The following is a 72,089-nucleotide window of genomic DNA, read 5'->3' as shown; positions in this document are numbered from 1 at the left end:
ACAACAGTGTCTTTGTCAGCTGCTTAGAGGAGCTATTTGTCAATTGTTTTGCTTCAAGGACTGCCTCCTTTGTTGATGTTCTTCCACAGATTCAAAATGTAGCTCAACAAAGCGGAAAACTAAAAAAAAAAAAAGAAAAGAAATTTTTATTCATGGAATATTTTTGAGAGGAAAAGTTTCCAGGTTGTGTTATTTAAAATTTTGTTTTACTTAATTCAGAAGTGAAGTTTAATCCTTTATGGTTGTTTATTGGAAATAGAAAAAAAAAAAAGAAAAAGAAAAAAGGCACTTAATAAATAGAAACATTCTAATAATGTAAATGAGTAGCCAGCTTAGAGTTGGTGAAAAGGCTGCATTAGATGTGAGGAAAACGTAGTGTGAGATTTGCTATTATAAAGACAAAGAGAAACAGAATTTCCATTGTGATGTCTGATTACAGCAGGTGAGAAATGAGTTTCCATTTAATAGAATTTTAAAACTTAAAGAAATTGTAGATAGCATCTAAACCAGTATATTTGTTTCATAGGTGAGAAAATTGCAGCCCAAGGAAGTGAAGGGATTACCAGAATCTGGAACACGGCCAATAGAAAACAGGAAGTAAATATGCTACTGTGGCATCAGATTGGCACTAGCAGGGGGCGTTACCTTTGCTCTCCCCATAGGTTTTCATTAATTGAGGAATGAGCTTTTTCCCTCATGTGATGCTACATGGAGAGACTTGTGAGGAAAGACTGATTTGATTTTATAGATTTTCAACCCATTTCTATGTATATAAAATTGAAATAAGTATGTTGTTTGTGTAAATCTATCTATTCCTTTCAGTCTCTTACAGTTGGCAAATCCCTGATGAACTATTACTAATTATACCACACAATTTATACTACAGAATTTATTTAGAGTGCTCATTACTCTTTCTTTACCATGCTTTGCCCTTTCCCCCTTCTGCATCTCTGAATGGATACCTTAATAAAGCAATGATATAAAATAGATTTTAAAAAGATTTTTCTCTAATTAGGAGTCAGTGAACTGTGTTCTGTGGACAAAATCCTGCTTACTGTTCGTTTTTACAATAAAGTTTTATTGAACAGAGCAGTGGTCATTTGTGTGCATCTTGTCTATGACAGCTTTGACATGCTAGAGTGGCAGAATTAAATAGTTGCAACAGACCCTGTATGGCACACAAAGCTTAACATATTTAATATCGGAACATTTATAGAAAAAAGTTAGCTGCTTCAAATGAACATGCAAGAACTATGTTGCTGTGAAACAACACAACAATGTTTGTGAAATTGGATGTGGAAGAAAAGGGCCAGGTGTATACGATTATTGTCCAGCTACTAAAAAAGTAAAGTTTCAAAACAGGATAAATAGGTTGGGCTTTTGGAGGACCAGAGTATTTTCCATTGGATGAAAAATATATTTAAAAATACTTCTTTTTTCAGTTTCTTCTTTTATAATTTAATATTATTTCTAAGTTGCTTCTTTGGGTGATACAGAAGAGTTAGAATGACTTACATGATCCAACATGTTTAAAGATGCTAGGAAAAACACTCTCAGAATAAGGAGAAACATTTCCTAACATAATAAAACAGTTTATTGAAAACATAATTAACCTTGAAGCTCTATATTCTTTGAGTATGTGACAAACAGTTTGTGCCTTGTGAAAGCATTCTTTTTTAATATTCAGTGCTGAAAGTTTTTTGCATCCCTCTGATTACTGCTACAATAATGGATAAGTGCAGGATTCCTTCCTTATGTTCCCTTGCTGGTGTCAGCATTCACTGTGAGAAGGGCCCACCATATGTGGGACAGTAACAAATCTATAGGAAGTTCAAACTCTTTGATAGCTGTACATGGAAATGTCAGCAATAATCAAGAGACATTTTGTTTCAACATATATTTTTTACAATATATATTCAGTGAATCAAATATACCAAATGACTGTCATATGGACTAAATATCTGTTTGGCATTTGTCTAATCAGACTCAATTCATAATACTAGCATAGAATATTCATGTGGAAGTATCATGTGCTTTTTTAAAGCACTGTTTATAGATGATAAAACATAGAGCTGATTTGGAAATAATACATTGAATCCTGAAATTCTAAGGAAATACAATGGAATATTTAGTTAGGGTTCTGATACACACAAAAGAACAGACTGTACAGATATTGGACAGTGATTGGGAAAAAGGAATTCCTGGAGGTCCACGATTTTAGAGACATTTATACATATAATTTAACAGGCGCATGAACTCAGGTTCATCCTCTGTTCCCTTAACAAGAACACAACCTTATACAAGTCTGTTTCATATTTGACTCTGCATAAAAACTTAATTTGAAAAATCAAAGTCTTTACTACCAAAACATGTATGAATGTCACTGCCAGAGGTTATTGAACAAGATAATTTAATAAAGAAAATGGTAGCATTGTTAGAATTTACTGTTGGGTGACCTCCCTTAATTTTCAGCCTAAATAAGTCTTTGCAGAAATACTTATACTGAATGGTATGAGAGATTAATGTTGAGGCAATCTCAGTGACCCAGTGGGCTAATTAGCAAGGTAATGAGTGAGGAGTTATATTCATACTCCCAAAGTAAATGGAAAAATAATAATGATATCTTTATTAAAATGACAAAAATAGAATAGGAAATCTTTGACAAATTTTATGAGTTAAAATTACATCATATAATCCAAACTTTTCATTTTCTAGATAAAGATATTAAAATCTAAGTATTCTCACAATTACTGGCAGAACAAGTGTAAGAAAATAGGCCCATGACCACATTCACAAGGTTTATAAGAGGAGGTAAATTAATTTAGAACTCAAAAAACTCTAGTTTGATGCTTAATAGATCTCTAACTGAGCAAATTCTCTGAACATCAGTGTAATCCTCTCTAGCACTGGTAATTCCTGATGATAGCATAGTTTTTGTCAGGATGGCATGAAAGTTCTATATCGATCACAAGTAAACATGAGCTATTGAAATTAGAATATTAATTTAAATAACATGTATTTGCCAATATTTGACTATTTTACCTATGAGTACAGCAATTTTATATGGTTTGACTTAACATTATCATTAATACTGTTATGCCACAAATGGACACTATTATAAAATTTTCTTTTTAAGTGCAGAGGGTGTATTTAATTATATGACTCTTATTAAGGCTCACTATTGTTTTTGTCCTGTCCAAGCCATTATCTTCACCTTAATTTATATATTTATATGCTATGTATATATGCACACACACACACACACACACACACACACAAGTATCACAATTATAATACAATTTTTTTCTTTCTTAAAATGTGTAAACATTTTTTGGCGCCCTCTGTATATATACACAAATGTATATAAATATAAATACACACATAAACATATGTATGCATGTATGTATATAATCATTTCATAATATCCCATTTCTTCCATTTACCTCTCCAATCACAAGCAACCATTTTAATACATTTGATATATTTCCTTTTATTTACATGTTTTCAAGATTTTACAACTGCTATTTTTCTGTCATAATGCTTTGCAAAATATTAAATTTATGATTTAACTCATTAATAAAAAATGTACTTTGGATTACCATTTGTTCTCAGAGGAAAAAAATGACATTTTGCTTCTCTAAATTTTGTGTTTGGTGTGATAAGAATATAGAATAAATCCTAAGACCCGGAAAGAATATAACTATTACTGAAATGTGGATTTAATTGACATTATTTTTACATGTTGTTCCAGTTCTGCTTGGCCTACATGCAGAAATATCATTTTAACACATTTTTTCCCTTTTCTTTGTTGTTTTCTGCTTCAAACATTCAGACAAATACACATGAATGTGTGAGCACACACACAGCATGAACACAGGTGTACAGAGTGGGAAAAAAGTGATGGAGATAGTCTGAGATACAAAGAAAAAAAACTGCCCTACATTTTTCCAGGCCTTATTGAAATATCTAGGTGATAGAGTGAGCTGGCTAGTAACTAGAATTTTCCCATCTTAACAATTAATCATTGTCATTTCATCAGGTTCATTTGGAAAACTCATGGAAAACAGTCAAAGCTTATGGAAACTGAAGCAAAATATTAAAAAATATATCTTAAATTCATATAGGTAGGAATAACTTATAACATGCCTAGTTCAGTTTTAGACCACAATCAAAAATTATTTAAATATTCTTATTTTTTTAACAAAATGAAATATGAAGTATTATTAAATATTACCTTTTTTTTTTTTTTTTCACTAGAGCTCTTTGGAAACAACATCCTGACCTGGTTTTAAACCTTGAATCAGCCATTTACTTGTTTAATAACCTTTTGGAACATCACTTTCTTTATGTGCAAATATGAAACATTGAACTTATGGAATACTCAACTGAATCATTTAAATCATGACAGGTGTTATGATTTTGAGCTGGGGAAATCCATGGTGGTGTTCCTATGCTATTGAGAAGAATGAGAAAGTCCCTCAGGAACTTTTAACATTTTATTTTAATGGTAAGTTTGAAATGAAAGTGTAGAGTTGAGGTGAAGGAGCCAGAACCACTGACTTTCCTCTGATTTTAAAAAAGTGCAGAACAGGAAGAATATGAGAAAGAAAATGATTTCCTTGAAGATATAAATTGTGAATGTTTTAGCTGTAAGTGACTAGGAAAATAAAATTGTGAGATTTGAGAATTATCTAAGAAAGTAGTAAGATACAACTGGAGTGCCTGAGAGGTACTTTTTGGTATAACTGATTGTCATCTGGTGAATTAAGATTAGAAAATTCAAGATAGTGTGTTGTAAATGAAGCTTATATTTATTTATTGAGTTAGTCTACTGTAAACTTTATTATAATGAGAGAGAAAGTTTGCAGCATTTAAATATTCCAACACCCCTTTGATTCAAGTAGGATTAAACCCCACTAATGCGATCACCATTTTGTTGTCCCTCATCCTCTCTTATATACCTTTTCTTATCATGATTAAATTTCCTGGTTGGTATTTGGAATCAATTCATTTTCTTTTTTTTCATTAAAAGTTTACTTTTTATTGGTTTTCCCTTTGATTTTTTTATTAGTTTCAGGTGTACAAAACAATGTAATAGTTAGACATTTATCATTTATAACCCTCACAAAGTGATACTCCCCTCCCCCAATCTACTACCCCTCTGACATCGCATATAGCATTATATTTCCAGCGTCTCTACTCCTAAAGCTATACTCCACTTCTTGTGGAGTAATGTCAACTATATAAAATTATATAGTTCTATATGAAATTATATAGTATAAAATTATATAGCTTCAGCTTCAGGTGTACAGTGCAATGATCAGTCATCTAAACCATCCCTGAAATGGTCTCCCTAATAAGACAAGTATCCATTGGATACCCTACAAAATCTTTACAAGATTATTGCTTATATTCCCCAAATTGACTTTCATATCCTGAGACAATCTTGTGGTTACCAATTGTGCTTTCTAATCCCCTCACCTTTTCCCTCATTCCCAGGACGCCTACTCTCAGTTTTTCCTCTATATCTCTGAGACTGCTCTGATTAGTTCTTTCGTTTACTCTTTTCTTTAGATTCCGTAAATAAATGAGATCATATGGTATTTGTTTTTCTCTGTCTGACTTATTTCACTTAGCATAGGTCCATCTACATCATTGCAAATGGTAAAATTTCATTCTTCTTTATGGCTGCGTAATACTCCATTGTATAAATGTACCACATTTCTTAATCCAGTCGTCTACCGATGGGCATTTCGGTTGTTTCCATGTTTTGGCTATTGTGCTTTGTATAGTGCTACAATAAATATAGGGGGGCATAACTTTTTTCAAATCAGAGTTTCAGATTTCTCCGGATAGATACCTAGGAGTGAACTTGATGGGTCATAAGGTAGTTTCATTTTCAGGTTTTTGAGATACCTCCATACTGTTTTCCATAGTGGCTGCACCAATCTGCAATCCCACCAACAGGGCACAAGGGTTCCCTTTTCTCCACATCCTCACCAGCACTTGTTGTTGATTTAATGATGATAGCCATTTTGACTGGGGTGAGGTGGTATCTCATTGTGATTTTTATTTGCATTTCTCTAATGATTAGTGAGATTGAGCATTGTTTCGTATGTCTGTTTGCCACCTGTATGTCCTCTTTAGAAAAATGTCTCTATATGTCCGCTGCCCACTTCTTAATTGGGTTGTTTATTTTTTTTGGAGTTGAGTTGAATGAGTTTTTTATAAATTTTGGATATTAACCCCTTATTGGAAATGTCATTGACAAATATTTTCTCCCATTCAGTTGGATCCCTTTTTGTTTTATTGACGGCTTCCTTTGCAGTGAAAAAACTTTTTAGTTTGATGTAATCCCATACGTTTATTTTTTTCTCTTACTTCTCTTTCCTGAGGGGATATATCAGTAAAAATCTTACTCTGGGTAATGTCTGTAAACTTTCTTACTATATTTTCTTCTAGGAGTTTTATGGTTTCAGATCTTATATTTAAGTCTTCAATCCATTTTGAATTTATTCTTGTATATGGTGTAAGGAGGTGGTCAGCTTCATTTTTTGCATGTTTCTGTCCAGGTTTCCCAGCACCATTTATTGAATAGACTGTCTTTAACCCATCGTAAATTCTTGCTTCCATTGTAGTAGATTAAATGATCATATAGGCGTGGATTTATTTCTGGGCTCTCTGTTCTGTTCCATTGATCTATGTGTCTGTTTTTATGCTAGTACCATGCTGTTTTGATTACTGTAGCCGTGTAGTATGATTTGATGTCAGGTATCATGATACCTCCCACTTTGTTCTTATTTCTCAAGATTGCTGAGGCTGTCCAGGGTCCTTAATGGTTCCATATAAATTTTAGGATTATATGCTCTAGTTCTGTGAAAAACGTCCTTGATAATTTGATAGTAATTGTGTTGAATATGTATATTGCCTTAGGCAGTATGGACATTTTAAATATATTAATTCTTCCTGTCCATGAACGTGGTATGTGTTTCCATCTATTTGTATCTTCTTTAATTTCTTTCTTCAGTGTCTTATAATCTTCTGAGTACAGATCTTTTACTTCTTTGGTTAAATTTATTCCCAGGTATTTTATAGTCTTTGAAGCAATTGTAAATGGGATTGTTTTTTTAATTTCTCCTTCTGATGTTTTATTATTGGTATATACAAATGCAACTGATTTCTGAATATTAGTTTTGTATCCTGCTACTTTACTAAATTCATTTATCAGCTCTAATATTTTCTTGGTGTAGTCTTTAGGGTTCTCTCTATATAGTATCATGTCACCTGCATATAATGACAATTTTTCTTCCTCCTTACCAATTTAAATGCCTTTTCTTTTCCTTGTCTGATTGTTGTGGCTAGAACTTCCAGAACTATGGTAAATAGAAGTGGAGAAAGTAGACACTTTTGCCTTGTTCCTGATCTTAAGGGAAATGGTTTTAGCTTTTCCCCATTGAGTATGATGTTAGCTGTGGGTTTATCATATATGACCTTTATTATGTTGAGATATGGTCCCTCTATTCCTGCCCTTAAGAGTTTTGTTTTGTTTTGTTTTTTAATCATAAATGGCTTCTGGATTTTGTCAAATGCTTTTTCTGGATCTATTAATATGATCATATTATTTTTATTTTTCATTTTGTTAATGTGGTGTGTTACATTAATTGATTTACAGATGTTGAATGAAACCTGCATACCAGGAATTAATCCCACTTGATCATGGTGTATGATCTTTTTAATGTATTGCTAAATTCTGTTTGCTAATATGTTGTTGAGGATCTTCGCATCTATGCTCATTAAGGATATTGGCCTGTAGTTTTGTTTTTTTGTACTGTCTTTGTCTGATTTTGGTATAGTGGCCTTGTAGAAAGAGTTTGGGAGCCTACCCTCCTTCTGGATTTTTTGGACTAGTTTGAGAAGAATAGGTGATAATTCTTTTTTGAATGTTTTGTAAATTCCACCTGTGAAGCCATCTGGTCCAGGGCTTTTGTTTGTTGGTAGCTTGTTCATTAGTGATTCAATTTCCCTGGTAGTAATCAGTCTATTCAAGTTTTCCGTTTCTTCTTGAGTTAACTTTGGGAGGTTGCACGCTTCTAGAAAATTTCCCGTCTCTTCCAGATTGTCTAACTTGTTGGCATATAATTGCTCATAGTAATTTCTTAATTTTTTTTTTCTTTTTTTGTATTTCTGTGGTGTCTGTTGTCACTTCTCTTTCATTTCTGATTTTATTAATTTGGGTCCTCTCTCTCTCTCTCTCTCTTTTTTTTGTTTGTTTTGTTTTGTTTTTTTTTATGAGCCTGTCCAAAGGTTTGTCAATTTTGTTTATCTTCTAGAAAAACCAGCTCTTGAATTCATTGATCTTTTGTATTGTTTGTTTGTTTGTTTTTTGGTCTTCATTTCATTTATTTCTGCTCTGATCTTCATTATCTCCTTTGTTGTACTCCCTTTGGGCTTATTTTGCTGGGTTTTTATTTGTTTGTTTTTTTCAAGATCCCTTAAGTGTAAGGATAAACTGTTGATTTGTGTTTTTTCTCGTTTCTTTAGGTAGGCCTGCATTGCTATGAATTTCTCTCCTACGACTGCTTTCACTGCATCCCATAGATTTTGGGTCATTGTGTTTTCGTTTCTGTTTGTCTCAAGATATCTTTTGATTTCTTCCTTGGTCTCATTGTTGACCCATTCTTTATTTAGTAATATGTTATTCAGCCTCTGTGTGTTTATGTGTCTTCCAGTTTTTTTTTTGTTCGTGTGTGTGTGTGTGTGTGTGTGTGTTTGTTTGTTTTTTCCTGTAGTTGATTTCTTATTTTTCAGTACTGTTGTCAGAGAAGACACTTGGTATGATTTCAATTTCCTTACGTTTATTGAGACTTGTTTTGTGGCCTAACATGTGGTTTTTCTTGGAAAATATTCCATGTACGCTTGAGAAGAACGTGTATTCTGAAGCTTTGGGGTGAAATGCTCTGAAAATATTGATTAAATCTAACTGGTCCAACGTGTTCTTTAAGGCCACTGTTTCTATATTTATTTTCCATCTGGAAAACCTGTCCCTTATTGTCAGAGGTTGTTGAAGTATCATACTATGATATTTTTATTGTTGATCTCTGTCAATCAATATCTGTTTTATATATTTACGTACTCTCATATTGGGGGCATAAATATTTACTAGGGTTATGTCCTCTTGTTGGATCTATCCCTTTTTTTATTATGTACTGCCCATCTTTGTCCTTTAATATATTCTTCATTTTAAAGTCTATTTTGTCAGATATAAGTATTGCAGCTCCAGCTTTTTTCTCATTTCCATTTGCATGAAATATATTACTCTGACCATTCACTTTCAGCCTGTGTGTGTCTTGATCTGAGGTGAGTTTCTTGTATACAGCATATCCAAGGGTCTTGTTTTCTTATCTACTCAGCCACCCTATGTCTTTTGATTGGAGCATTTAATCCATTTACATTTAAAGTGATTGTTGATAGGTACATAGTTATTGCCATTTTGTTGTTTGTATTTAGGTTGTTTTCATCTTTCTTCTGCTTACAGAAGCCCTTTTAATATTTCCTGCAATGATGGCTTGGTGGTAATGAATTCCTTTAGCATATTATTTTCTGGAAAGCTCTTTTTCTCTCCAATTTTAAATGATAGCCTTGCTGGATAAAGCAATCTAGGTTGTAGGCCTTTGTTTTTTATCACGCTGAATACCTCCTGCCACTCCCTTCTGCCCTGCAAAGTTTGTGTAGAAAAGTCATTTGATAGTCTTATAGGAGTTCCCTTGTATGTAACCAGCTGTGTTTCTCTTGCTGCTTTTAGGATTGTCTTTGTCTTTAAACTTTGCCATTTTAACTATAATGTGTCTTGGTGTGGATCTGTTTGGTTTTATACTGGTTGGAACTCTCTGCACTTCCTGGGCTTGTACGTTTGTTTCCTTCACCAGGTTAGGGAAGTTTTAGGTCATTATTACTTCAAATATGTTCTCGATCCCTTGCTCCTTCTCTTCACCTTCTGGTACTCCTATGATGCGCATGTTGTTGCGCTTGATGTTATCCCAGAGGTCTCTCAAACCATTTTCATTGTTTTTTATTCTTTTTTTCTTTTTGTTTTTCCTCTTGGGTGATCTCTGCTAACTTGTCTTCTAAGTCGCTGATTCGATCCTCTACCTCATTTAACCTACTGGTAATTCCTTCAAGTGTGTTCTTTATTTCAGTTGTTATATTCTTTAGTTTTAACTTGTTCATTATGATATCTCTATCGTTCTTTATGTCATCACTAAGCTCCTTAAACATTCTTATCATCAGTGTTCTGAAGTCTGCCTCTGATAGGTTGGTTACCTCTATTTCATTTGTTTCCAATTCTGGAGGTTTCTTCTGTTCTTTTATTTGGGACATGTTTCTTTGTTTCCCCATTCTGGCTGACTCTCTGTGTTTGCTTCTAAATATTAGGTAGATCCCCTGGGGTTCCCGGTGCTCACTAGGTGATCTTATGTAGTATGTGTCCTTTATATTTGACTTGCACCACTTCCCTGTTCTCCTGTGCATGTGGCTCCAAAGGTGACCCTTGTGTTGTGTATATTGTCCTGTTAAAGTTGAGCTTTAATTGGTTTTGGCTTGTCAGTAGGTAGGATTGACTTCTAGGCTGACTCGTTGTGAGACTTGGCTTTGCCCCCAGTGGATGATCTGCTACTTGAGGGTTGACTGTTCAAATGAGGCTTGGCCCCTTTGGGCTCTTGTGTCTGTAGAGAATTTCCTCTGGGTGAGTCACTCATAGGTCAAAACCAGTAATACTCTGGTTTGGTCTGTTTTGGCCTCTGGGTGTGTTGAATCTTGTGCCTCTTGGGCTGGGCCCTGGTGTAGGGCAATTTGGGAACAAAGCAAATCACTAAGCACAACAACAACAAAGAAACAAACCCAATACACTCACATGTGAAAACAATTGATAACCGAGTAACCCACACTCAATACAGGCAAAAATATCAAAAATACAACAAATCAAAAACAACAACAACAACAAAAACACAGTGCCAGTCTTGGCTTAAGCCCACCAAGTAATCTATAGGTTGTCCTCTGCGTCTTGTGCAGGCTGAGCCAGTCACCTGGCACCCAGATTGACCCTGGCACTGCAGTTCTAGATGAGTGGGGCTATGGGGTGTGGATGGTAGTTTTTACAAAAATCAGTGCAGTTTCTTCTCTCACCTGCACATACGCACTGAGAGTACCACTACCAGCCCTTTGTCTAGGTCTCCTGAGTCTTAGGGCACTTCGTGTGTGTGTGTGTGTGTGTGTGTGTGTGTGTGTGTGTGTGTGTGTAGGGTGCGAAATTTCTGAGCTGCTGAAAGCCCAGAGCTGCCTCTGACTCCTCCTGCTGACCCCTGGGTGTATCTCTGCAGTTGTAATTGCCCTGCCCTAGGCAGGCCAGAAAAGGTGGGGGCTTGGGATGAAGGAGTCTTTTCTCTTCTAGCCCAGCATTGTCACACTCTTCCCAGCCTCTTCCCTAGGTCACAGCAGCTGTAAACCGGGTCTTCCCAGATCCCGAGCTGCTACTGTTCCTCAGTAATCTGACACTACTCCTCAATTCAGTTGGGCCAGTTTGAGTCTCTGAAAGGGCAGGGGTAGGATTGGGAGAGTGGGGGGAGGGGCCCAGGTAGGGTGTTTACTTCCTTTTTCTGTCCTAGGGCCCAGCTGGAGGTCTCAGCTAGTGTTACTACCTCAAAAGCTGGATATGCTGCTCTCTCCGCAGGAGTGATCAGCTGTGGGACTCAGGGAAAGAGCCCAGCTCCTGGCTCTTGTGATCTGTTTGTCCTGCCTCCCCTTAGCTCCCCCCTCTTCTGCAGCATTGCATGCTGGCCTGTCTCCACATCTCTCCCTTCCCTTTCCCCCTACCACATGGTTTGCCCACCTTCAGGTAATCCTCATGTGTATCTCTTAGCTGTTCTCTGTGATGAGCACAGAGTCTTTTGATGGGTTATAGATGTTTAATTAATTTGTGATAAGTTCCGGAGGAGAATTCAAGAAAACCACCTTGCTGCTGCCATTCCTATGACGTCACTCTTGGAATCAATTTTTTTTTTAACTGAGTACATGCTCTTTAGCTTATTTGTTTGGCAAAGCCTTGACTTTGACTAAATCTAATTCTTCACCTAGGCTGCAGCTGCTGACTGGGGCTGGAAAAGAAAAAGAAATCACAGACTATTGATTAGTCTCACTTTATATTCCTATAAATGAACCTTACGTTGTGCCTTAATACTGACCAGCAAATATACTTTATTTCTCCATTTCATGTAATCTCTCATCATCCTCAATCATTAATAATTACCTCTTCTCCCATTGTCATTCTCAGTGCATGACCTTCAATATTTCACTGAGAATGTCAATATATTCCCCATCATATTGATATCTCTAACAATATACATGTACTCTGCCTTCTCTCCTGTTGCTATAAACAGTTGGCTTTCATTACTAAGGCTACTAGCTGTACCTCACACAAACATACACACACATGTGATTCTACAGTACATCCCAGCACCTCTGGCCTACTCAAGGCCATAGCTACTGCAATAAGTATCTCCATATAGCACCATATATTTTTTCTTCAACTCGTTCCATTAGCATAAATACCTATAGGATATAATGTCTTTCATCTTAAGAAAACCTTATGTCCCCACTTATTCCACTAGCTCCAGTAGTGTTTCCTTCCTCCTCCCCTGTCATCCACGTCTTAAACTATTTTTCCATCTTTCTTCAGCCCACTGGGATCATATTTTACCTCCATTTTTATTATGGAAATTTCGCCTGTCAAGGTCATGAATGACATCCACATTGTGAAATCATCTTTAATTCTCAATCTCCTTTTAATTAGCATTTCAGAAGCATTTACATCTGTTAATCACCCTACTCCTTGAACCATTTTCATCAGTCAGCTTGTGGGACACAGTTTTATGCTGGGTTCTTCCAACCTAATTTTTTCTTAACTTTCTTTTTATCCCTTGTTCTTTGCTCATCTTTGTCCTGACCATTTAACTTTGGGTTGTCTGGCATTTAGTCCACCCTGTCTCCTTTCCTGTTTATCTTATCTGGTCCTGTGGTTTTAAATACCATGTATATGTTAATGATTTCCAAACTATATATCTAGTATACATATCTGCAGGAAATCATTGGCCAGCTTTCAAGAAGTCTACTTGTGGATATTTTATAGATAGCCCCAAATCATACATACAATTGAACGCTTCACTTTCTTCCTCTTACCCCCTCTACTTTCAACTTTCCCATATCAGTTAAAAGGATATTCTTTCCTTTATAGTTGTACAGTTTAAAAACCTAGGAATTATTCTTAACTGTACTCTCTTTTGCACATTCAACATTTAGTCTCTCAGATAGGTGGTATGTGTCACTCTACTTTCAAAATGTATCTATAATCAAATCAGTGCTTTCTCCCACCAAGGGTGCCATACAGGTCCAATTCACTATAATCTCTTTCCTGAATCACTTCAATAGCCTTGAACTCCTCTCTATGTTTCCTTCTTGTACACTGTAGTGGGTGCTGCTGTGAACTTCCTGGGTTTCTCCTTCAGAATGAATATGTTTATTTCTATATCTGCTAGAAATGTTGCTTATTGACAAGTCATAGCTGAATCCCTCCTTTGGATGTTTCCTCAGCCAAAAGTAGCTGCCTTTCCTGAGAATATGCCTCCTCCCTTGGGCTTACTTGCACCACCAATTTGAACCAAAGTGGGATATCCGCGTTCCACAGCATCCTGGCCTCAGCTGAGGTCATTGCTTATAGGGTGTGATGCTAATAGCATTTGAAATTCTTTTTCGCCCCAATCCTGCTTTTCTCACTCCTCACAGGTGTTGTCCTTGAAACTGTTCCTCAAATGACAGCCTGCATACAAATCTCCATCTGAGGGAGTTTCTTGTGGGCATTTCATGTGCAAATTTGTCCATGTCAGTCTTAAAATTAGCCTATAAAGAGAACCTTTTAATGTGTTTGCTAGGTGCCATAATTGCTTACCACCCTACACTATTTCCTTGCTTTGTTTCAAAGTAGAAGCTGAAATGGACTGCACAGCCAAAGAAAATTTTGCCCTGTTCAACCCCTTACTTCCAGCCATGCACTGTTCTGATTTCATCTTCAAGTAGTCATTCTTGCTTACTTCATAATGGCCATACTGGCTTCATTGCTGTTCCTTAAACAGGTCAGACATGATGTCACAACTTACTGCCTTTGTGTGGCATTTCCCTCTGCACCACTCTTCCCCTAAATAAGTGCAAGGCTTACTTCCTTGCTGCTTTCAACATTCCTTGTAGTGAGGTCAGCCCTGAATACTTTATTAAAAATTGACACACAGACCAGCTCTTACCAGTCTCTTTATCCTGCTGCACATTTCATAGATATATTTACTTCTTAAAATAGTGTATTCATGATTCATTGATTTATTGATATTTGATGCCATTACATTACTACCAGAGTAGGAGCTGTATGGTGACATGAATTTGTTTATTTGCTTATTTTGTTTATTTCTAGACTTCTGATACACAGCAATAGGTGTTTGTCAATATTCGTGAGTGAATAAATGAGATACCTTACTCCCTAGGATGAAAACACTGTGATGCTTTCTGCAAATATTTCCACTACTGAAAAGTAATAATTTCAATTACACACACACACACGCACACACTATATATATATATAGATAGATAGATAGATAGATAGATAGATAGATAGATAGATAGATAGACTCTATCTATCTATCTATCTATCTATCTATCTATCTATCTATTACTGATAAGTAATCATTTCAATTACACACACTATATATATATGTTTCTATCTATCTATCTACATATATATGTACTCTATAATAATTTATATATTTATCTACTTAAACTATGTAACATTTTCTAATAGAATCTTAATCCTCTTCTTTCTGTAAACTTGATTCCTGTTATTAAAACTTCATGTAGAGGTTCCCAGCTGCTCCTAAAATGAATTCAAAGTGCAGGTCCTAGCCAGATCATAATCAAAATATCCAAGAGTTCCTTAAAATAATTATTTGGAGAAAACGAAGAACTTTAAAACAATGACCCACCCTCATATAAAAAAGCTCAGCCTTTTGTTTAAGTATTCTCTTTGGTTGCTTCAAAAAAGTTAAACCAGCCTTGATTTTCTTTTATGTTTTTATTACCAGGTATTACTTAAATTTTATTTAATTGTCAACATAATATTTTTTAAAATTTCCAAATGGTGGTAAATATATAAAAGTCCTAAGGGGAGCTATTTATTATACTGTAGTATAATAACTGTCTTCAGCTTTAGATACATTGAATCTTAAATAATGAAGATATGAGCCTATCAATTTGGGGTCTTAGTTCTACACTTTGAGCTAATGAAATTGGCATTCCATTTGCCTCAGAATCTTTTGGGGTAAACAAGTAGTAATAAATGAGAAACTTAAGAGAGATTCAGATAGAAAGAAAGAAGTTAGATAAACATTTTTTCAAGTAAAATAATGTTTATTCATTTTTTTTTGTGGTTATTAAGGTAAAACATTCCTGTAATTCAACTTTCAAAGGCTTACAAAACATAAATAACTTCTGTTTCCCTTTTTGTGTATTAGAAACTCGATTCAACTGCCAGGGTGCAAATTGCAATACGTTCCTGTGTATCCGTTGTCTATCTATAGCTATTTAAACAGACTTGTATATGTATTCTTCCACCTGACCCCTTTTTAAACACAGATGGCTGCACACTACATACATGCTTTATATATTTTGCTTTTTTCACTTATTGATATATTATGAAGATTGTTCCCCAATTATATATATACATATACATATACATATATATTGATATATATGTATATACATATATATGTACACACATATATATATACCTGTGTGTGTGTGTATATATATATATATATATATATATATATACAAAGTATACACCCATATACAAAGTATAATATCATCTGATTAAAAGCATGAGTATCCTGTTATATATATATATATATATATATATATATATATATATATATATATATATATATATATAACAGGATACTCATGCTTTTAATCAGATGATATTATATTTTGTATATGGGTGTGTATAAATATAGCTACAGATACGTGCACACTATAATTTATTTGATGTGTCATTTAGGGAAATTCATAGTATTTCTAAATTTTCTGTGACAAGAAAATACTATAGTAATTAATTGTATATATTTTTCACATGGGGAAGCATGTATAGAGAGAGAAAGAAAGAGAAAAAATTCTATAACAATTCTGGGTTTAAGAGAATGATACTTATCATTTTAAAAAAGATTTATAAAAACTGTCCATAAAATATCCATTATATTCATATTCTGCCAGCAGTGCATGAGAGTACTGGTTTATTCGTGCCCTTGTTTGGGAGGCTTTAACAATAATAACAATACTGAGTACATTAAAATAAATTGTCCATGTGAATAGAATTGTTTACCCCAGTTAACTATTAAGTTGGTGCAAATGTAATTGCGGTTTTTGCAATTATTTTTAATATTCTTAACCGCAATTACATTTGCACCAACCTAATAGAAATGTAAGGTGAAGAGGGATTAAGGGGAAAAGTTTTTGTTTCTTTTTCCCCTGAAAAAAGATAACCTTCTTGAAGTAGGAATTGTATATCCTATTAACGTTGACACTGGTAGAATGTCAGAAGCATGATAGTTGCCCAATGGTTGTTATTATCAAATAATGAACTAAAGTAAATATAAAACTGAAGAATAGGATTAAACTTCGTGAGACATAATAGTACACTCCTAATTTTATATAAAAACAATGAATTTGAATCCTGATTATGATATCACGTATATGTAGAAAGATCAGCAAAATGCCAGAGTTACAGATATTCATTGATAATTTCATTACAGCCAGGAATGTAATCTGACAGTGGCTCTTGACAGCACTCACTAAGGAGGGAAGAGAATTGCTGGTGAACTCAAGTCCCTAACAGCATCTGAAAAATTCAAAGAAATCGTCAGAGCAAGCCATCAGTAATTACTAGGCAACTCTCCTCTGCATTAAATAGATTGTACAGATGTGACCAGAAACAAAATGTCAATGGTCTGTGGCTTCATTTAGATTTTCAAAAGAACAACTCCTAAACTTTATCAACTTTTAAAATCAGGCAACCTTTGGGATTATATGCGTCTTGGTAATAGAGCAAGTTACATTTGTATCTGCTTCTGTTTTTCTCTGATTTGATTTGGAAGCTGGAGTATTAGTTCCAGTTTCTTGGTCTAATATCACTTTCATAGTCGTATCCTATGGATTTTAGTTCCCCAGGCATTTTCAAAGCTAAAAAAGGTAATTTCAATTTGCTACATTTAACTATGTATGAGGTTATTGTTCTACTACAGAAATGTTGTTTTACCTAAGGGGAAACTCTACTGCAATAAGAGAAAACATGACCCCTCTATAGACATTTGAGAAATTTGTAAGATATCTGAGACAATGCAACACAAAGATAATGCAATTACAAAATATTATTATCACAGAGGTATTTCAATTTAGCAACTGTATCAGTAATATCCATTTTGGTAGAGTATTACCTTTTTGTTGATTTCACTTTCTTTGATATAATTAAGATACAGAGTTTACCTTAGGTTCCAAACTAACAAATATATATATATATATATATATATATATATATATATATATATAAAATTAAATACAAAAAGATGTTAAAATGTATAAATACATTGATATAGTCCATTATAAAATTATATTCCTCAGTGTAGTACACATTTAATAATTTTTATCACTATAGTATTATTACAGGCAAAGTTGAAAAATTATCTTCATTTGTTAGTTAATGACAACATTACATTAATTTGTATTGTCTAAAGGATCCTAAGTACATGTAACAGTAGATTTCTCCTTCTTGTGCTGTTCTAGTTCCTCAGTTTGTGTAAGAATCTCATTGTTCTAGCAGGATCCTTTGGAAATAATGTTACAAGCCATTGTGAAAATCCAGTGAAGATGATTTAGTAGGTATTACTGCTGTTTGCTGAAAGTAAGAAGAAATAAGTTAAAAGGAGTTTTATCCATGTCTAGGAAATGATGGATGGATGGTTAGACTAGGAGAACACTTGCAGAACCTGTACTACCTGGCAGATACTGGTATTACTGAGTCATTGAATTCCCATAGGAGCCTATGGAGGTAGGTGCTATCAGTGTTATCATCAGTGTTTTACTGATGAAAAAACTGAGGCACAGAAATGTTAAGCAATTTCCCCAAGGCACAGAAGCAAATGATGCCGCTGGAGCTTAAATCAAAATATAGTCTTGGTTTAGAGTGTCTGCATAATGTCTTAAGGGGAAGTGTCAGACCAAGATTTCACGGACTTCTTTTATGAAATATATTTTGTTACTGGAAAATGTGGAGCACTTTTCCCATTAAAGTCACTTCTGCTAATCTCAGTTTTAAAGTTCCTGTCAAATTTGGTAAGAAATTATATGTGAAAGCATGGTATTTCACTGTGATTTCAGTGTATATAGCCAAAATAAGTCCTTGATTTTAATGAAAGTTGAATATTCTTCAAATTGAAAAAGTAATAACCCAGATATTTTACACTAAAGTGTAAATGTTTTCACTTGAACAAAACAAAGCAAGCAAAGTTACGTCACCTTAAATAAATTTCCACTAATGTCTCTCTCTGTCTATATTCTATATAAAGTGGAATTATGACTTTAACTATTCCTATAATAGTCCTCATCCATTAAAAGACTGTCTTAATAAATTTTGTCAATTTATCATTTCTCTACTTAATATTAAATTAGTTTTAAGCAAGACTTTCTATTAGTAATATATTACACTGACACTTAAGAGTACACATATGACAGAATGTATATTGCATTTCATTTTAAGTGACGTTATTAAACAATATCTGCAGGTTTTCCAATAACCAAAATAATTCAGCAGGAAATAGTTTTGATGTTGCAATTAAATGCAATTTAAAATACTGTGTACAAATAATATGTATATAGGTTAAATATAAGCATATATGATTATATATTTATAGCATTCTTGAGCTTGATTATTTGTGAAAGCTCAATTTTTGCAGCCAATGAGCTTTTACTACCTGACAAGTGTTTAATTGAGGGTTAATTAGTTTTTACTAATTTGCCAACTTAAGAAAAAGTCCCAAAGGAAAGTCTATATTTGTATTTATTTTAAACATATTTCCCCATGTAAAAAGCCTGAAATAAAATAGACATTATTAAAAAAATCTGGAGGTGGTTAACTAACATTCAATCAATCAAGCCAATACTTAATTGACTTAGGAAGCCCTGTCATTTTGTATGATAGGCTTGGGACTTATATTTTCATTTAAAAAGTCAAGTGAAGCAAAGCATACTATCTCACATGCTGTTAACATATGTGCCCCTACTTTAATTTTGTAAGTGGAATTTTTAAAAGTTGGTAAAAAAGTCAACACCTAGTTTTGAAAGTTCTTTTGTTTTCCAGTGAATAATAATAATAGCTTAAGTTGCTGAGTGACGTGTTCCAGAAACTGTTGTAAGGCAGAGGTCATGACAGAATGTCTTTGAAGCAATCAATTTCAACTCATTGGCTTAAACAACCAGGAAATAAGATAAATGTATTACATCTAGAAACTTCATATGTATCTGAATATTAGGTGATTGGATATTATTGTATATTTAACATTTGAGAAGTACAATTGGTACAGACAAAAGCTGAATATTGATTAATTTGGTTTCAGATTTGGTTGCTAGATATGCCTGTTACTATCTGTGAGTCTTATACAATAACCCCTAAGACTGACGGAGCAACAAATTATTTTCCTCTTATTCTTTGTGTAATACCATGGACATGATGGGTTTTTTGTGAATATTGAGTAAGGTAGTATCCAAGAAAATGCCTAGAACAAAGCCAGCAAAAGAAAAGATGTTCAGAAAATATTTGGTGAATCTGAATTTAGAAACAAGGAATCTGGGACACTGATACTGAATGAGGTTTTCTGCTTCATACATTTGTCTAGAACATTATATTAATGTGCTTGTTAATCTTTTCACATGGCCCGCTATAAAAATGTATATTATAAAACAAGTCATATATATATATATATATATATATATATATATATACACACACATATATACATATACTTATATATGTATATATGTATATATACATACTTATATATGTATATATGTATATATACACACATATACATATATACACATATATATGTATATATATAAATGGTTTATTGGATAACATTTTGATAAGGTCACTGGAAAATTCTATGGCTTACGCAGTAGTCACTTTTCTGAAAATAATTTGCTGAGAGACTAAGCTTCCAATTCCTTATTGGAAAGAAGTATTTTCAATTAAAGTGATGAACAGACAACATCTTTGTAATATTTTCTCTTCAATTCTGCTTTTCTTTTTTGCTTGATATATGGATATTACTTTACCAGAAGAGAGTTAACCCTATGATGTACTCTAAGCTTTCGTTTAAACTTCTGTTTGGGTTGGGAAGCAGTGAAAAACAGGCAAAATAATAATATTAAAGAGCAGGAGGGAGTACAGTCAATAAGATTAAATAAGATTTAATTAATCTGCAAAGTGAATTGTTCAACTGTGTCATTGAGAACTATCTATTATTTTTATACCTGAGGTACTGAGGAGATTAGATATATCACAAGCTTAGAATGTTACAGGAATGTAATTGTATTCATCCACATAGTGAATTATCTCAATAACACAGGAAATTGTAGTACTTATAGTTTTAGGTTGCCTTTGAAAGGGGATGTTAACTAAATTAATTTTTAGTTGAAATGGTGCACAAGTGTTTCATGGAGAAGATTATAAAAGGATGGGGAATGTATGGACTACCTTGAGATATCAAAAGCTATGAGAAACTACGCATTAATGAGTAAAATCAAAATGCAATGTTAATGTGATTTTTTTTATTAATCTTTCCACATGGCCCACTATATAAACTATATACGGTATAACAAGTTTTTACTGTACATTAAACAAATACCTGCTGTTTTCTGTGTTTGTGGTGTCTCGGACACTGAAATGAGTGGGCTTTTAGACAGCAGTTGTATTTGAATTATACAGCTGTTGTAGTGTTTTGAAAAATTATGAAATAAATTTATATTTATTTCAAACTATTTTTAGTGTTATAACTAAATTGTTTTAATGGAAACCCATCTTGTACTAAAAACTTAAGACAATGATGGGTCAGTTAAGATTTTTAGCATGGGCAGAAAATAATGAGAAATTTTTGAATATTCAAGTAACTGAAAAAAATGTCATGTCCATGTTTTTACTGGTGATTAAAATTTTAGCTGGGTATTAGAAAAATGACAATTAGCTTGAAACATAATGTTTCCACTTGGGCAGATTAAAGAATGCATTTTTATCACATGTTTAGCTGTACGAATCATTATAAACATATTATATTTGACAAATTTACAAGGGTGTATAGATACACCTTTGTAAAGTGTCAACTTGTATACATTTTTGGGGGCACACACATACACTGGGGTGCCAAAAAAAATGTATACAAGTGGACTCTTTGGTCAACATTGCTCGATCAGTAGTTCGCTGTAATCAGAAGTGTCTAGACACTGATGGTAACCACTTTGAGCACCTCTTGTAATTGCAGAAGTCAAACATGACTTTTTTTCATCTTTTGTTATTGGTATATATTGAGTATTACCATTTTCATAGTTTTTTCCTTTCTTAAAATGTGTATACATTTTTTTGACATGCTCTGTATATGTATATATAATTCCATCAGAGAAGATGGCTAGTCTTCTAAAATATAATTCCTTAACTAATTTAATGTGCTTTCCTGGCTTAAATTTCTATTCTTTTTTTAGAAAAATAATTCCAAATATGATCTCTTCATTGTATGTGTGTTTGTAAAAGATTTGGATATTATTAATACTTTACTATATATTGGATACTTTTAAAGATATTCTATATACAGTTATTATAAGAAAGAAATAAAATATCCATGCCCATTTAGCTCTTGATTTTCCTAAATATTTTATTATTTTAAATGGTAAGTTGCTAAAATGTAATTTATTACACAGCTAGTCTGAATCCACTTATATTTGTATATAAGAACAGAAAAAAATTGTGCATGGCTTTTATCCTTTTGAAATGACTTATTTTTCTAATAGCAATATATGTGAAGATGCTGAAACAACAGCTTCTTTATCTTTTTGAGCCTCAAATATGGTGTAGCTCATTACATTAGCACCAAGAAAGCAGGCCATAAATTACCATAGTGTGTTCAGTCATGTCTGCAGCTTGACATTGCCTTTCTCTTAGAATATCCATCATCCAGAAATATCCTGAATACTGAGGGACAGACTACAAAGAAATTAATTCCCAAAATAGTGGCACGCAATTTCTTACTGTTAATATCAGATACAAGTTTCTGTTATACCAGTTGAATTTCTACCTCATCAATGAAATTAAAAAATTATTCAGGAAGAATTTCATGCTTTAAAAACTATGGAGAGTTTACATATGTTGACTTAGTATATAGAATTTGAAAATGGTATAAAAGTGGAATAAAATTAAGAGAAAACAATCTGAAACTTCAAAAAAGGATTTTCATTTTTTACATCATACATTTCATGAAATAATAAACTTTAATAGAATAAACCTGAAGAGTTGTTTATAAATAAGCACTTCCAAGGCTGATAAATGTGTTATTTGTTTATTTTTTTAAAAGATTTTATTGTGGAAGGGGAACAGGACTTTATTGGGGAACAGTGTGTACTTCCAGAACTTTGTTTCCAAGTCAAGTTGTTGTCCTTTCAATCTTAGTTGTGGAGGACACAGCTCAGCTCCAGGTCCAGTAGCCATTGTTAGTTGCAGGGGGTAGAGCCCACCATCCCTTGCGGGAGTCGAGGAGTTGAACTGGCAACCCTGTGGTAGAGAGCCCACTGGCCCATGTGGCAATAGAACCGGCAGCCTTTGGCGTTAGGAGCACGGAGCTCCAACCGCCTGAGCCACCGGGCCGGCCCTAAATGTGTTATTTTTAAAGAATATGCTTAAAGTGATGACCAGTCAAGAAATTTTTCATTGTCATACTTTTACTGTGTAACTTAGGACTACAAACAATGTTTAGGTTGCAAAGGGAATGGACATGTTGAAAGGTACAAATTACAGTGTCTTTTTTTGGCCTAAGAATGTTAAGTTCTCTGAGGAAATAAATGAGAAATAGGAACTGACTGTTCAAATGCAATGCCCATTCAGAATATTAATTAGGTACAAAAAGAATATTCTGGCGCACACTCATTGAGATCAGTCAGTATCAATTCAAGGTCTTACTGTTGAGAACATATAAAGGACATGATACCAAGGAATTCCAGATCCTATAATAATTTTTCTTGGGAAATGGAAATTAAAAAATAGAAAGGTAAATTTGTCTTGCAATTTAATATGCAGTTCATTGATTTTTCTTACCCTAACTTCTAAAGTGGTATTGTTGGTTAGACTGGAGATACATATTTTTTTATCTGGTTCAAGTTTGTTTTTGTTTTTTTAATTACAACTTTTATTATGTTACTTAGTGTATAGTTAGATAAGAAAAAAACAACATTGAAATATTTCTTCACTTTAGGATAGCTATATTAATGATAAACAACATATTCATAACTTGGAAAATGTGACAAATAAACAAATGCTAAGGTAAACAAGAAAAGTCAACTCCTGTGGATGTGCAGCTGTGTTAGAACAATGCCCTCACAGGATTGCAATGACCTCATCCCCCAAACATATGAATATTATGTTATATGGCAAGAAGTACTATGGCTGAGGTAGGGCATGGACCTAAAAATACGGAGAGTAGCCTGAATTATTCAGGTGGGCCCAATCAAATAAGATGAGTCCTTGAAAAGGGGAGAAATGTCTTCAGCTGGAAGAGGAAGAGAAAGGCAGAGATTCAACAGAAGGGAAGTTGGAGAGATTATAAGTCTGAGAGGCATTCCACCTGCCATTGGTAGGGGAGGGGAGACACCTGGACAGAGTGAGAATAAATGTAGGCACCCTCTAGGGATGATTGAGAAGCAGCAAGGATGTGGATCTCAGTTCCAGGAGCAGAACGCCTCCACAACCAGAATGAGAGTAGAAGCTCCTTTATTCCCAGAGCCTCCTGAAAGAGACACAGCTTGGGTGACATCAGTTTTGGCCCTCGGAGACCCTAAGCAGTGAACCATCTGAGTCCAACGGGATTTCTCACCTACAAAGGTTAGTTCATATATATGTGTTGTTTAAAGCTGATAAATGCAGTAATTTGTTAAAGCATCAATAGCATAACAATACATCAGTATAGAAATCTCTGTCAGAGTATTTTTTCTAATTAAAGAATTAGTGTTAAATGGTTAAAAGTTTTAAATGTACTCAATGACATTATTAAGATTGTGTATAAATTCTAAGATTAATATAAATAAAGAAAAGCATATTCACACACGTTATTAAAACAATTTTAATGCAATTATGAGCACAGTATATTTCAATATCCTTTCAAATGTGAAATTAGGGAAAACTAATATTCAAAACTGCAAGAGAGTAGAAAACAGTGAAGCTGCCTGGCGTCCAATTTGTGGTGATGACCCTTCAAAGAGTCAGATGTGGAAAATGTGGAACAGAGAGGCAGATCTTAGTAAACCTCCACTCCAGGATAAACTCTTATTTAAGCCTTTTCTAAGTGGGTGCCGTCAGCAGTGAAACTGCTCATTTGACCTGACTTTTTAAAAATGTTATTTCCTTTTCCTCACTTCAGATAGGAAAACAAGGTTGCAGATAGGAAAAAAAAAAAAAAAAAATTTTTTTTTCAAAGTCCTCTTTAGTTATTGAAATGCCCAAGTGAAAATCAATGAAATGTTACCATTTCTGGGTATATGACACCAAAAGCTTTCTGTATCTGCCTCATTGCTTATCAAAAATGTCTTGCTTTTTTGTATTTAGAATATTGCTAAGAGCACACAACCTTGCCATTGTGATTTCAAACTGATTTTCTTTAAGTGTTTCCTATCTAGTTGCCTAGATTCCAAAGGCATCTCTTAGCTCTCCCTGTAGGCTCTGATGTAAGGGTAAATTAAAACAAACAAATAAAAAAACAAATAAACAAAACACAAAAAAACAACATAGGGATCTAAATTTATTCTGTGACAATGCGAACAAATAACTTACATAATATTTTAAACTGTCAATTTAAAATATGATGGCATCTTGACCTAAAAATAATGAGAGATAAGAACATAGTTGTTGGGACAGAGTCCCAGAGAGCAGTTTCCAGGTACTTCCCATTTAGAAGAAGAGAGTGGTGAGGAACATTGGGCATAAACCATATTTATTGAGTGGCTACTATAAGGTAAATCTTTAATGCTATTTGAGTAGTGAATTTCATGCTATTGTAGATAGTAGAGAAACGTCTGTAGCAAATGGGATGTAAAAACGAAAAGAAGGGAGAAAGAGATTGTTTTGACTTACAGAAAAACTGAGTTCCAAGCTTAATAAATGTTATTGCTTTCAAATAAGTTTTAAAGTTCAAGTTGGCTAACTGGTAACAGCTGATGGCCAGCTAGTCACAGCTGATAGCTCTCTACTACCCGAGCCAGCACCTTTCCACGTGAGGCCGAGAGCCTGGAAACTGCTCTCTGGGACTCTGTTCCTACACTATTTGACCAAAGAAAATAATAAAATATTTAACATGCAAAATATTTGTTTCAATATTGGGAATAAGAGGTAGTCCTTATTAACTGAAATAATGAAATTGAAAATTTTGGAGACTGCTAAATTCTTCAGATGATTGTAATATGTACCCATTTTAACCCTTCTGTGCATTATAGCTGTAGCATACACATAACCTGAAAAAGGTAACAAACCTTACGTTTATTATCTAAAATGATCCTGTGGTCTTGAATAGAATCTTGCTCATTAGATTTATGAATTCAGTAACAATAATAATAGTAATAACATTTTGTCTAACACAGAGGTCATTTTAAAAAAAAATAATAAAAGATAATCAAAATAGAGTTTTTGGTTGTAGTTCTAGTGTAGAGAACAAAGAGCATATCAGTATTTTAAAGGCAAAAACAGACCAGTAAAATCAATATACATCAGTCTGATTTAATTTAATTGTTGTAATAAGAATTTGAAATATCTACAAGTCATATAATGTGGTAATTTTCTAAAGATAGTAAGGTTTTGAATCTCCAGTGTAAAAAAATAAAATAAAATAAAATCCATTAAATACAGTATGTAATGGAAGAAAAAAAACAAATTTGGAAGAATGTATAGAAGTCAATTACTAGGTATCAAAGCATTTAAACATTATATGCTTTGTACTTATCAAAACATTACAGTTTAAATAGAGTAGTTAAAAAGACAAACATATAGATATGCTGAAGGATAAAATTTAATTCTGATAACGTTAGTAATAAGAATGCTTAACTTACATTTATAAAACGCTGAATTTTAATGGTGTATTGAAGCTTGTCCTGTATTTTTTAAATAAGATTCTGCTATACAATAGTGATGCCATGAAAACAATCTAAATACCTTAACATACTTCTACTAAAAGTCATAAACGATAGAACATAACACATTTTCTACTAATATGACATATGCTGTTGTGTCTCACACACACACAATGTCTGTGATGGTGAATTTTATCTCTGAACTTGTCTAGGCTATAGGGCCCAGCTATTTAATCAAACACTAATCTAGGTCCTGTGAAGGTAGATGTGGTTAGCAGCTACACAATCAGTTAACATTAAGAACAGGGGATTACTCTCAGTAACATGGTGGGCCTCTTTCAGCCACTTGAAAGACCTTACTAGCAAAACCTGAGGTGTCCTTGAGAAGAAGAAATTCTGGCTCAGGACTGTAGCATAAACCTCTGCTGGAATTTCCAGCCTGGTGAACTGCCCTATGTATTTCAGACTTGCCAGCCTCAGGACCATGGGAGCCAAATTCTTAAAATTAATCTCTTTACATATGAAAAGATAGATAGTAAATGAGAGAGGGGTTGAGAGAGAGAGAGTCTATTGATTCTGCTTTTCTGGAGAAACCTGGTTGATACAGCATCACATAAAATAAAATGTAAAACTTAGAGGCATTCAGTAATACTGCAACAAAAGTTATTTTTGACACCTAGAAATAGTATTTACAAAAACTTCCTAAATCCACAATTCTACAATTATTCGATTGCTATCAAGCCACCAGACTCTGATATAGCACATGCAATCCAAACTGAGGGATTTCTCATAAGTTTCCGCAAAAATAAATAGGAAGAGCATTAGAAGTAGAGCTAAAGTTTTAATCCCTTCTCTGTCTAGTGCCTACATTTCCTTGGACTTTTCTAACTACCTCTGTTTGTGAGTTTCCTTGCTTTCTTTCTTTCTACATGGATTCTAATTTGTGATTAATAGCCTACAAAAAGTATCTGGACCAACCGTATGTTTCTTCTGTGGTTATTTCAATAAACTTTTTTCAATATAAATAGTGATAACCAGGTGTTCCATACTAACAAACAAACAAACAAACAAAATTCATCATATGTCATACCTGATGATTAAATATTGTCACTTTACTGTTATTTGAAATAATGAAATGCAAAGGCATATTTTTACTCTTCTAATGCTGTAGTTTTTAAAAGCCAAACTCTTCATTTCTCTGTTGGGTTTTTTCCTCCCATCCCTCTTTCCTCTTCTAAAATCAGGTAAAAACAGAAGATGAGAGTAGTGTGTTATTGTCAGAGACTTGAAATGATTAAATAGTTAACAGTCAAGAATTAAGTCAGTTGATACATAAACCTATACTAACAATATGTTGATTTTGGTGCTTTGTGATTCACGTGAGTCTTTATGCCACATGATTAGGAAAACATATGAATAGAGCTAAATTCAGACTATCAGTTTCAAGAAAATCCCAGGGTGTCAGTGTTTTTGTTTTTGTTTTTGTTTTAATGGAGGAATGTTGTAAAATATGTGTAGTATATACAAATCAACATTGAAATTCGTGCAGTATATTTTTTTCCTTTTTATAAATACATAAAGTCATTTTCAAGTCATGTTCTAGAATTAACCTCCAGAAATTAATTTAGTGAAGGATAATATAGTCAGCTTAGTAATCCAAATGAGCAGCCAGTATATCAGGCATGAGGCCACAAAATAGGTTGGCCAGTAGTTGAGATAAATTTTGGTATAAGAAACTTGACAGGTGTGGATTGCCAAAATGTGAATACAGTAATATTTTGAATGAGTAAAGCATAAATAATAAATCTATCAATTAAGAGAATAGTTTTGTCTTTATAGAAGTAAAAATTACAGATAATACCTACATATTTAAATATCTATGTATTTTAATTTTTTCTTAGGAATAAGTTCTATACACTGACAGGCATTTTATCCATTTACCCTCTATTGTTCAGCACAAAAAGAAATGAATCATAAGTACCTTATATTAGCAAATGCAAATTAAATTATGTTATTTGTATTCAAATAAAAATCAGTCCTGTTTAGAAAATTTAAAAGCAAAAAGAGTAAAATGTTTTTCTGGAAAATACTGAGCTAAGAAGAAAAATTATCGGGATATGTTATTCCCTAAGATTGTTTGATATTAATATGTTTATTCTTTATGATCTTAACATACATGTAGGAATGAAATAGTAAACAATGCATATTGAGCAGGCATGCAGTTTTGAGTGAAAATAGGAAGTAAAATGTTTTATTTCAGAAATGTTTGTGTAATTTTACTCTGCTATCCACCCAGCCACTCAATTATATATAATTAAGCACTTTAAAAATAATTCAGATTGAAGACTTTGGTGAAAGCAAAAGTACAACCCATCTTTCTGTCTGAAAATATATTTTTATGGAAGATGTAAACAAATATGAACTTTATATAAAATGCCCTTTTTATAATGACAATTTTAGGTCCCACTGGAAGTGCTTAGAGTCAGCATTTATGGAAATCTAGAATGTACTTTATGCACAATTTATTTGAGAGTGATTCATAATGGTGATTGAAATACTTTCATATTTCTAATTTCAGAATTATTAAATGTTACATGTATATATTTCCCATTTATATTAGTGCCTGAAACATTCAGATGAAAACCAATACTTATGATTACCTAGATCAGGTGGTGGTCAAAATCGTTTGTTTTCAACTTGTGTTCAATTCAAACGGTAACCGTTTTGTGCACTGCAGGCACTGCTTTAGTTACTGTGGGTATTGGGAAGTAGAAGGTATTGAGGCTCTAGCTAAGGCAAGAGAAGCCCCTGATTGGGTTTTGTGTGTACTGGGCCCTCCTTTTTCCTGCACTCACAACAAAGAAGTGAGAATGGTGAGGTTGTCGGGATGGTTATGGATCTGCAACAGCTGATACACAAAGGTGAAATGCTGCCAGCATCAACCCCCTTATTAGGACTCAGCCACAGCCGCAATTGTGACAACATGATCAAGACGGGATGGGTTAGAGGACCCAAGACCACCCTCCTTCCACAGTATTTAGTAGCCAGGTCCACAGAAAACCCTAACCAGATTTCTAGAGAAGGGTAGGTCTGTGGGTTGGATAGCAGAAAGTTGAGTGAGTTCTCATCTGATGGCCTTTTAATCTCCCTATGAAGGAAGAGGTGAAAAATATTGAAGGGAAGAGATGTGCAAGTTAAAGGTTAAGAAATTGTAGGAGTCAATGGCAGGATAGGACTGGGATCCTGAATGTGATTAGAGACACAGAGACATTAACTTACCAGTCTACATTGATGGCGAACATCTCTTGCTCATCTGCACCAGTACTATTAATGACAATTCTGTCAATGAAGTGTAGGTTGTTGTGGATGAATGAAGAGCTAAAGCTCAAAGGAATGGAGAGTATGGGTAAAGAGTGACTCAAGCATAGAAAAAGAAGGGAGAACAGGAAGGGGGAAACAGACAATGAGACAGAAGTGGGATCAAAACAACAAAGTTAAAATAAAAGAACAGATATGCTAGAGATACAGAGTATCAATGTTGGAAAATTGTGATCAAATAGTATAAAAACCCAATTGATTATATTAGAGATATAAGAGCTCCGTACAATGTTGAACTCTATCGATGTTGGCTCATGTGTTTGAGATCAGCCTTAGGGAAAATTTCCTTTTGACTTAGATCTGCAGATTATATTCACTTGTTCTTTCCTTCCACTGTCTTCTTCCCTCAGTGCCCTCCAACTTTCATCTGTAATGACTATACCAATCTTTATCTCTCCACAGAATAGCATATAGTGCAAAGAAATCTACAGTCCTATTACCACTGGATTCTGCTAAAATGTTGCCTAAATCTTATGCAAAACAAATTTGTTATAAATATCACTCCAGTGCCTTCCTGTGTTAACCATCCGAAATAGTATTTGCATAATAGTGAAAGCCTTACTTTTTTACTTTCAGGAAACTATAACTGGTGGAACTATTGTATGATTGAAATTCAGAGATGAGGAAAATACTGGTTTCCCTTAGGCTATTCATAGCTGAGTTTTTGTGATATTGCCCATCCAGCTATTAGGGACTCCAAGATACTCTAGGTTTCAGAATAATAAAGTTCAGAGTTGGCAAGTAAACAGCATGAATGCTGCCTAATTGGTAACTGCATTTCACTAGCTATGTAGAGAATTAACCAAAGAATTCTTCTTGACATACTGTCTCAAGCAGTCACTAATCAATTCATCAGAATTTGTACTTCAGAAGCAAACTATTTGACATTTTTCTAGCCCTTTCTTAGAGAATCCAAAAGAATTCCACATAATTGTCTTTGGCTCTAGTACCACAGGCAAATGTTCAAGGACATGTTATATCTAAAGGGACAAGGATGATTTCATTTGATGAAATTCACAGTGGGTTTTCTCAATTCAAATCAATCCAAGACAGATCTCCACAGAGGTGAACCCAGGCTTTCTTCTTTTCCACAAAGGTTTGTATGGACCTTTGAGATTTTGGATTTCACATTGTTATGGGTGCACTGATTCTAGCATCCATCGTGGCTATATCTCACTCCCCCATATTTGATGTAAAACAAACATTTAGGTAACTTGGTAGGCTATTTGTCTTAAATATGAAGGCATTCTACAAATGTATATAAAAATTTTGTATCAAGTGTTTTGTTATAGTATTCTCAAAATAAGTACTGTATATCTAATCAGTGTTAACTTTGTGTTCATTCCAACATGTAGATTTGAGGAATTTCTAATGTATGAGGAGAGACATTTTTAAATTGAATACAGTTTGCATTAATTTTTTGTAATACTGTAAGTAGATTTTCAGATAAACAGTTTTTTTTTCTTTAATAATCATATTTCATCAACTTCCATGTAAATATGGAGATATATATGGGCCTGTCTAGGCTCTCTAGTGCATAGAAATATTTGGTTGTGTTTGCACTAATACAACATTGATTTAATTATACTAATTGTTTATATTAAGAATTGTGATTCTTTATAAATCATTTGGTTTTCAGAAAGGATATGTCCTTATTTTGCATTTTTCCAGTATTTCACATTTAATATTACTACATAGTTTAAGATTAGTTTGTGAAGAAAAATATTATTTAAGTGTTTCCTAGTTATCCAATGTTATTTTACTCATAATATTGACTCTTTTGTGGACTACACCCTTCTGTTTGTTTTTCTTCTCTCTCTCTCTCTCTCTCAATCTCTCTCTCTCTCTCTTAGTTAAAGGACTTTATTAACCTTTGTTTCAAACATTATTTCCAAGCTTCTTCACCTTAATTAGCTGCAAATAATGATTTGAGCATAAGCAAAAACTGAAAAGAGCTACAATGTCCAAGGGGCCTGGGCTTCAAACTTTAGAGATAAAGATTTTATCAGATCCATGAACAAAATTTGAAAAAGCAGTCGTAATATAAAATGGTAGCTCCCAGTAACTTCTTCAAGTGCTATCTTCTTCAGAAGTTGACTCAGTTCAGTTTACTTCACTCTTGGAAGCCTCATCAATATTCTCTACAAGATCTGCAACTTCATCATCATCCTCTCCAGAGCAAGTGGTTTGTTTGGGCAGAGCTTCAGCCAGTCTCCTTTAACTAGTCCGACTGTTTACACCAAGCTGTTTTAAGATGCCCGGTAGCGTTTCTGTCAGCTGCTTGGTCTCAGCAGCCTGTGATGGTGAAAGTGCTTGCTGCCAGAGAGGCCCAAACGTTAAGGTTGTTAAAGTGCATCACTGTTCCTTGGTTTGTGAACATATTCTCCTCTTCAATACTAGAAATATTGTTTACCCTTAACTTCTTTAAGGAGTACTGCAGTTTTTCATCATCTGCTATAGCTGTTCTGTGAACTCCTTTCTGTCAGCAGTTCCTTTCCCACCGATGTGCACTTGTGCCTGCAGTTTGGTGAGTTTCTCCTGGTTCATGATAGTTTCTCCTTCTAGTTGGAGAGAAAACGGGGCTGCGTGGGGGTCTAGGGGTGGCGCTCATGGGGTCTGGGGCAGCCCAGCAGAGAATAAGCACACACACGCACACGCGAGGGCGCAAGATGGCAGCTAGAGCTTGTTGCTTCTTTAGAATTAAAAAAAAGAACACCTCCTTGACTCCATAACTTGAAGTTACAACACAGAAAATGTGAAATTTTGGTTTAACATGTATCCTACTTATGTGCCACATTGCTGCTTCAGTATGACTACAGTGACTGCTATATAGTCTTTATTTTTTCTCTATGATATATCCCTTAAAACAGAAGCATGGAGTAAAAAAGCAGCGCACCCAGTCTGGAGAACTGTATGCATTCTTCTGATTCTCATGTGCGACTGATTCAGCTAATGTGACAGCTTATGAAATTCCAAATGTATAAATTACTGGACATATGGAAGAGGCAATAATATTTAAACAAATCTTATAGAAGAAAATAAGACATACAAATATTAAGTGATGATTTTTATTTCACAGGGAAAACTGCCAAATTTTCTTAAACAAGCGTTTCAGATGTGATTTAGTTGGCCAGAACGTACAAAGGTGTTTTACCAGAAATATTACTTCTGCTAAACTACAGTTGTGTGGAATAACTTCTTTGACCATTAGCTTCATGTTGTTATACTTGATATCATAAATTCTTTGATCTTGAGAAGATTATTTAACTTCATGGAGCCTCACTCGCCTTATTAAAAAAAAATATGTGAAAAAAAACTTGATGAAAAAAATACTTTAGATTTGTAGATTAGAGTATGAGAAATAAACTGGAGAAGCTACATTATAAGCTGTTACTCTATAAACTCCGAAAAGTTATTACAACATATATATGCTACATTACAGTTGCCAGTTTCCTATAAGACTATCAGATTTTTAAAATTTATTTGTTCATTTGTTTTCATTTCCACTTCATATAAACAACTACATGAGTGGAAGAAGTCAGTAACAGTTTTCAACAGTTTATTTCCAGGGAGATTTCTAATGAGTTTTTCCCCCCCAAGACCTATTTAAGATGCAAAGTAACAAGCACTTTAATCTGCTACTTTTAATCACTTGTGTTATAAAACACTGACAATTTTAATGGAACATTTTATATTTTTAGTTTTTTATCAGGTGGTGAGTTAGACACTGGAGGTATACTGTTGTTTATATATAAAAAGAGTATAAAAGAAGGAATTAGGCATTTAAGAACATAGCACATTTTTGCAAAAGTATATTTAAAACATCTTTCTTTGTAAGTTTTGGTTGGGATAAAACAAAAATGTTATTCCATTGTCACTCTTCTATCCACTCTCACTTAAGCTTCTAAGAGGTAAAATAAACCACATGGATATTGCCACTTCTACCTCTGAATATTTGTCAATTGAAGGTTATCTTTCCATTCTCCCTATATTCCCATCCTCTACCCTCCACCTACAGCCAACCTAAGGGTACGTATTGGCAGGTTTACTGAGAGTTTTACCTACATACAAAGAATAGGTGAGATTCAGTACACCAAAACTCAGGCAAACATACAGTAGACTATCCTTCTGCCCAACATACAAACCAAAATATCTCTCATCAAACTAGGAGCCTCATTATATTGCTCTTGTAGGATTTTATTTACTCCACAGTAATTGAGTATTGCTATATCATAGCGTGGAAACTCAGTTCATTTCCCTCAATTTCTGATGACCTGTCATATGATATAAATTATAATATATTTACCAAAGAATGCATTATTTCATTATGTTTATCTGGAAGCTTTTCCCAATAAGAATGACTGAACATAATTTTCTCAAAAAACAAAACAAAACAAAAAACAAACAAACAAACAAAATTATATATGGGCTGCTACTCCATTCTAAAGTTGACTGCTACTAGGCTATTATTTGTTTTATATTTTATTCATTTCCATTTTTCTCACCAAAAAACCTACTGTGTTATTTTCTGATTTTTCAGTTTTGGAAATAATCATTGACTCTTATTATGGAAAATTAGCATTTGGTCTACCTAACACAAAATCTCCTTCAGCCCCACCCCCAGACACACTACTTGATGACCCATCTTCTCTGTATATTATGTAACTTTTTTGATAAATATTCAGGGTTTAATTTTTATATCTATATTAATTGTGTTAGTGTGATATGGTTATATTTTCTCTCTTATATAACATTCACTTGAGGCTTTGTAATCTGAATTTTTGTATATTTTTCTATTTGAATTCATATGAAAAAATACTAAAGAATTACAATTTTAATACAGAGACTGATATCAGATAATATCAGGTTAATTTCAATCTGGAGATGGAGGAGTTTCTATTGAAATCCTTCTTTTTGGTGTGTTCTGAATTCATTGTGGGCTTGTTGCTCAGCTCTCAACCTTAGGACTTTCTCTACTCATAGTCCTGGAAATTTCCTTTACCTTTTTTCTCTGGTGAATTATTCCAACTTTGGTTGTATACCTTCCTTTCCTGCCTTTTTTTGTCAGATGATATTCACCAGTGCTTACTAAAAATAATCTGTAGGAGGATTTTTCTTTCTTTTCTTTTCTTTTCTTTTCTTTTTTTTTTTTTTTTTGGAGAATTACATGTTTGAAGGTTTTATTTATTTATTTTTTAATTAAAGTTTATCGGGGTGAAAATTGTTAGTGAAGTTATATAGATTTCAGGTGTACAATTTTGTAATACGTCATCTATATATCACATTGTGTGTTCACCACCCAGAGTCAGTTCTCCTTCCATCACCATATATTGGATCCCTTTTACCCTCATCTACCACCCCCCTCCCCTCTTACCCTCTGGTAACCACTAAACTGTTGTCTGTGTCTATGGATTTTTGTTTCTTCATTTTTCTTGCTCTTTTGTTGTTTTCAGTTTTATGTTTTATGTTTACAGTGGATTAAAATTTAGATTCAAATATATTTCCATTGGAATTTTGAAGACAATGTATATTGACTTCTACTCTTCAATGTTCTTTTTGTGAGTTTATTGGCAGATCCTTTATGTGTGAACTATAATCTTTACAATCATCTATGTACCTCTAAAAATAAGACTTTTTTGAACTTAAAATACCACATGCTTACAAATGAATTATTGAAACAATTTGAATAAAACTGTATAATTAATGTTACTTTAACTAAACACTGTAATGAATTTGTCAGTTCTTCAGTTTCCTCTAATGTAGAGAGCACTGATATGAAAATGAGCAATTTTCTCATGAACTTTGCATATTTCCTTCCAAATTTGTGTTTGAGGGACTAGGAATGCAAAATAAAATGCAATACTTGGCTTTACATCTATCTAGTCTAATCATTGCATCAAAAGTTTATATCAGAGGTTTCTATACTAGGACTGAAAGCAATCTATTCTGCTGGATTTAAACAGAATTAAAGTATAGACTATGAATGTCTCTTCCATTTGAATCACCAGACATTAGCATATGACCTGGCATATAGGAAATATTCTGTAAGTGTTAAATGAATTTTGTATATGTACACACACACACACACACACACATACATATATATATACATACATACATATATAATGAATACATGAATTATGTAATAAAATTGAGTAATATAAATAAATTATATATACGCAAATCTTAGTAACATGATTCACCAAAATAACAGCATAATTTTTATAAAGTCACAAGGGCTAAAGGATATTTCCAACATGAAAATACTCTTTCTGACCACATTTGTAGTTTGAAGGATGAAGATTCAGTTTGTTTATTTCTGTTTTTCCTTCCATTAAAATTGTGGTAACTACACTGTGTGGAACTGGTCAAGCTTCGAAGCTGACATAACATCTGCCTCTATTCTGCCACACTAAGATTCTTTTTTCTCTTTTTTTTTTTTTTTTTTTGGAGAATTACATGTTTGAAGGTTTTATTTATTTATTTTTAATTAAAGTTTATCGGGGTGAAAATTGTTAGTGAAGTTATATAGATTTCAGGTGTACAATTTTGTAATACGTCATCTATATATCACATTGTGTGTTCACCACCCAGAGTCAGTTCTCCTTCCATCACCATATATTGGATCCCTTTTACCCTCATCTACCACCCCCTCCCTCTTACCCTCTGGTAACCACTAAACTGTTGTCTGTGTCTATGGATTTTTGTTTCTTCATTTTTCTTGCTCTTTTGTTGTTTTCAGTTTTATGTTTTATGTTTACAGTGGATTAAAATTTAGATTCAAATATATTTCCATTGGAATTTTGAAGACAATGTATATTGACTTCTACTCTTCAATGTTCTTTTTGTGAGTTTATTGGCAGATCCTTTATGTGTGAACTATAATCTTTACAATCATCTATGTACCTCTAAAAATAAGACTTTTTTGAACTTAAAATACCACATGCTTACAAATGAATTATTGAAACAATTTGAATAAAACTGTATAATTAATGTTACTTTAACTAAACACTGTAATGAATTTGTCAGTTCTTCAGTTTCCTCTAATGTAGAGAGCACTGATATGAAAATGAGCAATTTTCTCATCAACTTTGCATATTTCCTTCCAAATTTGTGTTTGAGGGACTAGGAATGCAAAATAAAATGCAATACTTGGCTTTACATCTATCTATTCTAATCATTGCATCAAAAGTTTATATCAGAGGTTTCTATACTAGGACTGAAAGCAATCTATTCTGCTGGATTTAAACAGAATTAAAGTATAGACTATGAATGTCTCTTCCGTTTGAATCACCAGACATTAGCATATGACCTGGCATATAGGAAATATTCTGTAAGTGTTAAATGAATTTTGTATATGTACACACACACACACACACACACACACACACGCACATACATATATATACATACATACATATATAATGAATACATGAATTATGTAATAAAATTGAGTAATATAAATAAATTATATATACGCAAATCTTAGTAACATGATTCACCAAAATAACAGCATAATTTTTATAAAGTCACAAGGGCTAAAGGATATTTCCAACATGAAAATACTCTTTCTGACCACATTTGTAGTTTGAAGGATGAAGATTCAGTTTGTTTATTTCTGTTTTTCCTTCCATTAAAATTGTGGTAACTACACTGTGTGGAACTGGTCAAGCTTCGAAGCTGACATAACATCTGCCTCTATTCTGCCACACTAAGATTCTTTTTTCTCTTTTTTTCTGGTAAATGTGAAACCTGGGCCTGTTTGTGGATATTTAAAGCCTGTGTGTAGCGTTTTCTGCAAACTTAAATAGTACATAAAATAATTAGTCTAATCAAAGATTTTCAGAGGCCTATTTTGGTAGTATAACTTTAAATAATTATCAGGACTTGGTAGATATATGAATCACCCTGCTGATATAATTATTAAATTGTAATTATTGATACTTTGCAGATGGAATACTGAATAAATAGCTTGATGATCAGAAGTTATAGGTGTGTTAAAAGGTAACCTGAGGCACACTATATGTTTTCAAGAGTTTATTTCAGCATACATTGATTGATATTGGACAGTGACAAACCAAAGATTGTTGGAAGTGCTCCACAGACTGGAGCCAGAGTGGAGGTTTTATAGAGAAGTCATGGAAGCTAAGCAAGGACATTGATTGTTTATAGCTTAAGCAGTTTCCTTATTTGGGAAAACATAGTTGGCTTTTGTAACTGGTGTTCTTAAATTTATGGATTTGGAAGCATTGACTATGGCTTAGGTTTTCTTTTGCTTAGGTCAACTACCAAGGCATTAGAGCAGGGGTGTCCAAACTGCGGCTCGCAGGCCATCTGCGGTCCGCGATCCATTTTTTATTGGCCCACAGCAAATTCCAAAAATACATTTAGTTTAAATAAATCAGGTGAGGCAATACGTACTTCACCTTGAGTGAGTGGCCCGGCTGTTTGTGTATTTTACCGCATATGGCCCTTGGTGAAAAACGTTGAAAAAAGTTTGGACACCCCTGCATTAGAGCTACCTCCTTGTTTAATTACTTTAACAGGTGATTTTTTTTTTCTTTCATTAATGAGAGAAGGGAAAAACAGTAAACTCATGCTGTTTTTCATTAAGACAATATTTTGCCTTTAAAGAACTGTACAATTAATGTCATGGTCTATCAGATCTTTTAACAGATTTTCAAAAAATGAGCAGTTAGAACATTAATAAGTGCTAACTAAATGTAAAGAAAAAAGTAATTTATTATGTGGGACACAGACTTTACCTTTATATCTTGAGAATTACTAAGCTTTGAAAATAATTAAGAATTAACTGAGAAGATAATTTTTTGTAGTGTGGCTGATTTTAATGTTATTATAATTTTCAATGCCTAAAATGCAAACACAGTAAAAACATAACATCTTTGAACTTTTATCTTCAAAGATTAATTCCTGAGAATCTGTTTTAGTGTATTTAAAACCTTTTCCCCACCCCCCACCCCCGCCAAAAAGCTGTTTTCCCACGGTTTAATGTTGTGGTTATTATTCCTACTTACTTTAATTCACTAAGCATGGTCAATACCAATGGTAAAATGATGCCCAAACCCAATAGAATTATGCTTCTTGAGATTATTATGCTAAGTGAAATAAGTCAGAAAAAGTAGAGAACCATATGATTTTAATTATATGTGGTATATAAAACTGAAAACAACAAAGGATCAAAACAAACAAATGCAGAAACAAAAATTCATAGATGCAGACAATAGTTTAGTGGTTACCAGGGGGATGGCAAGGGGGAGGGGGTGGTAGATGAGGGTAAATGGGATCAAATATATGGTGATGGAAGGAAGAACTGACTCTGGATGGTGAACACACAATGTGATATATAGATGATGTATTACAGAATTGTACACCTGACATCTACGTAACTTTACTAACAATTGTCACCCCAATAAACTTTAATTCAAACAATAAAAAAAGAGTGTTTAGTCCATTGGAGAAGGAAGATAATTGAGATAATTGAATAATGATCATTAACAACAATTATCAATATGTCATAAGGCCTGAGGATGCTAGTCAGTGAAGTATGACATGTTTTGAGAGTACACAGTATTACATCAGATCAACTACTCTTCAGAAATATGACATGAATTAGTTTACAGCAGGTAAGTGGAATGCATGTAAATTAAAAATAAAGCTATTTAATAGTTTATGTGTCTGAGATGATTTAGGCCAACATAATGAAAATTAGAAGAACTATATATTTGGTTGATTTTATCCACATGTGAATATCAACATCAGATAATGTTATGGCTAAAAGTTACAGCATTGAAAGATAATTCACTAACTCATAAATAATGGATTCTTGCTCAAATCATATAAAATAATTTCTACTACATTACTTTTAATTACCCTTAATTATAAATAAAATAATTTTATCATGGGCTTAATTATTGATATTTAATGAAAGGTTTGTGTTATTGAAATAGATTAATGTACATGTGCAATTTTTCAAATTATGTCAAACTAATAGTGAATCAAAGGTTTATGAGCCTGTGTAGGTCTATATCCAATGAATTTGCAAGTGGTTCTGTTCCTATTTGTCATCAATTGTTTTATACATTTTGTGTGAAAATCTATTCATTTGTAGATAAAGTATTTATGTAGTAGATAAACAGTCAAATCAACCTCTTTAAAATATAAGAAAAAAATGTGTTGTTATTTTTTTTAATCTTTGAACCTATTTGTTTTATTTGAGGTCAGCACCCAGGTGATACTTGGATTAACTACATATAATATTTATTGAAAAGGATGTCTCCAGGTTTCACTGTGCTCTTCCTTTTGAAATCACTTTTATGCCCTGATTATATATATCACAGGGTCAAGTTAAGATAGCAATGATTACTTTCAAAATCTGATAACACTCTGGGTGATTTTGAAACATTGACTTGTTCTGTACATCTGGACCAGATTAGTTGTCTAGGTAGAGAAAAAGCATGGATCAAAGTGTATGTGTGACGTGTAAAACTTAAAACAACAAATGACCAAGACAGACAAACACAAATTCATAGATGCAGACAATAGTGTAGTGGTTACCAGAGGGTAAGTGGGGAGGATGATGGTAACGAGAGTAAAGGGAGTCAAATATATGGTGATGGAAGGAGAACTGACTTTGGGTGGGGAACACACAATATATAGATGTTGTATTATAGAAATGTATACTTGAAACCTATATAATTTTACTAACCAAAGTCACCCCAATACATTTAATAAATATAAAAAGAGTATTAATTTAGGTATGTATTTGTTGTTAACAGGTCCTGTGTACATTGCTTAAAAGAAAATTTCAAGATATGGACAAAATTTTAAAGGAAGGTCTAAGAGAATGTGTGTGTGAACAAGAAGGTGGAATTTTTGAAGTAGAGTTAACTGAGCTTGAAAGCTGGGGGGAAATGAGGTGTTGAGTTTAATACATATATTAAAAGGGCAAAGGAAGGAGAAAGGTTTAAAGCATTGCCTTATTTGATCTCCAGGTTCTGTCAAAGCATAATGAGAGCTTGATTCTTGTACTGAACAAAGAGAGAATATAAGATCATAAAGGAAGAAATAGGAAATCAAATGGATAGTTGGAGGTGAATATGTACAACCAGTAATTTGAACATGAAAAGTGCTTTTGATCTATTCAAGAACAGTAATATATTATACCTTAAATGAGGACAGTAGTAACTAATGGATTAAGGTTATATTTTTCAAATAAGTACATTTAGTTTGTTAATAAATTAGCTAATATGGTTATATATTTTTGTAAAGCTATTATTCAAATTAAGTCTTTAACTATCAAATGTATGTCCTCTGGAAATGGAAAGGTTATGTTCTACTTCTACCCATATACATGTCCTTTCCTAATAATCTTGTACAGATGAAGGTGGTTTAAGTAATTTGATAATTCACAACAGGTACTTGTATCAATACTCTTAAAATAATTTAATTAGCGATACCACGTTTGAAATTTGGTGATGTATTTCACTTATTGTGAAATAATATTGTGAAATATTCACTTAAATTCACTAACATTATTTATTTAGAATACATTGAATATTTTGGTTTTGATATATATATATATATATATATATAAATTTATATATTATATATATATATATATATATATATATATATATATATATATATATTTAATTTGAGCCAGTTAACACAACTAAAAGTAAGTTGCCAAGAGAGAAAATCTTGGGGGTGTATGTGGGTTGTGTCAGGTCTGTGGATGATGGCTGGAGGGTTTGGTGGTGGTATCTGAATATAATGTGGGCATAGGACATAAATGAGTTTAAAATATTCCATAGTGGCAGACATGTTAGTAATTTTTGCTTTTTAAAGTGAGAAGTAGGTTTAAATACCACCAAAAGAATGTCAAATCTTAGGTAGCTGGCAAAATTCCCAGGTCCTTGTTTGCACAGATGATTATATGTATATATTCCTGATAAAAAAAAAAATTTCTAACTCTGGATGTTAACTTCAGATTAAGTTTACATCTAGCATAATTGGGAGGATTTTCTAGCACTGTATAATATAGTTCTTTGTTTGCAATAGGAAACTGAGTACAACATAAAGCCATATTAAATTCTGCAAAGCTACTGTCATTTGTTAGCATAAAGTAGACAGATATGGCTAAATGGAATTTTTGTGAACCATTTGTGATGTAGTGCTTAAGAACCCAAAGTAAGACTCTTTGATTTCTAGTGTATATAGAAGGCAATATTCAATGATGATAATATGTGAGTAGAATTTTAAAAGAACATACAGTTAAAGACCAAATTGTAACCTAGCGGTTTAAAGAACATTGTGTCTATATATTTCTGCAGATTCTCAACAGCCTTAGAGAATACAAATTCTTGTTATAGATTATAGATATAAAATGCCATCAGAAGTCTGAGTTCCTCCTGCCACCTTACAAAACTAATAGGAATGGATTTAAGCCACAGTACATTTCTATCATCTAATTACCCCATTGTTATTTTAATATGAAATAGTTTAACACTGGTTGTGTTGATATGATCTGCCACTAAATTAATTTCTTATGAGGCATAATCATTGCATCCTAAACAAACATAATTATAAAAGCCTTCTTTCTTATATTAAAAATTAAGGTGAACTACACCCTCCCCATTTCACATATGTGATGTTATTACAACCTGAACTTCAGTACACAAAATTGTTTGAAAATAAGATAATAGGATGGTAAATATTGTACATTATTATTTATTAGATTATTTCTAACCACAAAATAAATTGTCTCAATCTAATTAAAGCAAAGTCACCCTATGAAATTCAATTGACTTTATGTCATGTCCTAAAATTAGAACTTTGTGTTACAAAATGTTGCCATTCCTTGAAGCTTTGCAATAACACAGGAAAGCAGAAAGTTAGAGTAAAGAATGTAAGCATTTGAGTAACAGAACGATTTTTTTGTGAATTAAATAAACCACACTAAAGCACAGCCACACTGCTGTGTGTATATCATTTATAGTGCATACTGCATTATAATTTATTTTATATAAAATATGTATGTGATATATTTATATAATATCTTATCACTGTGCTCTCTCTACATATACATATATATATATATATATATATATATATATATATATATATTTTTTTTTTTTTTTTAAAGCAAATAATATAGAGCAAAAATCATGAATAACTGGAGATTTATTACATGCTTAAACAAGATTGGGGAAATATTAAGAGCCTGTTTTAGGGTTAAACAGTAACTTAAGGCATCTTGAATTTGAAATGCCTTTACTGTAGGACATTCAGTAATTTTATTCAATAGACAGTTATAAATATGGGTCATAAATGTAGCACAAATATCATAACATCATTAGTTTCTGTAGAATCAGCAGTAAGTGATGTATTTAAAGACATCAACATGGGTGCTATGTACTGCAGAGGCTGGATAAGAAGGTAAGGAAACAGTATTGAAAGCACAATCTTGAGATGACTAATACTTGAAGAATCAGTAAAGGAAGTGTGTAAAGGAGATTGAAAAAGGCTGTTCTGAACAAAAGGAGAACCCTGGAAAGTGCTATTTACCACATATAAGATGCTGTTGAAGTACCAAATGAAATCAGTCATAGTGGATGCAGGTTTAGAGAAGCCATTAGAGTAAAAACAAGAATTTTGTGACTCTAAGATGTAAAATTGAAGAATGGACACAGCAAGTTGAATATGTTATGAAAAACATTATTTGTGAAGGACACAAGACATGTTAAGTGTTGAAAGGGGGTTTCAAGATGGAGGGAGGCTTTCTGAAATTAGATGAGAAGAATATAACCTAAGGTGATAGAGAGTCCCAATGAAGGAAGATGCAGGTTAAAAAGAAAACTGGATATGATTGATGGATTAGAGTTCCTGGAAAATAGGAGAAGGTAGCCCTACTCTAGAGAGAGAAGAATTAGCTTTGGATTAGACAGACGTATCATTTCTGCAATATTAAAATGAGAAATAAGTATATATACATACACAGAGAGTAAGATAGCAAGATAAATATTTTCTAATTCCTTATTTATTGCATGTAAGTCAAAGTGAGGAGTTCTGCTGCTTAAGAAGAAATGATAGAGGCTGGGGAAAAAAAAAATAGTGGTCACTGAGGAAGAAAGGAATAAGGGCAATAGTTTCCATGAAGATAAGTGGTCAATAGGCTTAAATGATATTCAATTCTTTATATGGGGATACTTTAATATTTGTTTTAGTGAAAATAACTACAATTTTGTAGCAATTAGATAAGCGATTTTGCAGAACAGCAATACTGAAAAAGAGTTGTGTCATAGATGGAACACAGTGACAATCAAATTCATTTCAATTCGAGGAGTTTGTGCATGGAAGAAGACAGAAGGTGTCGCATAGCTGTAGGAGGACATGAGATGCAGGATGGTATGTTAATGAAAAGAAATACAGCATGTTCAAGCAGTCGGGAAGGATCCAAAGAAAGGGTGGGGCTGAAGACAGAGTACAAAGGAAGGTAATCAGCTGAGAAACATGTCTGAAGAAGGAGGAGAAAAGAGTATGATTATTGTTTCTATAAAAGGTAATTCTTTGTAATAAGGAGAAAAGATAACTGAATATTGGTGGCAGAAAGTTGAGCATTTCCATTCACTTTATATTTGCTGAATTTGAAAGAAAAATTTTGTTGAAAATGAGGACAACAGAAAATAATGTTTGAAATAATTTCTCTGGAGAATGGGAATTGGCAATAACTTGAAAGGATATTTCAATGATGAAGGAAAACCCAGGTGACATTAGGAACCAAAGACATATACTGGGACTGATCTGTCAAGTTGGGTTATTTTTCTCTGATAAATGTGAAGTCAGTTATTTCCTCTAATTCAGGTTTGGGATTTGCTGAGGGTGGAGAGAGTGGTATGATTAAAGGAAATTGCACAGTGGGACTATAGCTTAATGACAAGTCAGTGGCTGAAATAATGGAAATTGGGCCTAAACTGAATATGGAAGAGCTGATGATAGGGAAATATGTAAGAATCAAAGGAGTAGAGTTCTGATGAGTTCACGTAATTGGTGAAATAGGAACTCCAGGTAGGTGTTATAGACAATATGCTTAATGACAAAAGTAAGAAAAGTGTGTAAGGATCTTTTTTTCCCCCCAATAAAATACGGGTGAGTTCTGACAGCATAGATAAGCCTTAGAGAACCAAAGTTTGTATAAAACAGCATAAATGTAATACTGTGGAAATGGCAGGGAGCAAGAAGTACCTGGGATGTGGGAGGAGGAAGTTCCTTTACTTCACAGGGACACACAGGAGACAGGGCCCTTCATTTTCAATGAAGACAAGAATAATCAAGATCCCTCAGTGATGAGGTTCTGGATCTAGAGAAGTCTACACAGAACTGTGGCTTCATAAGGAATCATGAAAAGATTTAGGTGAGATTGGGGCAGTGGAATTTGTGTTAGGGAAGAGGACGTTATGAGTATGGAGTAGAGATTAACAAGAAATGATACATAACCAAAGGGATTTGCATCTTGAGTAGTACCAAATAATATTAGGCATGGTGTGGTAGTATTAGTGGTGTCACTGACAGAATTTTAGTCACATAAATCTAAAATTTTCTTGTAATTAAACTTAGGATGTAGCATGAATGCCTATTCTTTTTTTTCAAAATCACTTTATTGAGGTAAACTTTCAATGCCATAAAATTCACCAAGTATAAGTGTACTATTCAGTGATATTTATTAAATATACAGAGTTTTGCAACCAATACCACAATCCAATTTTAGATCGTTTCCATGACCCAAAAACTTTCCTCATGCACATTTGCAGTCAGTCACTATTCTTACACCTTGCACCAGTCAATCACTGATGTACATAGTGTCTTTATAGATTTGCCTTTTCTGAAATTTCCTGTAAACGAATTGTGGGGACAGAGCCCCAGAAAGTAGTTTACAGGCTCTCGGACTCACGTGGAGGAGTGCTGGCTCGGGTAGTAGATGGCCGTCAGCTGTGGCTGATTGGCTGTCAGCTGTAGCCAGTTAGCCAATTAGCCGCTAATATAACTGCTGCGGCTACGAAGGATAGCCAAGGAGAGTGGAGGAGAGTGAAAGAGAGTCGTCGGTGGGTTGCAGACAAAACGGACAGCAGGTCGCACATCCAGTGAACCCAGCCTCCAGTGAGACCGTAGTGGTATGACTCCCCTACCTATGGCTCCGTGGGTGTTCCTTTTTGGCCTCACCATATCCTGCGTTATGTGGGGAGCGGGACCAGAGACCCTGCAGGCCTCCCCGCACGACAAATGGCGCAGCGAGCAGGGTCTCCCGCATGACACGAATTCTGGAACATTTTTTGTTTGGCCTTTTTAACTGAGCATATTTATTTGCTTATTTGCTATTTCATTTGCATAACTTTACATTTCTACCAACAGTGTAGGAGACTGCCAGTTTCTCCACATCCATGCAAATACTATTTGATATTATAACTCATTGATAAAAACAATTCTAGTGGTGTATGGTAATATTTCACTGTTATTTGCATTTCCTTAAATATATATTTATTAGTCACTCACATATCTTCTCTGGTGAAATGTCTACTCAAAATTTTTTTTTATTGGTTTGTTAATATTGAGTTGTAGGGTTATTTACATATTCTGGATAAAATTATTATAATCAGATGTAGGATTTGCAAATGTTTTCTATCAATCTATAACTTCTCTTATAAATTCATAATGCCTTTTGAAGAGCAATAGTTTTTAATTTTAATGAAGTTCAGTTTATCATTTTTTCTTGTATGGATTGTGATTTTGTTTTTATACCTAAGAACTCTCTTTGCCCAACCCCAAATCAAACAGAATTTCTCTTGTTTGCCTCTAAAAATTTTATAGATTTAGCACTTATACTTAAACATCTGATTCATTTTGAATTTTTACTGTTGTTATGATGTGAGATAGTTTCTAAATATATTTCTCTGTAAATGGATGCTCAATTTTCTCAGTGCAATTAGTTGAAATCATCTGCCCATTATATTGTCTTGGCATCTTTGCTGAAATACAATTAGCCATAAATATGTTTATTTTTAAATTCACAATTCATTTTGACTGATTTCTGCATTTATCCTTATGCCAATACCACCATATCTTATTTAATGTAGATTTACAGTAAAAATGCTTTTATATTTCAAATATTTTAATTAATATACTGGGTTATTTGTATTTCCATGTTAATTTTAAGATTTGCTTTCAATTTTGCAGAAGAAAAAATGCTCAAATTTCTATAGGGAGTGCATTGAAACAACATATGAATTTGGAGAGACCAATTAAGTCTTTCAAATTAAGATAATGAAATATCTATTTATTTTAATTTTCTATTTCTCTCCACAATGTTTTGCAGTTTTCAGTGTACACATTTTGTTTCTCTTCTTAAACTTATTCTATAATATTTTATTCTTTTTCATGCCAGTGTAAATTGATTTTTTTTCTTGTTTTTCTTTTTTTTTTTTTTTTGTATTGTTATAATCTAGACATTAATTTATTTAACTGATCTTGTATCCTGGTACTTTGCTAAATATAGTTAATTCCAATAGTTTCTTTGTAGGTCCCTTAAAATTTTGTACATACAGGATTATGTTTCTGCAAATAAAGACATTTTTATTTCTTTTCTAGTATAGGTACCTTTTATTTATTTTTATTGTTTTAATTATCTGGCTAGAACCTCCATTACAATTTTTGAATAGGAGTAATAAGAACAAACATTCTTGCTTAGTTCCTGATCTTAGAGAAAAAACATTGTTTTTCATCATTAAGTAGAATATTAGAGAGAGGTTTTTTTATAAATTATTTTATTAGATTAGTTAGTTCCTTTACTTTCACTTTGTTTTGAGTTTTATCATTAATGTGTGTGTCTTGTCAAACGCTTATCCTGTAACTATGATATGATTATGTGTTTTTACCCTGTATTCTATTGTTGTGGTGATTTAACTGATTTCAGATGTTGAACAAACCTTGAATTCCCGGAAAAATTCCAATTGGTCCTGATATTAATACTTTTTATATGTTGTGGGATTTAGTTTGTTGGTATTTTGTCAGTTTGCATCTAATATGTTCATGTAGTTTCTATAGTTTCTACAGTTTCTTGTGCTATCTCTGTCAGGTTTTGATATATGGGCAATATTATGTTCATAGAAAGAGCTGGAAAGCATTTCTACTTACTCTTTTTCCAAGAGTTTGTCGAATATTGGCATTAGCTTTTCCTTAAATGTTTGATAAAACTAACCAATTAAGTAATACGGGTCTAGAGTTTAATCCATGAGACTTTTTTTTTAGTTATTCAATTTCTTTACTAGGACTAGGTCTATTCAGAGTTTCTATTTCTCCTTGAGTCAGTTTTGATAATTGTTGTCTTTTTAATAATGTCTGTTTCACTCTAATTGTCTGATTTGTTGGCATAAAATTGATCATAATATTTTCCTACAATACTTTTAATTATTATGAAATTATTATGTAGGACCATCAGTAATGGCTTTTCCAAATTCCTTATTTTGGTAATTTTTTTGTCTTCTCTCTTTTACCTTAGTTAGTCTAAAATACTGTTTTCTCCATTTCTGTTATATTTTCAAAATCATCTTTCAGTATCATTGATTTTACTTATTTTCTGAATTCTCCTTAGATGGTCATTATTTCATTTTTTTTTTTTTTCTGCTTGAATTCAGTTTTCTGCTCCTCGCTTTTTGTCTGTTTTCCTAACATTGAAGTTTATATTACAGAATAAGGACCTTTATTTTTTTTCTAACAGAAACATTTAAAGTTATACATATATAAATACTATTTAGCACACTCCAATAAATTTTGACATATTGTTTTTGCTGTAATTTAGTTCAAATTATTTTCTAATTTCTCTTGCAAATTTTTTAACTATACCCTGGTTTAAAATTGCACTGCTTAATTTCCAAATATTTAAAGATTTCCCAACTCTGTTTCTTTTGTTATTTCTAATTTAATCATATTATATTTGGAAAACATATTCTCAATTATCTCATCCTTTTTTATTTATTATTAGTTTCACATGTACAAAACAATGTAATAGTTAGATATTTATCATTTATATTCCTCACACAGTGAGACAGTGATAACCCTCCTGCCCCCATCTACTACGCCTCTGACATTGCATACAGCCATTACATTTCCACTGTCCCTATTCATAATGCTGTACTCTACTTCTTGTAACTATATATATATAGGTATAGGTATAGGTATAGGTATAGGTATATATATGTATATATGTATATATACATATATACATATACCTATACCTATACATATATATATATATATATATATATATATATATATATATATATATATATACCTATACATATAAAATTATACTTGACATTCATTATTATTCAGCTTTAGCTTCAGGTGTACAGTGCAGTGATCAGGTATCTACATCATCCCTGAGGTAGTCTCCGTAATGAGACAAGTGTCCATAGGATACCCTACAAAATCTTTACAACATTATTTATTACATTCCCCAAATTGACTTTCATATCCCCGTAGCAATCTTATGGTTACTGATTATGCTTTCTAATCCCCTCACTTCCTGCTTATCCCTACCCCCACCTAGCAACCCTCAGTTTTTCCTCTATGTCTCTGAGACTGTTTCTGATTAGTTCATTCATTTATTCTTTTCTTTAGATTCCACATATAAGTGAGATATTATGGTATTTGTCTTTCTCTGTCTGACTTATTTCACTTAGCATAATGTTCTCCTGGTCCACCCATATTGTTGCAACGGGTGAGATTTCATTCTTCTTTATGGCTGTGTAATACTCCATTGTATAAATGTACCACAGTTTCTTAATTCAGTCATCTAACGATGGGCATTTTGGTTGTTTCCATGTCTCGGCTATTGTGCTTGGTATAGTGCTACAATAAACATAGGGGGGCATAAATTTTTTTCGAATTAGAGTTTTGGATTTCTCTGAATAGATACCTAGGAGTGAACTTGGTGGGTCATAAGGTAGTTCCATTTTCAGGTTTTTGAGATACCTCCATACTGTTTTCCATAGTGGCTGCTCCAATCTGCAATCCCACCAAGAGTGCACAATGGTTAACTTTTCGCAACATTCTTGCCAGTACTTGTTAGTTGATTTATTAATGATAGCCATTTTGACTGGGGTGAGGTAGTATCTCATTGTGGTTTTTATTTGCATTTCTCTAATGATTAGTGAGATTGAGCATTTTTTCATATGTCTGTTTGCCATCTGTATGTCCTCTTTAGAAAAATGTCTCTTCATGTCCTCTGCCCATTTTTTAATTGGGTTGTTTGTTTTTTTACAGTTGAGTTGAGTGAATTTTTTTTATGAATTTTGGATATTAACCCCTTATTGGATATTTAATTGGCAAACATCTTCTCCCATTGAGTAGGATCCAGTTTTGTTTTATTGATGGTTTCCTTTGCTGTGAAAAAAACTTTTTAGTTTGATGTAATCCCACATGTTTATTTTTTCTCTTACTTCTCTTGCCCAAGGGGATATATCAGTAAAAATCTTACTCCGGGTAATATCTGTGAACTTTCTTCCTATATTTTCTTCAAGGAGTTTTATGGCTTCAGATCTTACATTTAAGTCTTTAATCCATTTTGAATTTATTCTTGTATATGGTGTAAGGAGGTGGTCCAGCTTCATTTTTTTGCATGTGTCTATCCAGGTTTCCCAGCACCATTTATTGAATAGACTGTCTTTACCCCACCGTAAATTCTTGCTTCCGTTTTCGTAGATTAAATGACCATATAGGCATGGATTTATTTCTGGGCTCTCTGTTCTGTTCCATTGATCTACATGTCTGTTTTTATGCCAGTACCATGCTGCTTTGAATACTGTAGCCCTTGTAGTATAATTTGATGTTAGGTATCGTGATACGGCCCACTTTGTTCTTATTTCTCAAGATTGCCGAGGCTATCCAGGGTCTTTTATGGTTCCATATAAATTTTAGGATTATATGTTCTATTTCTGTGAAAAATATCCTTGGTAGTTTGATAGAAATTGTGTTGAATCTATCTATTGCCTTAGGCAGTATAGGCATTTTAACAATATTAATTCTTCCTATCCATGAGCATGGTATGTGTTTCCATCTATTTTTATCTTCTTTAATTTTTTTCTTCAGTGTCTTATAATTTTCTGAGTACAGATCTTTTCCTTCTTTGGTTAAATTTACTCCCAGGTATTCTATAGTCTTTGAAGCATTTGTAAATGGAATTGTTTTCTTAATTTCTCCTTCTGATATTTTATTATTGGTATATACAAATGCAACTGATTTCTGAATATTAATTTTTTTATCCTGCTACTTTACTAGATTCATTTATCTATCTCATCTTTTCGAGTTGAGTCCTGTATTATAACATATGGTCTTATTCTGGAGAATATTTTATGGGCACTTGAGAAGAATGTTATGTTTTGCTTTGTGCTATATTCTAGAGCTGATGGGTCAAGTCTTAGGTACAATGCAACAGTATTGTTCAAGTCTTCTGTGTCTATGCTGATTTTTTTTACATATAGTTGTTTTAGTAATTATTGATAATGTGGTATTGAAATAATCCAACCAAAATTTCTAAATTATCTATATCCTTTCATTTCTGTACATCTTTGCCTCATATATTTTTAGATACATATCCTAAGATGCACATACTTTTATAATTGTTCTTTTATGTGAATACATGGACATTTTTATCATTATTAAATTTTTATCTTTGTCTCTAGTAATATTTCTTGTCTTAAATTCTATTATGTTCTATATCAATATAGCTGCTCACATTTTTTTTTTTTTTTTATGGTCAGTCTATTGCTTGTATACCTACATCCATCCTTTCATTTTCAATCTATTGGTATCTTTGATCTAAGTGTATTACTTGTAGACACACACATTAAATCTTTTTCATTTTTCATCTTCCATTTTGATTGGGTGATTAGTCAAAGAACATTTAATGTAATTATCAGTATGTTTGGATTTCTTTCTAAAGTGTTCTTAATCATTTATTAATTTTATTTTTCATGTCTTTTTTGCTGCCTCTATTCCTCTTACTCCTGGATTTCGTGTTTACTGTTTTTTAGTTTTTATTTTCTTTCCCCTGATGATTTTTTTAACAATGTATTTTTAATTTTTTTCTTTGTGATTGCTTTATGGACTACAAAATGTATTTTAACTTACCAGAATCTACTTCAAGCTAATTTCAAAAACTGTATACATTTGAATATTTTTTCCCTACTTTCAGTAACAAATAGCCGTTAACTATTTCATGGATACCCACAGGAGACAGGACTCATAGGTCGGAAGCAAAAACCTTTATTAGTCACAGTAATATTGGAAGCCAGAATATTAGCATTTACATGCCCTGGTTCCCTGAGGCCTAATTCCAATAGGGCAAACTGAGAAAACTATGTGACACTTGCACACAGAGTGAGTTTTGTTATAGGAAGGAAACCATGAGGTTAGCTTACCAGGATCCTATGTATAGGACAATAAGCTTGCTTGTGCTTTGCTCCAGTGGGAAGGCACTGTCTGAACCTTCAAGGCTGTTCACTATACAAATATTCCCGAAAAGAGAGTCTAGCACAGACAAAGACATGTCTCTGATAACAAAATATATGGGAATGAGGGAGACCCATGGGAATTGTGTCCAATTAATACTGGCTTAATTCCTGTTAAATATAGCAACTGTCCTCTAAAATAACTCCTTCTCTACTGTCTTTTGTGCTATAATTTTCATATAATACCTATATATTTAAAATCTGAAAAATAGTGTTATAATTATTGCCTTTTAGACAATGCATATTTTTTAAAAGAGATGAGGCATATTTTAAAAAAATTACAATTACCCACATATTTATCACTTTCAGTGCTCTTGATTTCTTCCTGTGTATTTGTGTTAACATCTGGTATAATTTTCTTTCAACCTGGCAATTTTCTTTACTATATATGGAATGACAGGTGTACTAGACATGATTTATTACTGTTTTTGTTTATCTAGGAATACTTCTGTTTCACCTTTTCTGAAGAATATAAACGTACATTATGAACATACCATCCTATCGTTTTTTAAACTCCAGTGGTTTTGATGAAGACTCAGATGTTAATTCTGTGCCCTATAAATGGTGAATTGCGTTTCTCTTTGTTCTTTCAAGATTTTACCTTTGATTTGATTTTTTTTTTTTTTTTTTTTGGCTTTCAACAGTTTTTCTATTCTATATCTGGGTGTTGATCTCTTTGTTTATAAACTTCTTTGGTATCATTTTTTAAATCAGATATGGGGAGTTGTGTGCCATTATCTTTCATTTTTTTTCTCTGTCTTCTTCTCTCTCTCTCTCTGCTGCAGGGTCTCCCAATACATCTATGTTGACACTCCTGATGTTATCCTACAGGTCTCTGACATTTTATTTATTTTCTTTCATCTTTTTTTTTCTTTCTGTTCTTCTTCACATTATGTACTTTTGATTGCTCTATATTCAGGTTCAGATTTATTTATTTTTTTTCTGCCATCTCAAACCTGCCGTTAAGCCTATCTAGAAAATATTTTATTTCAGATTGTTTTTACTTTTTTACACTAGAATTTCCATTTAGTATATTTGTAGAATTTCTATTGTTTATTGATATTACCTTTATACTGAAACACTTTCGTGTTTTCTATAATTCTTTAAGGATTGTTTCCTTTGATTATTTGAACCTAGGTGTAATAGCTGTTTTGAAATCTGCAAAATTCAATATCTGGGCCCATCGGAGAAAATTTCTATTATCTAGTAGTTTTCCTGAGTAAGGTTCACATTCTTTTATTTCTTTACATGTCTCTTATTTATTTATTTATTTTTCTTTTGTGTTGGAAACTGAACCTTTCTACAACATATTGCAGCATTTTGGGATTCTGATTTTTTTTTTTAACTGAAAAGTTTTTTTTTAAACTGCCATTGCTAATTTTTGTTGTTTTGCTTTGCTTTATGCTGTAACTTTGCTGGACTTAATCTATGTCCTCTGTCTCATCTGTAGTGTGTGATTGATCACTGAGTACTCTGTTCAGTTTTCTTGTTTGTTTGTTTTTTGTTTTTTTAATTGGGGAAGGGGAACAGGACTTTATTGGGGAACAGTGTGTCAATCTTAGTTGTGGAGGGTGCTGTTCAGCTTCAAGTTGTTGTCCTTTTAGTCTTAGTTCTGGAGGGCACAGCTCAGCTCCAGGACCATTTGCCAGTGCTAGTTGCAGGGGGCGCAGCCCACCATCCCTTGCCTGAGTCAAACTGGCAACTTTGTGGTTGAGAGGACACGCTCCAACCAACTGAGCAATCCTGGAGCTCAGTGCAGCTCAGCTCAAGGTGCCGTGTTCAATATTAGTTTCAGGGGGCAGAGCCCACCATCCTTTGCGGGATTCGAGGAATTGAACCGGCAAATTTGTGGTTGAGAACCCACTGGCCCATGTGGGAATCAAACCGGCAGCCTTCGGAGTTAGGAGCATGGATCTCTAACTGCCTGAGCCACCAGGCCGGCCCTGTTCAGTTGTTTTTATTCTAGTTTTATTTTTTTAGCCTCAGTTCTTAACAGTTGTACCTGTGGCTGCATAGTTTAGCAGACAGTCAATGATTGGTGAAAGGGTGTGCTCAAACCTAAAGCCAGTAAGTCTTCTACTGTCTCACTATGGATTGTTTTACCTGATTGGAGAGTATTTCCAAACATAAGGCAATTTTATGTCTTTCCACCGTGCTCCGTCCAGTCTTCATGTGCATGTGCATATTTTCCCATTGAGCCATAGTTGCTTTGGAGATCTTGCTTTGAAGCCCTTTTGGATCTTCTCTCCATGTATACATAGCTACGCATTAAGCCAGGAATACGGGAGACCATGTCTAAGACTACTATGGCTCTTATTTCCAGGGTCACTCTGCCAAAAGTTTTGATTGGCCAGTGAACTTCCACTCACTGCAGTCATGTTGGCACCTTAAGCTGTATTTGTTTCCAATTGTGTTTGCTACATTTATTAGTAATACCATTGGGGTTGGACTTCTGTTTCTCTGAAACAAATTATGTCATCTTCCTCAGCCAAGGAAGCTTCTAGTTTTCACAGCCAGCACTGGTAGAATTACCACGCTGACTGACATGGAGTTGGAGTGTGGGGACAGCCCTAGAAATAATGACACAGCCTCCCACTGTTGTTACCTGAAGATCATCAGTAGCTCATAAATAAATGCTGCTGCTTTTTTTGCTGTGTTTTTTCTTTGGCCTATTGCTAGAATCTTGAAACAGATATCGGTGACAACTTGGTTCACATATAAATTTGCTTTTGGCAGAGACAATTTCCTGACCTCTTTATTCTTCCGTAACTGGAAGTTCCCTCTAATTTTCCTGGTTAAAAAGCAAACACAAATGAAACTCTTTCTGGTTCCTAACTTTTGTAAGTTTTCAGGTATTTCTTTTTTTTTTTTTTTTTTTAAGTCATCCCTTTCTCATCCTGCCCACTCCTCCCTCTGTGGAGTTTTTAGGATCTTCTAACAAAAGATCCGTGAGCTGCCCTCACTGTCCTCATCGGATTCCCAGTTGGGATGGTTTCCTTCATATCTTCGACTGCTATGTCACCTCTGTCTGACAGTGAGAGCCCCTATGAAGCTTCCTGTTTGTGTTCTCTCAACCCTTGGTTTATTTCTGTGGTTCATTTGGGTGTGGGCAAGTGGGATTATAAATGTTCATTCTTATCCTACACTACTGATGAGAAACTGCAGGAATTTTAGAAATTATATTTATGCCTGCTCATATTTGACATGCAGTGTCCCCATGATGACACAGGAGAAGCTTTAACTTAAAGTTGTGGCACTGGTCTCCTTTAAAATCATTTCTCTAAACATCAGGAGAGTTGTACCTTCCACAATGCCCCACTCCAAAAGACGAGACCTTAAAACAAAAACAGCAAAACAAAACAAAAATGTAAAGAGATTATAATTTAAATATCACATATACCTTGTTCTGACTCTGTATCCCCACACACTATCCCTCCCTCTCTCTTCACAGTTCAAAGGAGTGTATGTATGATCTAGAAGTAGTGGAATAACTTCCTATATCTTTCTGCTTTACAACTATATGGCAGATTTTTATTTTTATATTTTTTTTAATTTAAAAACTTAGTATTTAACAATTCTGTTTATAATCTCTTCTCTGGGCAATGCCATTCTCATTTTTCAAGGCCTCATTTGAAAGGGTCATTAGATCCAAGGGAGAAAAGCACATCAGTTAGCATATATCTTGCTGCCACATGTGAAACTGGCTTTTCAAAATAGAATAATTCCCTGCATTCCTTAATGAATAAAATATATCGAGGCCTGGATTGATCATATTTCAGGGTGAGTCTTTGACCAGAGTCACAAACTGGAAATGTGAATATCACCAGGAAGTAGAAATAACACCATGTATGGGAAAAGCAGCAGCCTCTGATATTTGGGAAATACTTGCCTTACAAGAGATATAGGTGGATAGGGAGATTCTAACCAAGTGGTCTCAGTGCTTGTTGTCATGAGAATCAGCTAGGGAAGCCTTAAGATATAATGATATTTATGTTCCACCTAGAAAACATTATTTAATTATTCTGGGGTATGGGCATCAGTTCATTCTATTAGTTAGCCACTGGTTGCCTGAGCCTTTCTGGGAAGAGCTAACAAAAGTCTCAGATGTTTTTAGGGATTTACTGCATGCACTCGAGGCATTGTATGAGGGAATGAAGGTCTCAGGTAGTAGAAAATTATCTGGACTATATTTACAGTGTCTAAGGCAATGGTGGTTAGAGAGTCTCATCTTTCTACTTCCTTTGGTAGTGTTCATCTCTCTACTTTCTATTGCTGGCTAATAATTATCATTTTATTCTTTATTAAGGCGATGGTCCCCAGGACAAAACGCCTCTGGTTTCTGATAGTATGAATGTTCTGATATATTAAAGCAGAGAACCTTATCTTGAATGTAGTTAATTGCTTGAGTTTTACCTGCTGAAGATCTTCAGAATTTAACCACTTTTTCTTATGACATGCCCAGCACTTCCATCTCTAAATTTCTACAGGTATTTGTGTCTAAAGAAGGAGATATCTGAAGCTATATTATTTTGATAGGTATGCTATTAATGAAATACCACAGACTGGATAGGTTAGAGAAAAATGTATTTTCTCACAGTTCTGGAGGTTAAAAGTCCAACAAGGTGTTGGCAGGGCTGGTCTCTCCTGAGGCCTCTTTCTTTGCCTTGCAGAAGGCCACCTTCTTGATGGGTCCTCACATGCTCTCTGTGTACATGCATCCTGGTGTCTCTGTGTGTCCTGATCTTTTACAAGGACACCAGTCAGATGGAATTAGGGCCAACCCTCAAGACTTTAGTTTACTTTAATAATCTCTTTGAAAACCTTATCTCCAAATTTGGTTACGTTCTGAGTTACTTGGGGTTGAGACTTCAACATATGAATTTTGGGAGGACAAATTCCGTCTATAGCAGGTGCTAAAGCTGCTGAAAGATCACAGAGAATAATGCTGAAATGAAGACTGTCTTAAATCTGTGGTCTTATGACAGTAATTTAAATTTTATGTGTTCTTATTTTCTTTACCTATAAATGTGGGGGTGGGGGGAAAGGCTACAATTATAATAGTTACAATTAGAAAACAAATAAAAATTATGCTGCACCTTTTTAGGATACTGTTCTACATGGATACCTTGTGTGGTGTCTTGACTTCTGAGAGAAGCGCATGTTTGAATAGTAACTGGAATTGGAAGTTAGAGATAGTATATACTTCTGGAGATATCTGTAGTCATCCTAGGATATTGAAGATAAAACCATCTCCTTCCCCTCACTTCAAACATTTGCTTACATTATTGGGTAATAACCTAGAGAAGCATCCTCCTCTCCCACGGAGGGAATGTGCTTACTTACATTCCACAGTAATGAGTAACCTCAATCTCTCTAGAAGGGAGGATGGGAAGGTCACAAACAGCTCTAATAAAGGTTAGAATCTTCTGAATTCAAACTTCCTCTGCTGTGGTGACAGGTCCTCAGAGTGTCTCTGTGTGAATTGGGCACAGTGAAACACTATATGGTATTGTTCTGCCTGTTATTTTTGCTGTACATAGGATTAACTGTATATGTTTCTGACCCAGTGGTCTTGTGTTCTTCTGTCAATACATGAATATAAAACTCTACCAGGCTTACTGGCTGCTTGCAAGTAGAGTAAAATTTCAGAACTTTCACAATATCTGACTAAAACCGAATAAGTACTAAATGAATGCTAGGTTTCATGATGATTTTGTTAGGAGTATAATTTACCTTAAGCTGGAAAGTATGCAATCAACTGGCAAACTTGGAATTTCTCTTAAAATTCTCTCTCCAGGGTACAATTTAATTCCTACATATTTGCCATATCTAGGAATTAAAATTGTACTGAATTCACTTGTTCTGTTTATAATTTCAGGTAGAAATAAATTAGGATTAAATACTCTGCCTGAAATTTCTTGTTTTAATAATTACAATATTGTTACCAAGTGGATAATAAAGTGGATGAGTTCAAATTAACCAACAATGATAATCATGCTTTTACACAGTTGGTGGAAGTGAATTTTCCGTTTAAAAAAAAACAAAAAAAAACCAAAAACAGAACAATAAAGAAGAGCTCTAGTTAGTTTGTTTTAAAAGAAAGTGATTGGGACATAGAAAATATTTTCCCCATTACTAAAATATGCCTTTGTTCACTTTCCTAAAAGTATAACGTTAGTAGAATCTATGAGAAAAACAAGATACAGTATTTATAGAAGATTCACACTATGTAATATCAGCAGTTGTAATACCTGTCCATTAACTATTGATCACACTAGGCCAGGCAGTAGAAACGAGCATGGATTAAATATTTATTAGCAATTGTATAGAATACAAGTACATGGAATGGTGCACTTCAGTTTTGAATTTTAACAGAACTATGGCTGTTGTTAAAAATGTTCAGTAGTACTCATCTGTAGTCTCTTTTCATGTTTTTATTCTATTGTTCCAGTATATTCCACTAACCAACATCACCAGCTCTCCCATATTTTTCAAAGTGTGATTTAAAAAAAATACAATAATCCAGAATAGTTTTGATGTAATCTAATTTTGGGCTTAACCCTAGCCATGAAGATATCTGCAATGTAACAACCCTTCCAGATGATTCTTCGCACTCTAATTTTGAGTCTTAGCTCCCCATCCTTTAAGTCTCTGAAGTTTCCTCATTATTTAAAAATGCAGGCCTAATATTGTGATTATGTCCTTAATTGATTGCCATTAGATGCTGCTGGACTGTACTAATCGTACTTATGTTGACACTATGCCAACCCTTCAAGTAGTATATTATCTCACCTAATTATTACACCAGTCCTATGGAAAGGTTTAGTTCCATTACATGTATTAGAAAATGAGATGAATAGTTAAGTAACTTGATGATTCCCTTGCAGCTTGTAACTGGAAGAACTTGTGTTTGAGAACAGCAAAAACTGACCAGTCACCCGAATAACAAGATATTAATTCTACCTAGAACCAGCATTTCTCTCTACAAATTCTAATACAACAGTCACCACCAGACTGCCTTCATAATGTCTACTTAAAATTATTTGCTTCTTTCTATCTCACGACAGCCTTGCTGAGAGAAGATATTCAATTTTGCCATTATGTAAACAGACTATTCCCACCATTGAATTTTGTTTTTGATTCTACCTGAATTTTAACATGTTCTCATCAAATTAGTAATTTTAAACCATTGTAAACTTCTCTGTTGCCCCTATGAAAACTGTCTTGGAAATTGAATTAGATCTTCAAGAATTTGTTCTCAACACAGCTCTGAGGTTGAATTTTTATTATGTTCTTTAAATAATGAAACAGAATTCTTCATTGCATTTTTATTTTTCCCCCAAATTGGCTAGTGGGATCCCAAATTTCACACTGAGAAGCATCAAGCAATTGGAATCTAGATGCTATTTTCAGCAATTAATAAGAGAGGCTGAATTGGCTCTACTGCTCTGATTCTAATCCAGTCTGAAACCTCCATTTTAAGCCAAGTAAGTCTGTTTTCCACCAAATTACTTGTAGAGATTTAGGTTTGTCCTTATTTCCCATTGGAAAATACGATCCTCCATCAACCTATCAGCTATAGTGCATATTTAAATAGGAGTAGGGGAAGGAATTGAGTGACAATCCTACGCAGGAAAAGTTTCAAAGTGGAACAGCAAGCATAATCATCACTTGATGTGACAAAGTTACATGAGGTTTGCATTGTATGTATAGCACATGAAAATCAAATTGGAGGCATGTTGTGGGTGTTTCAATCAGGAAGTTTGGCTGACTGCCAAGTAAACAAATGAGTGGGATGATAGCTGAAGAAGGGTTGAAGAAATCAAGAGGGATCACCTTATTTTTGTATATCTCCTTTCAGTAGGTGTACCCATGTCGCCAGCGAGGTAGTCTTCAGAATTTTGTTACAAGACCATTAGTATTCAGATACAGGAGAAGGAAAAATACAGCAAAAGAGACACATGTTCCTTTCTACTTCTCTTGTTCCAATCTTGACCCAGTGAAAGAAATAATACAAAAGAAAAGCAGTGACAAAGCAGACTATACCATATACACCACGTGGGTTACTAGGGCCATGAGTCAAGCCTGGCCCACTTAGGTGGAGAAGTATAGAGGCCAAACATTAAATTAGATAGGCAGTTAGAGTAATACACTTGTAAACTTGTCTGACTTTTTCCTGTTTGACAAGGACCATAATGTTATAGAGCCTGCCTATGATTGGATGAATGGATAGTCACTAAATATTTGTATCTCGTTTAGTCCACACTGTTTAACAAGCAATGAAAAACTAAAGTGCAATCATATTCTTGAAAATAATGAAAATTTAATTTTGTTTTGCATTTTTTACCATTATATATGCTAGTATACCCTATTTCTTTGTTAATCTAGTGGTTCAACGTGTAATGTTCATATCAACAACACTGGCATTCCTTGGATCTTGTTAGAAATGCAAATTTTCAGGATCGAACCCCAGACTCACTGAATCAGACTGTGTGTGTATGTGTTTGTGTGTGTGCGCGCGCGCACGTGTATGTGTTTTGTATAAATATATTTGACATATAACATTGTATAAATTTAAAGGTGTATTACATATTAATTTGATATATGTATATATTGTAATATGATTGCTGTTGTAGTGATAAATAACACCTCTACCACATTACATAAATTCTTGTTAGTGGTTGGAATTATGTACTAGCTTCTTACAAATTTGATGATTATAATACAATGTTGTCTATATTCACTATTGTGCATTAGTCTTTAGGGCTTATTTACTACTCTTTGCACATTAGTACTCTTATATGATATATTTCCTATCCTCTGACACCTCATCCCCTGGTGAAAATCATTTTACTTTCCGTTTTTATGGTTTGGCTTGTCTAGGTACTGCATATTAGTGATATGATACAGTACTTACCTTTCTCTGTCCGATTTATCTCACTTAGTATAATATGCTCAACTTTCGTCCATGTTATCCCAAAGCACAGGATGTCCTTTCTCATGTCTGAATAATAATACTTTTTTATATCTATATCTATATATATCTATCTGTATCAATGTCTATGTCTATATCATCTATATCTATATCTATATTTATATCTATATATTTACTACTTCAGTAAGTAACAGAATAACCTGAAAGGCTTGTTAAGAAGATGTGGAATGTGTGTGTGCATGTGTACATGAGGTTGGACAATTAAGCTCACAAACTCATCCAAGAAAAAGTGCTACATACCTCATTTCTGAATATCACTACGGTCACCTTCGAAGTACTCCCCTTGGGAAGCTATGCACCAATGACATCGCATAGTCCACACTTCTAAGAAATTTTGGAACTCTTTTTCTGGAATGGCCATCAGAACTGTCATCCTATTAACCTTGATGTCCTGAACGTCATCAAAATGTCTTCCTTTCAATATTTCTTTTATCTTCATGTAAAGAAAGAAGTCATTGGGAGCCGGATCAGTGAGTGAGGAGGGTTTTCCAATATGTTTATTTGTTTACTGGCTAAAACCTCCCTCACAGACAGTGCAGTGTGATCTGGTGCATTGTAGTGATGCAAGAGCCATGAATCATTGGCAAAAAGTTCAGGTCGTCTAACTTTTTCATGCAGCCTTTCAGCACTTCCAAATAGTAAACTTGGTTAACTGTTTGTCCAGTTGTTACAGATTCATAATGACTAATCCTTGGTATAAAAAAAGGTTAGCAAGATCATTGCAACTAGTTCACAAACTTAATTGTCAGACCTCGTATGTATACATATATACACACACACACACACACACACACACACACACACACAGAGGGGTTGTTCTATTATTTATCGAAATTTAAGAAACACTACCCTGCTTCCCTGAAAATAAGACCTAACCAGATAATCAGCTTTAATGAATCTTTTGGAGCAAAAATTAATATAAGACCTGGCATTCTATTCTAATTCTAATTCTAATTCTAATTCTAATTCTAATTCTAATTCTATTCTATTCTATTCTATTCTATTCTATTCTATTCTATTCTATTCTATTGTAATTCTATTTTATTCTATTCTAATTATGTTATACCTGGTCTTTATTATAGTAAAATAAGACCAGGTCTTGTATTAATTTTTGCTTGAAATACGCATTAGAGCTGATTGTCCAGCTAGGTCTTATTTTTGGGGAAACAGTATGTAGTTCATTTTCTATTTTGAATGTCTTAAGGGAAAGTGTAATATAGATATAATTCTAATATTTTAATAAGAAAATTGTGATTTTGTATATCCATCACTTCATCACTTCTCTACAATTTTATTAATCTTAAAAATACAATTTTTATTGCAATATTATATCAACATATATTACAGTTCAATATTATGCAATAGTGTACATACTTTATAATTTTTCCAAATGCGATGTCTCATTTCATATATTTATGTTTATGTTATTAGTTACTGATCATTTGATATAAACTATGAATGAGCTATTATATTTAGGGGTTAATTTATTAACATTCCTTTAGGGTATTATAATCCATGGCATTTAAAAAAATGTTAGTATTTCTGTAATTTTAGTAGTATAATAAATTCAAAATGATAAAGTAAAATGATTGACATAGTAACAAAATTTATATATGGCGCAGCAATTCATTAACAGTTCATAATTGAACCATATTTAGCTGATAAAATGTTTCTATTGCTTTTGAAATTTCATCATAATTGCCTTAAATTTAGATTCTTAAAAATCTTTTGTATCGGGTTGAAGCTCTAAAACGCATTTCTAGCCTTGATTAGTATCTAATTAGTATCTGGTTTTTTTGTATATTTCTTGTCTGTTCTACTATCCAGGAAAATCACCATTTCAAGGTAAAACCCAAAAAAATCATATTTGCTTCAGAATCAGTGTGGTTACATAATGATAAAACAATGAAGATTGTTCTCTTCTTTTTATACCACAGCATAATATTTTCTAAAAGTACACACACACAGACACACACACACACACACACACACACACACACACACGTAATTAAACCAAGCCTGCTTCTATTTTAGTCTAGAACTAAATTAAGGGTGCATAAGAATTTGTTTCATATCTGTTTCTGAGTAAAACTTTTAAAAAAATGTTTGATTAAAAAAAACTCCTCAAATTTTACCATGTTATTAAATGTAAAGCACTGAAACATTATGTTTGAAAATATATTACAGATAGAAGAGACTAATAAAAAATGTGCCTGATATTGTCACAAACAAAATGATGAAAGGAGACTTGACTTTGGGTAGTGAACACACAATACAATATACAGATGATGTATTATAGACATATACACTTGAAACATTTTATTAACCAACATAACCCCAATAAATTTAATAACACAAGAAAAATGTGTTTCTACATAAAAAGATGTCAGTACAAAAGATATCTTTTTGATTTCATGCTAGTATCTACAATTCATGTGTCCATAAGTGTAATGAAATTTGACTTTGCTGGAGTGGATTAATAAAAATAACAGCATCACTGTGTTTTTGCATGCTTGAAGGATGTTAGGAATCTTCATAACCACTAAAAATACCGTATAGTGTACCAAACAAAGGGATGCTAAGAACATGTGAGGTCTAAAATTTGTGGATTTGAGCCAGCTGAGCACAGCAACAAATAGTTCATTTTAGCAGCCTGCACAAATGCTTCTTTCATAGAGGAACACTCTGTCACTATCCCTGTCCCCTCTTCTCTCTCTGAAAAATCTCATACATGGCATTTGCATTGACTTCATCGACTTCCAATTGCACTGCCTAGAAGACTAGCACACATTTTGTATTCTTTCCTTCAATAGCCAGGACGGGAGGCTAATTAGCGGACCACCAATGCTTTAAACATAGAATTGCCATAAAGAGCAGTTCTCGCTCACAACAACCTCAACTTCAAAACTGTTAAGTTAATCAGAAAAGGGATTTTTTTTCCTAACAAACTGATCCTAAATACCTACCTAAGTTAAAAACTTTTAATTTTTATACTAAAATGTGAGCTCTTTTAAAAACTGTTTCAGCTTAAACAAATATGAGTGCTATATAGACGTTAAATTCTGTTATAAATGAAATGAGGTCATTTATTTAAACATATTATAAAGTTATACAACATGGTTAGAGTAATAGTGTTGGGAGTAAAACTCAGAGCCCTTATTATCGGTATCTGATCCCATAGGTGACGGTGATTTGGACAAATTTCACTGGTTTAAACCTGCTGCAGTTCTTAGAAACTAATAGACTTCCATTCAATAATAATAATTTATTGAATTTGAGAGTGAATAACCATGTATAATATACAACAAAATAAGAATTAGAACACTTTTATGTAAATATTAAATACTAATGATTCTTTAAAAAATGCAGTTTCAGAATAACTGAATTATGGAACATTGCACATCTATATACATATATATACTATATATTATATATATATATATATATATATAGTTGGTGCAAGAGTAATTGCAGTTTAAAAGGTTAAAAATAATAGCAAAAACCGCAATTACTTTTGCACAATGTTCCATATGTGTATATATGTGTATGTGTATATATATATATATATAAAATGAATGTATATATATATTTATATATACAGACATATGTATAAAATATTTTTCTTCTTTTTAATTGCAAATGGAAATTTTAAAAATATTATTTCCTGGATATTTTTCCATAGAGAAATAGACCACAGTATCTATCACAGAAGATAAGTTCATCCCTTACCTTGAGAATAATAAATGCATGCAACATTTTGTAGGAATGGGTCAAGGGAAAAGAAAATCAAACATCCATATATCACTGCAAGATTGTGTTTAAATTCTCCACTTGTAATTATGTAATAGTTATGACTGAGAAAAACATCTATTTCCTTTTAGTAGGTATGGTTAAACAAGTAATTATTGCCATCCATATATGAGTTAGACTGTGTTATAATAAGGTCAAAATTTTCCAGTAGTAAAAATTTCAAAGCTCATTTAAAATTGAAAACATACATTAACAATAGTTTTGGAGGAATTATTTGTGCCTATGATAAGAATGTTTGAGCTATGCTGCCTTTAAAAAAATATATCTGTATATATTGCAAAATCATCGCCACAATTAGTCTAGTTAATGTCTATCACCACACATAGTCACAAATATTTTTTCTCATGAAGAAAACTTTTAAGATTTCAAATAATCAATCTTCAAATATGCAACAACAGTGTATATTACATCCCATAACATCCCATATGTATTTATTTTATAACAGAAACTTTGTACCTTTTGACCTTCTTCATCCACTTTGCCCAACCCCATCCCTTGCCTCTTACAACCACCAATCTGTTCTCTGTGTCTATGAGTTCAGATTTATTTGTTTTTGTTTTTGCATCATTCCACATATAAATGATATTATGTGTTATTTTTCTTTCTCTGGTCTGTTGTCACAAATGGCAAAATACCTGTCCTTTTATGGCTGAATAACATTATTGTGTGTGTGTGTGTGTGTGTGTGTGTGTGTGTGTGACATTTTCTTTATCCATTCGTCTATCAATAGATACTTAGTTTGCTTTCATGACTTGACCATAGTAAATAATGCTGCAATGAAATGGGGGCACTTATATTTTTTCTAGTTGATGCTTTCATTTTCTTCAAATTAATACCCAGATATGTGATTACTAGACTGAAAGTTCTATTTTTAATTTTTTGTGGAACCGCCATACTGTTTTCCACAGTGATTGCACTCTACAGGAGCTACAAATTAAACATGATCTCAAAGCTTTTAGAATGGATCCTCAGGAAAAACCAAAACAAAACAAAAAACAAACAAAAACTGCATTTGTTTTCTTCTGTTTTTCCTTTTTAGAAACCATTAACAATGTGGCTTTTTAAAGATTATCCACTAAAGTCTTTAAATCAAAGGTTTTAAAACTATAGCATTTTTTTAAAACATCAAAATAACAATGAAAATGTCACCAATAATTTTATTATGGTTACCAAAAACTCGATTAAAAATTGTTAAACATTAAGAAATATCATTCAACCAAAATTTTTCTGAAGTGATAGCATCAAACTAGCATAAGAGTAAATTAATATATTAATTTAGAAATCAGTTCATATCTCATTTTAGCTATCCTGCTAAACAAATCAGAGTATCTGCAAGGATTTTAATTATTTAGTTAAATGTGGTCTAAACTCCTCTTCTGACTGTGTTGAAAATAGACTGCAGATGATTACATTTCCATAGACTTCACAACATTAGCTTCTTTTGGTTTGAAATAAGAATGTAAGGTTGCCAAGTATAAAGTTTATAACTGCTGTTATTTTGGATTAGATAGAGTTATGAAAATCCAAATGTTTTACAAAGTTAAAAAGTATTCTTTTTTTGCTCACTTATAACTCAAAAATCCCTAGAGTCATGTCTCCAAAACATGCCAAGAAGCTTGACTCCTTGCCATATGCCTTCACAATCTTACCAAATTACTGACTGCTGTTCATGTGCACATTCTCCAATATACAGAAAGAGAACACCAAAGGTTAAAAATATATGTATGTTACAGAAGCTTGAATTGAGGCCATGACCTCATTTGAACGCAGCATGTGGCCTATTTCTAGGGTTATTTTTAAGCCAGCCTTAACAGAATTATGTATGTGTAGTATATTTAGTTCTTCCCGTATTACTACTATAATTTTAATGTATCCTGATACTCATGAGTGATTAAAAACATCTAATAAATAATGTTCTTTGTTCATCAGTTAATAATATGAAACACTTATAATGGTGAATGACATGCATTAAGTATCAACTAAATTTGGCTATAAAACAATAGTAATAGTATTTTTAATATTTAAAAATAACTATTGTTAAAACATATGTATAAATAGATTCTTAGACAAGACCTTTACATTGATGTTTTAAATTATTAAAATAACTAAACTCTATTAATAAATTGCTCATTGGATCTTTCTTCTTTGTGAAATTTAGTAGTTCAAATAATCTATTCTGAGGGTAGGACTGTCCAAAGTTCCATATTTTCTGTTTCTTGTATCTTGTATCCTCCATATTTTCTGTTTCTTGCATACTTGTATCTTCATATAAGTTCAGCCTCTAGTTCTAGTCACTTTGAGATAAGGAACACAAACATTGTATTCTCCTTTGAGACATGAACTATGTCAAATTTGGAATTTCAAATTTGATATTCTGAAGTGTTTAGAGAATGCTAAAGAATAATTTAAAAATGTGCCTACATGTCTACATGTTGAAAGAGAGGAGTGAATACAAAAGGCAGGAGTGCCTCTTCCTACGTCAAATGTGGCTTTTTAAAACACAAAATTCCCATCAGGGATTTTTGAAATCAAGTATGCTAATGTAGGAAAAAGGAATTTCTTGAGAAAGCTGGAGGCGGAGATGTGTTTCAGCACCTTTTGTTCTAGGATAAGACTCAAATGCCTTAGGGTATAGGAGTTTCTATCCAAGCTGATCCCAGTTCACCCCTCTAGCCTAATATTTTACCAATATTCTAATCCAAACCACCAGTTCAAGATGTGTATCCTTTCAGATTATAATTTATACCATACACCTTCATCATTCCAATTTCATTTGTTATTTAAGGAAATATATAGAAGTCTTGAACAAAACTCTGCATCAGCAAGGCCACACCTTCTTCCAGAGGGAGAAATCATTTTTAGTGCCCGACTGATGCTGAAACACATCTCTGCTATTTATATTGACTGTCTTGTAGTTAATTGTCTTTATATCATCCAGTAGATAGTGAGCTACTTTATCTTTCCATTTATCCTTAGCCCTAACAAAAGGAGTCAGTGTATATTTAATGTATGAATAAATGAGAGATTTTTTTTCTCTTAAAATTACTGAAAACTGTATATCATCTGCCCGTGGGCTTGCCATTGCCATTTATTTACACTATAATGCATTTAGATCTCTTCAATGACTTTCATCCTTGAATGGATATATAATCACTGGAAGCATTGAAAGAAAGAATAATGGAAGGACCCACTCAAATACTTATATTAGAATATCTGAGGATAGAAGGAACTGGGCACTGATGAGTTTTAAAATCTCCCAGGTGATTCTAAAGAGTAGCTATGGTTGAGAACCATAGGCATAGAAAAGGTGAAGCCACATAAAGGTTAATTTTGCATGTATGTATGAACTAAGCCAAGACATCAATGAGCTGGGCTTTGGTGAAGTTAATCCATAATTGACTAACATGGATCTATTTCCTGGGCACTTTTCCATTGCACGATAATGTTAGAAATGTATCATAGAGTTCAGACCTATGTTTTTATAACCTGTTTCTCATGATCAGATTTGGGCATGGTTTTGTCACTTAATTGTGTCATTTTAATTCCTCCTACAAATGTTTTTGAAGAAATTTATCTAAACTTTATTTGGACAAGTCACTTTGTATTTCTCTTGTGACACAGTATATTCCTATTAATGGATTGTTCTCATTCTAGTCAATGTTCTTATGTTAATTTGACTTTTGTATTATGCTGTTTGTAGAAATTCTAATTAAAGTGAAGTTCTGTAAGGTTAGTATTGTAGATGCATAGTGAAATAGCAAACATTAAAATAAATCATATATATTTGAGATAAATGTTCTAATTTGTTAAACCGAAGGGACCCCTGCCTAGTTGAGTTTTAAGTCTGAACACAGATATTCCTTTTATCATGGCTGGGTTTAGGTTGTACATTTATTTAATAATTCCCATCAGGGATTTTTGAAATCAAGTATGCTAATGTAGGAAAAAGGAATTTCTTGAGAAAGCTGGAGGCGGAGATGTGTTTCAGCATCAGTTGGGCACTAACAATGATTTCTCCCTCTGGAAGAAGGTGTGGCCTTGCTGATGCAGAGTTTTGTTCAAGACTTCTATATATTTCCTTAACAAGAACATTAATAATTTAACTTTTCCCCAACTGACAATTAAAGTCTCATAAAAGGTCAGAATCATATCACAAATTGACTTTTTAGAGCCTAGCTGGACCCAATTTTGTTCAGACATTGTGCTACAGGCAACTGTGTTCTCCTATTAGGAACTCTGGCTGCATCTGTTTTGGCACAAGGGAAAATTCATTTACATTATGATTTTATAGCCTTGAATAACTAAATGGGGAATGCAATCTGTGTAGAGGGTGATTACCTGTGTGTGTATACGCCCACATGTAAGTGTGTCTTTGTTTCTCTTTTATTTTGGTAGATGGACATTCCTTTTTTCCTTCTTATTCAACTTATTTGAAAAGCAATATTCGTCAGGTATGAATTATTTCTCCCTGCTCTAGCTGATCTGTGTCATTAACAACCCAAATAACTTTATCAAATACATTAATAAAAATGTTGCAGTAATAGGACAAAAGAGTATTTTGTAACATACTGCTTAAGAAAGCTCCACATGCATCCTGCCCCAGTTTGAAACAATCTGTTACTCAATATTCATGGGACATAATTTTTTAAAAATAGTTATAAAACAAAGTAATTATATTATGATTCATACAAATCTCACCATTTTACCATAAAGTATAATGAGGAACTTTTTCAAATGCCTTGATAGGCTGAACATATATAATGTTTGAATACTCTGCTGACATAGTAAAAATTATATAGGTTAGTCAATTGAAAATATGGTAAGGTATATTAATATAATTCTGGCTATTTGGTCAGAGACTATCATTGTAAACTCTTAAGTCGCTAAGCCACTTTTGATAATTTCAGTGAGTGTCTTAATGAAATATGAGGTAATCATATATGGAAAGGATCACACTTAATTCCTAACTGGCTATTTCTGCAAAAGCCAGTATTGTCCTCTAGTGTATTAAGTGGGTCCAAGTGGAACAAATGTTCTTAGGTAACTTAAACATTATAAGGTACACCACACTCAAAACTGAACAATGCATCTCCCTCCCAAGCAATAGTAGACGGACACCCTATAGTCTTAAATACCAACCATTCAGGGGAAATATTAATCTCTGAAGAGAAATTCTCAAAAAGCTCCATAGAAGCAGGTGAAGGTGCTATGATTTTAAACAGTTGATAAGTGGAGTACAGAGTCTTAGATAGTGATCTGTGGTTCAATGACAGATCACAAGACAAAGTGGAATAGAGATGTTTATTGCTCACATGTCCTTGAGGAAGTACATGGCATGCTGTGAGAGGCCACAAGGGAAGTTCAAGGTCAAATCACAGTGCTGTCAGTGAGAGAGGCAGGAACTGGGGCACATGCCTTTATTAGCATATGTAGGTGGAGTGCTTTGGGGTTCCCAGGCTAGGGCCAGATTGGTCCATTTAAACAAAAAGAACAGGGTTTTGGTAGATCTCACAGGGCTCTTATCTAAGGGATACCTAAGGCATGCAGGTAATGGGAGGCAGGGGAGACTGTTGATCACAGGGGCTGTTGGGGAGGACCTATCAGTCCATTTGTTACTTTGTGGGCTGCTATCTAGGGCATGGACTTGCATGAGAGAGTTAGAGTCAGTTTAAGGTCTCTGCAACTCACATGGTCACACAAAATGGATGCTGAGACAGGCAAAACCATGGACTAGCTTAACTAAACTCTCATCATAGGGGTATCTGCAAAATGGGAGCAGAACTTTATTCTCCTTCCATCATTACATAGAAAATTTTGCTCTAACATCAAAGCTCATTAAATGTCCTTGAACTTGAACCAGCTATATCTGGTGTCGGCAAACGAAGTCCTACTGAATTTACAAGGTAAAAATAATTTTGATATTGTAAAAGATTGAAACATTAAAAGCATAATATTTCTTACCATGAGAAAACTTTGTGAAATTCAAATCTAAGTGTTCATAAGTATACACACACACACACACACACACACACACACACACATATAAACACAACTGTACTTAATCATTTATTGCCTGTGGCTCTTTTATGCTATAATGACAGAGTTTGGCATATATACAGAGACTATTTGGCCTGCAAAGACTGATTTACTTTTGGTATTTTACAAAAAAGTTTGCCAAACACAGAGCTCTACCAGCACTGTTTTTTCGTGGGTGGGTTAAGTAATAGAAGGGAAAATTCAGGATGTTATAAGCAACTCTTAGAAACCAGTGACCATTGTTCTGCACTGTTAAGTCATGATATATGTAGGCAGGCCTAATGTTTCATTCCTATATGTCTGAAACAAAATACACATGAAAAGATAATGTAGAAATATGAAGAATTTGAGGGTGACCGGATGGCTCAGTCGATTGGCGCGCGGGCTCTGAATTCAGGGTTGCCAGTAAGATTCCCACATGGGATGGTGGGCTGTGCCACCTGCAACTAAAGATTGAAAACGGCAACTGGGCTTGGAGCTGATGGGCCCTAGAGGGGCACGCTGTTCCCCAATATTCCCCAATAAAATTTATTAGGAGAAAAAGCTAAGCAAAACAGAAAATTAATTGCATTCTACAAATATTGTGGAATTCTGAAAATGAAATAACAAATTTGTTTGGAATTTCTAGATTGAAGCCAAAATTGGTCATGATTTACATAAACACAGATCAAACGAGATCGTTTTATTCCAGGAAGAGAAGAAAACATATAAAAGAGAAGGACAAAAGAAAAACACTATTTGTGATATATTGACTGATAGTCTATAAGAGGAAGAAA

At 33.4% G+C, this 72,089-nt stretch overlaps 1 pseudogene; it reads right to left on the bottom strand.

Moving 5' to 3' along the window:
• Nucleotides 1-31,992: 31,992 nt before the first annotated feature.
• LOC109433802 (transcription factor BTF3) lies at nucleotides 31,993-32,451 on the bottom strand (annotated as a pseudogene).
• Between the last annotated feature and the right edge of the window lie 39,638 nt (nucleotides 32,452-72,089).

This window comes from Rhinolophus sinicus, linkage group LG04 (genome assembly GCF_036562045.2).
Source record: "Rhinolophus sinicus isolate RSC01 linkage group LG04, ASM3656204v1, whole genome shotgun sequence".
NCBI lineage: Eukaryota > Metazoa > Chordata > Mammalia > Chiroptera > Rhinolophidae > Rhinolophus > Rhinolophus sinicus.
This window is presented reverse-complemented; position numbering and strand designations above follow the sequence as displayed.